The following is a 72,089-nucleotide window of genomic DNA, read 5'->3' as shown; positions in this document are numbered from 1 at the left end:
GAACAAAGTAGGTGGGATCTCAATACCAGATATCAAGCTGTATTACAAAGCCACTGTTCTCAAAACTGCCTGGTACTGGCATAAGAACAGACATATAGATAAATGGAATAGAATAGAGAACTCAGAAATCAACCCAAACCATTATGCTCAATTAATATTCAACAAAGGAGGTATGAACATACGATAGAGTCAAGACAGTCTCTTCAATAAATGGTGTTGGGAAAATTGGACAGATACATGCAAAAAAATGAAACTAGATCACCAGCTTACACCATACACAAAAATAAACTCAAAATGGATCAAGGACTTAAACATAAGACGGGAAACAATAAAAATACTAGAGGAATCCACAGGCAGCAAAATCTCAGACATATGCCGAGGTGGTATCTTCACTGATACCGCTCCTAGGGCAATGGAAACTAAAGAGAAAATAAACAAATGGGACTACATCAAAATAAAAAGCTTTTGTACAGCAAAAGAAACCATTAACAAAACAATAAGAAAGCCCACTGCATGGGAGAACATATTTGCCAAAGTTATCACCCATAAGGGTTTAATCTACAACATTTTCAGGAACTCATACAACTTAACAAAAGGAAGATAAACAACCCAATCAAAAAATGGCCAATGGACCTATCTAAATAGATACTTTTTGAAAGAAGACAGAAGGAAGGCCAAGAGATATATGAAAACATGCTCAAAGTCAGTAATCATCCAAGAGATGCAAATCAAAATGACAATGCAGTACCACCTCACACCTGTCAGAATGGCTATCATCAACAAATCAACAAACAACAAGTGTTGGCGAGGATGCAGAGAAAAAAGAACCCTCGTGCACTGCTGGTGGGAATGCAGACTGATGCAGCCACTTTGGAGAACAGTATGGAGTTTCCTCAAGAAACTAAAAATTGAACTCCCATTACCCAGTGATCCCACTTCTAGGAATATATCTCAAGAAACTAGAAACACCAATCAGAAAGGATATATGCACCCCTATGTTCATAGCGGCACTGTTTACCATAGTTAAGATTTGGAAACAGCCTATATCAAGCTGTATTACCCATCAGCAGATGAGTGGATTAACAAAACTGTGGTACATCTACACAATGGAATACTATGCTGAGGTAAGGAAGAAGGAATTCTTACCATTTGCAACAGCATGGATGGAACTGGAGAGCATTATGCTAAGTGAAGTAAGCTAGTCAGAGAAAGATAAATATCACATGATCTCACTCATTTATGGAATATAATGAACAACATAAACTGATGAACAAAAACAGATCCAAAGATAGAGAAGCATTGATCAGACCGTCAAACCTCAGAGGGAAGGTAGGGGAGGGTAGTGGTAAGGGGGAGAGATCAACCAAAGGACTTGTATGCAAGCATATAAGCCTAACCAATGGACACAGACAACAGAGGGGTGAGGGCATGAGTGTGTGGGGGGGGGCAATGGGGCGATAAGGACACATATTAATACCTTAATCAATAAAGAAAAAACATTATTAAAAAAAATAAAATAAAATGTAAGTAGGATAAACATGAAGATTAAAAATGCACCCTACAGTCAGAACAAAATCTATTGAGATGTGATTCTGAGCTGTTGGGTTTGTTGTCTCGAGAAATGGAGGAATGAATTCACAAATAAGGTGGGAGTAAGCCAAGGGAAGTGAAGTTTATTACAGCGAAAGTAATAATTTGAGAGGGGTCCCGAAAGGGGTTGCTGCAGAAGCTCACTAGTCTAGAGGTTTATATTTTCTTGCTCTTTCCCTCTATTTGCTAAAACACCAGCTAATCTCCTTTTGCCTTCATCTCCTGATTTTAGTTCAGGGGGAAGGGCACTTCTGTGGTTGACTAGTACATTCTGCCTATTTGCTCACATCCTGACCATCTGGTTCATTTCCTCCTTGTATACCATCTTCCCTCCCTGCGGCCCCTACCTAAACAGCCTGATCCTAACTAACTCATCAGTATTACTTTGCTATTAAATCCTCTTTTTAACAGTTTATTTGCTGATCTATATATTCTTGATTTCTCTTGAAGATACTAGTTTTCCTTTACTTTTAAAATATTACATATAACGAAATTTGCTAAACTAAACTAATTAAAATTGGCCTTATGCAGAAGGCCATGTTAAATGAATGACATTTGTCTTGGGGGTCAAGACAAATGTCATTTTAGTGTCTCTTTCTACTGTATCCAGGGCATATTTTTTTAAATGTCTCACTCATCATATCCAAAACTCATTAGTATCTCTTTCCTTACACCCAAGCCCCACTCCTCACCAGTGCAACCACCTGCTACTCATCCTATGTTGCCTATATTGATAAGTGAACTCATTAGTCACTGAGTTATTAAAATGAAGACTATAGAGTCATACTTAATTTCATATTCAATTAATTTACAAATGTTATTGATTCTACTTTCTAAATATATGTTTTTTAATTTGTACATTTTATTCCATTACCATATACATTTTCCTAATTAAGGTCCCCAGTATCTGATGTCACACTTAATCTGTTTTCTATCAAGTAACCAATGACTTGGTTAAATAAAATATGATCATCTCACTCTTTAAACTTTTCAATGGATTCTCACATACTCAGAATAAAAGCTACATTCTCATGTTGCTTACAAGACCGATTGTGACCTAGATACTGCTCATACTTTAATTTCCTTGTTTAAGCTCTCAGATCTTCTCTCAGTAATTTCTATATCTATTCAGTGACTATAATTTTGTTATTAGTTCACAAAATTATAAATATATATAGCAAATATGGTCACCTGTGAATAGTCAGTGTAACTTTAAGACATGTTATATGTAGAGGTTTAGAGATAAAGTTAGACCAGTAGATTGTGATCGATGCACAGAATTATAGATGGCACACTAAGGAATATGGATTTAATTTTGAAGGAAATGGAAAGTCTTCAAATTTTTTGAGCCAAGCAGACAGATGATTAGTGCTGTAGTTTAGGAAAATAAAACTTAGAGCAATAGGTGAAATTAATTGCGGGAATGTGCAAGATTGGATTAGAAAACCAGTAAGGAAGATATTGAAGTAAATTAGAAGTAATGAGAGTTTCCGGTATGGTGTGGCTGTGAGAATGGGAAGAAAGGGATTTAAGTGAGAGTTATTATGAAGGAAAATCAATAATTTCCAGCAAGTGATTGGCTGTGGGAGGCAAAGGAGATGGAACAGTTCAAGAAGACTGAGGATTTAATCATAATGACTAGGAGGAAGATGGTCCCATGAACATCTAAGACAAATTAGAGAAGCATAATATGTCCAGCTTCAAGCCATGTTGGGTTTAAGGAATGTTGTGATATGCCATTTAAGCAATATCCAGAGTAGGAAAGAGAAAATTTCAGACTCATTTATATGCTAAGTCAAAGGTTTAAACATTATTATTATTATTTTTAAACACATTCCTTGTTGCCAATATGAAGGAAAAACTACATAGTCTGGATATTTATAATTCTGTAAGAGAACATTCAAATTAGAGATGGTGAAGCACAAGCCAGAACCAGCTATATAATTGCCAGAATTTGTTGCAAAAAGAAAATGGGGGTCCCTGGTTCATGTTAATCAGGGTCTCAAGATGGCAAAAGCTGAGTATTAAACAAAGCCTGGGTCCCTTCTAAGCCACGACATAAATGTCACTCCTAGGAGGCCAGCCCTGGTGCCAGGATAGATGCTCTACTTCCTTTACTTTTGTCTTTACTAGGGAAGAGATTTCAAGAGTACATCTATGCCTTTTTATGTTTTTCAATATGTACTTATAATCAGTTTTACTCAATTTATATGTGCTTGATAGAAATATTAGTCTTAATTCAGGTTCTGTGATAGAGCTCATGCACCTACTGTCCACAAAGATGAAAAGATTAGGGGAAAATGAGAAAGTTGAGAAAAACAAAATTACTTTTTAAATTTTCACTTTTGATCCATTTCTCCCTTTCTACTATGTTAAGTATTTGATACTAATTGTTTATTAAAAATGGGACAAAAAAACTAAGACATACATTGACATTGGAAAAGTTAATTTGGGAGCATTCACACTACTAATCTAAAAGTGAAACTTGATATTTTTTTATGAACATTATCTGCTACATGTTATGTGCTAGACACTATTATAAACCCTTTACAAATATTAAATGATTATTTATTTAAAAATATAAGGTAGGTCTATTGTCTCCATTTAACAGGTGAGGAAATGGAGGCACGCTGAGTTTAATAATTTGCCCAAGATAATACAGCAAGAAATTGCCGTGCCAAAACTGAAACCAGGACCTTTTGGCTCCAGAATTCATGTTCTTACACAATACACTGTGCTGTTCCCTCAATATGCTACTATCACTTCCTCACAAACAAATAGAAGTGAAATAATTAGAAATTTCCAAGGAAAATAATTATTTGTTGTATAATAATTTATTTTTCAAAAACACTTTAAATATAATAAATAAAATTATGGATTATTATTTGAAATATCCAAAAGATACAGAGAAGAACTTTTGGGTAAATTTCAAGTAAAGAATATTGAGGTTATTTATTATTATAAATATCTACTGTCTTTCATTTGAGTTCCTGCAACTATACACAATTTAAAATTTAAATCAATAGTTGTCACCTAATTTGTAAACTCTGATTTTACATTTTTTTCTTGGGGGGAGGAGTGGCAGGGGGAGACAGTAATGATGTATTTTTGAATTATTTAATTAACTGCTTGGTTCTTGCCATCTCCCTGCCTCATGCCTAATATATTGAAAAGTTAAAGAAACTTTGTTTTATTATGCAGTATTCAGTACTAACTTTAAAACATAGATCTTTACAACTTGTTTTTTCAAAAGGTTGAACTTATCTAGAGGTGTGGAAGGGGGAAGTGAATGCTGATGGAGAAGTCAATGATTGGAATAGGACTTAAGTTGATGAGCAGTTAGCCTCCTAGAGGATAATCTAATATTAGTTTTAGGGGAATTCAGTTCCATGTATACATGCATAATTTTCTAACATGCATAAAAGAGAAAGCAATAACTTACTATAAATACCTATTATAATTCAATTCACTCTACTTATTTTCAAATTTTTCTAAAGTTAGGAAGATCATGAAATTTCTGTTCCAAACATGGAACACTTTGGAAAGTGAAAGGGAACAGTAGTAAAAGTTATGTTTGGATAGCAGGTACATGACATTCTGTCCCAGGCAAACCAGGGTGTATAATAACTCAATTTATAACCAACCTAATTTACTCATCTTCACCTTAACCAATTGTTCATAAATGACCACTAACAAATTAAGAAATCTGATTAAGTTCTCACTCAAAGCTGCTAACTTTAGCTAATTGGCCCAGCTGTAACCTTAGGCATTTTGATTCATTTCCTGTGACTTAACCATATGTATAAACAAATGGTTTTGAGCTCACCCACTCTCATTTCTTAGACATAGGTAAGTAGGAAATAGAAGTTAAGAAAACTAAAACTTTCACTTTACCTTACTTATACTGATTTTGAAATATATGAGAGGGAAGATAAGAGAGAAAGGGGAGGAAGCAGGGAGGAAGAAATAGGAATGAGAGAGATGTCAACTGATTTCTTGAGCAGAGGAGAAAGGTGACAACAAATTATAGCACTGTTACCTCTGAATACTCGGGTCAGCAATTTGATTTTATAACCATACCCAGATTTGATGAGGCTCAGAGTTACTAAGAACCACTAATCAATTTTAAAGTAATTCCCAACTTTAAAGTAATTCCTATATTAATTTATATTCTGGTATATACAGATTTAACATTTATGTTTTCAACTAAGAGTATAAAACCAAAATGATGTATATTCATTTGTGATTCTCCTAAATCACATTGTGATTTTTCTAAATAACTTGAGAATGGGACTAGATTATTTACATTACAAATTATCCTAGTTGGCTATGGTTACTACATTCATACTTTAAAATTGGCTCTACTATTGTTCAATCACCATTACTTGCATTTTATGAGAAGATTATATGTTATAATAGTATGAAATAATTCAATGGATTGATGTTCTCTATAATGCAAAAATTCCCTTTCAGGGCCAAATACGTGCATAAGCAATCTTCTTTTAATAGGCATGTCCATTCAAACCCAAAATATCCTATATATAAAGAGGTAATATACAAATTGACCATCACTCCAACACACAAGATGACCGCCCCATGTGGTCAAAGATGGCCGCCCCCATGTGGACACAAGATGGCTGCCACAAGATGGACAGCAGAGAAGGGCAGTTGTGGGCAACCAGGCCTGCAGGGGAGGACAGTTGGGGAGGACCCAGGCCTGCAGGGTAGGGCAGTTGGGAAGGACAAGGCCTGCAGGGTAGGGCAGTTGGGGGTGACCAGGCCTGCAGGGGAGGACAGTTAGTGGCAATCGGCCTGGCAGGGGAGCAGTTAGGCATCGACCAGGTTGGCAGGGGAGTGGTTAGGGGCAATCAGGAAGGCAGGCAGGCGAGTGGTTGGGAGCCAGCAGTCCTGGATTGTGAGAGGGATGTCCGACTGCCCACTGGGATCAGGCCTAAACGGGCAGTCAGACATTCCTTGAGGGGCCCCAGATTGGGGAGGGTGCAGGCTGGGCTGAGGGACACACACACCCACCCACTCACCGCCCCCATGCACAAATTTTGTGCACCGGGCCTCTAGCAAGTCATAAGATTGATAGAGAAACTGAAATTTGGAGAGGAAGAGTTAGCTGTTCTCACATGGTGGCATGTAGTTAAGTGAATGGATGGATTGTCCTTCTCCACTATAGGAATTCTTCTATCTAAAGAAATTTGGCCTCTTGAATCAGAGTACTGTTTTCCTGCACAGTGTTGGACAAAAGCTGATAATTCGTGCTCTGCATAGTTCTTTTACTCTTTGAGTGCCCACAAGCACCATTATGTAAGTCAAGCAAAGTGTGACCTGATTGAATAGCCTGCAATGTTCTTTTATGTCAATCACATTTCAAACATGTCTACTTAAGGCTATACCCTGATCACCTTGATCAGACATAGGCATATCCCAAGTTCTTACCATCAAACCATTTATAAATGACTAGAGGCCCAGTGAACAAATTCGTGCACAGGTGGGGTCCGTCCAGCCTGGCCCCAATCAGGGCTGATTGGGGATAGGCCTGTCAGGAGGAGGAGATGGCGGGAGGTTGGCTGGCCGACCCCACCCCCGATTCGGGTTGGGGGACCAATTGGGGGCAGGGATGGCCATGGTGAGGGGCTGTGGGTGGTGGGCTGGTAGCCATGGCTCTGAATGGGGTGGGGGTGCTGATCGGGGGCCAGCAGCCTGGGGAAGGGACCATGGGATAGGAAAGATTATCCTATCTTATCTGGGTGAGCTCAGTCTAATCACAGGAGTCCTTAAAAGTGGAGAACCATTCCAAACTGTGGTGAGAGAGGGAGACGTGACTATGGAAGTCAAAGTACTGTAGTCTCTGGGTGTTGGGGGTGGCAGGGGCGGGATGTGGTGCATTTCCATCCTGGTAAACACTTCAGAGTACTCAGTTCTGTATCGCTCCGTAAACATTACTCTTACTTAAAAAAAAAAAAAAAAAAGAAAGAAGAAAGAAAGAAAGAAAGAAAGAAAGAAAGAAAGAAAGAAAGAAAGAAAGAAAGAAAGAGGGAGGCCCAGGCCACCAGCCAGTGACACTGTGGCAGGTGTGTGGCTGGTCAGTGATCACCCCGCAGAGGGAGACCCAGGCCAGGCAAGCCATCGCTCCCCACGTCTGTTGCCTGCAGAGGGAGGCGACCCGTGAGGGGGGGCCAGTACTGCACAGATGGCAAGCAGTGGCAGCGGCAGGGGTGAGGCCAGCTGCCTGCAGCCGGGGGAAGGAAAACCCCAGTAGGCCCTGATTTGAGGCCAGGCCTAGAGACCTACCTGATGGGTCCTGGATTGTGAGAGGGTGCAGGCCGGCTGAGGCACCCCCACAGAGTGCATGAATTTTTGTGCACCAGGCCTCTAGTTTTTACACAATTACATATTCTAATAATTTACCCATATTGAAAGCCAACCTGTTGGTAAGTTAATATGGCTTAAATAAATTCAATTTATAACTATTTAAGCTGCATGTACTTGTAGATGTGTTGATAAGTTTATTTTAATCATTTTAAAAAATAGTTGATATAATATGGTAAACTTTTTACCATAAGTATTATTTTTTCCTTCCAGTGGCAATGTGGCAGATACTGTCATTACTTTAAAAATATTTATATCTACTTCTGTCATCTTTCCCTCAAATGCCCCAACTTTGAAGCAGTAGAACCCATTATCAGTTTCAGAGGAAGATTCATAATGGAACTTAAACTACCATTATTATGGCCTTTTCCTTCTTGCCTATGGAGGGTCTAGGATTAAATGCAGGGTGGCCCCAAACAATGTATACACACTTTAACAGCTGATAGCTTAATTTTGAAAATGAAATATATTTTAATAAACATTGCCATTATAATTATTCCAAGTGTGTGTATATATTTTTGGGACACCCTATATACATCTACTTGTGCCAAATGAGACCCAAGAAAATATCTTTTAGGGGACTTTCATTTTAGTGAAAAGAGTTTTGTACCCTACCTTTTGCCTTTGGATGAAATTTGGATGTCATAAGCCACAGATGCCATCTTGCAGTTCTAGGGAGATAGATAGACACAAATGCAAAGAGTGTACATGACAAGAAGTGTGTAGTGGAAAGATAAAAGGGCCTGCTTTTGAACAGCCTATCTTGGTCTTATGCAAGACATAATTAAATGTTTGTTTTCAATAAGCTATTTTTTTTTATTATATAAGTTACTATTATCTGGTTTTCTACTACCTACCTCCAAAGACATGTCAGCTGATATAGATTAGGATAGATTCCTTTAGACTAAGGTGACCAGATTTTAACATTGGTAAAGCGGGACACCATTGACCGGGGGGAGGGGGGTTCTTGATTAAAAATTTGGTCTATATGGAGCAACAAAAATTTTCATAGAACGCAAAAATAGTATTGTAATATATATTTTTAAATTTCAACGTAAGTACAATTTACAAATATAATAAATAAATAAAATTATGTATAGTATTATTTTATTCTTTGGCATATTTCTCATTTGAGTGAATTTTTTTTTAGTAGATTGCTGTCGTTGTTTAAAAGGTCATGAATTTGCCGTAACGTAAGTCGTAAGTGTTACTTTCAAGGCCGGCGCTAGACTTTTTGCCGCCACTATAAAATATAAATAATACGAGTACTGTCTGCTAAATTCAAGAAAATTTATGTATTTATGAAATAAATAAATAAATTACTTACCTAAATTATCTGAATAGCTGATTTGTAATGACATCACTTGTTTAACTAGCTTACTAGCACGCAGTACGATGTGTATCGTCTGAGAGACAGTTATAAAATGTTTTCGTCGTTGCCAATCCCCAAAAATGCCATTGTTCATTAAGTCCAAACAATGGTGGTCGAATTCTAACAACTGATCAACAATGCGAACTTTGATAAGCAGTTCTCGATAATCAGTTCTCAACAATTATTTGTTATTATTAAAGTTTAACATTATAAAATTAACAAAAATAATATAAAACTCATATCCTGGCTAAATAGCCACATGGCCGCCGAAAACCGTATATTCCCTTCCCGTTCTCCCGCCGTTCCCTAGCTTGTCGTGCATTCTTTCCAAAAATGGGGACTTTTATAAAATGCCACGGGACGCGGGACAAATTGTTAAAAATCGGGACTGTCCTGCCAAAAGCGGACGTCTGGTCACCTTACTTTAGACACCAAAGAAGGTTAAGTTTCTTTGGGGCCCTTTGCCTGTTCCTCCTTTTTAGATCTAGTCACATTTGTTGTTGTTTTCTTTTTAAATCCTCACCCAAGGATATGTTTTTATTGATTTTAGAGAGAGAAGAAGGGAGAGGGAGAGGGAGAAACATCCATGTGAAAAAAACTTGTATTGGTTGCCTCCACACCAGGGCTGGGATCCCAATGCAACCTAGGTATGTGCCCTGACCAGGAATCGAACCCACACCCTTTTTGTGTATGGGGTTATGCTCCAAACAACTGAGTCACCTGGCCAAGCACCCCCCCACACACACACACACACTTTTTTTAACTCATTTATTTTCTCCATCCTTCAACTTTGACACTGTGTTTTCTCTCCCAAAGATGCCAATAACCCTCATTTACTTCCTTCAAATGCTTATTAGTCCCCTCATTCTGCAACTGATATCATTTAAGAAGAAAATAATTTAAATCCATTCACATTAAAGAATGACTGACTGATAGGCTCAGCTACTCCCATAATTATTTTTTTATTTTAAAACAAGGAGATTATTAACCTAAATTACACTCATTAGGAAAGCAAGCAGCTGGCATATAGGATGTTTCCATCTATGCTGTGTCTGTGTGAAACTGACCACACCACTCACTCTCACCAGGACTCACTTTTATCATTTTTTTAAAAAGACAAGTTTGGATTAAAAAATTGTTATAGCTTAAAAATAGTCAATATCCTATGATTATATATGGGAAGAGAATAATTTTGAGTTAAGGGACTTGCATAATATACCTTTTCTGGAACACATGATTGAATAATTTGGCAAACCAGTTCTACAAATTTTCTCAACTTTGACCAAAGTGATGGTAATACTAAAACAATTAATGTAAGCAATAGTTTTTAAACAAGAAAGAAAATTCTCACACCCAAGTTTTTCTGCATAGTAATTAACCCCCCAAAGAGTTATTACCACATTGAGAATGAATAAAGAAAGATTTATGAGGGGGATGACATTTGTTCATTGTGTTCATTTATTATTATTATTTTTTCTTTTATTCTTTAAGGACAAATTCCAGCAGTCAGAACCATTTGACGGGTGTGAAAGACCAACAGCTGTAGAAACACACTATCCGCTGCAGCAAGCCTCACACCGGCATGTAGAAGGCACTGGCCCATGTAGAAAACAAAAATTTCACTCTAATCTGTGATTTTTCCTTTGAAATTTTACTTGCTCCTGTGTCCTAAGCAAACAATGACAGCAAATTAAGGCTAGCCTGCCTCTTTCAAGCAAACTCAACTCTGGTTATAAAAACAGCAAAATATATTATCCGGATTTTAATTGAATGGATTTGCCATCCATCTACCATATGTGATGAAAGGTAACCAGATGAAGAAAAACAGCAGTAAATTCTAGCTATTGCTCAGGAAATTGCCATCTCACTTTGTTTTAAATGCAATTCAAAGTGAAATGCTATTAATAAAAGACCTGTGACATGAAAAGTTTATTTTAGAGTTGTATAATGCAATTTAGGGTGATGCTGGAATTCCAGGGTGGGATGTGAGACTATCTACAGAGTAGGAAATGGCTTCATGACAAGAAACTAGAACTTAATTGGAATAAGTTAGGAAGTATGAACAACAGAGATGATAGAGTTTTTGCAATGTACTACTTCTTCCTCAGGATGCTCACTACTAAATAGCAGAGTAAAAAGTTTTAAAATATTATTCACACCATGATATGTAACATAGAGTTATGTGAAATTTAAATTTAACCTGAAAATGATCAATGGCACAATTGTAGCACTGTGCTGATAAATTTTTACAGAATGGAACAGAAGTTTGGAACCATGTTTGTTCCTGACTAACACGGAACAACTGATTTTTATTTTTATTTTTAACTATGCCAAGGTTTCCAGTGTGGTTTAGAATTCTTCAAACACCCTTTGGACATATGCTGTGGCATATCTTCATGCGGTATATTTTAATGCTAGGTTTTCATGCACTTTTCTAAGATGTCATTTGCATGAAGAAAACATGAACATAGCCAAAATCCCAATCCAATTCATACTGCACTCGGGATCCTGATCTATGTAAAGCAAGATTTAAGATTACTCATTCATTTTAACATAAAATTTAGAAATGTTTATGTTAGATAACAGAGACAATACCCACCTGGGGATATAAATGGAAAAGCAAAACATAAACAAGTACCGTTCTATTTGTGTACACAAAAGGATTTCTTTATTTTGGACTTATGGCATCTATTTATAAAATGTAGCTTTATTTGTGACATGCTTATAATATTATAACCATATTCCAAAGTAAATAATGTGGGTAAAAATGAGGAGATTTGTCTCTCAGTTTCACACAATGAATTCACCAGTTTATTTGGCCATGCCAGTAGGTACTGCTTTTATTGTTAAAGAGAAGCTCCATTTCCATTGTCTTCTCATGAGAGTCATCTGCAGGCTGCTATGCCTGTCACCGTGCTGTAACTGTTCCCCTGAGCTTCAGCATGCCCTCCACAATTCTGCTTACTCTCAAACTGAACATACATGGGGTAGCTTGCCTGGAGGAACTTCAATCGTCCTTTACTTGCTCACATTATCTGGCTGTGTTTCAGGATTTCAATTCATTGTAACTGTAGCCAATAATGTGGCCTTTGAAATAAATGAATATATACAGTATATATACACATGCATTTAAACATACATATGGGCATACATATATACATATATATTTATGAAACAAAACAACTACAATAAGTCAAAGGTATTGCTATTGGGCTATTATCCTAATATATAAAAACCCTGGGTCATAAGGACCAGTAATGACCAAGGCTCGACCAACAGGAAGTCAGTCCTGCAGTCAGCGCTGGGTTGCCACTGACTGCATCTTCTGCAGGCGCAGTGCCCCAGCACTGACTGCTGAGGGGGCTCTGAATCAGGGCCTGAAGAGAGAAACAGGGACTGATCTGTTGCCTCTGTGGCAGCTTTTGATCAGCACTTGCTTCTCTCTTTCTCTCTCAGTCTGGCCAGCAACCAAGCTTCCATTTCTCTCCAGGCCTCCACAGGGACTGCTGATCAGTCCCGCCTTTCTGATCAGGCCCCGTTGATAGGCCCAGAGAGGCTGACTGGCATAGGAACCAACCAATCAAAACCAAATATGGGTGCTGTGAAGAACCAATGGCTGCCTAGGAGGTGGAACTTTTGACACTGGCTGGCATAGAAACCAGCCAATCAAAACCAAACCTGGGTGCTGTGGGGAGCCAATGGCTGCCTAGGAGGTGGAGCTTTTGTTGCTGACTGGCATTGAAACTGACCAATCAGAACCAAATTGGCCAGCAGCAGAGGGCAGTTGGGGGTGAGATCAGGCCTGCAGGGGAGAGAAATTGGGGCCAACCAGGCTGGCAGGCAGAGGCAGTTAGGGTTGATCAGGCAGGCAGGTGAGCAGTTAGGAGCCAGCAGTCCCAGATTGCAAGAGGGATGTCTGACTGCCGGTTTAGGCCCGATCATTGTGGCCTAAAGTGGCAGTTGGACATCCCCCAAGGGGTTCGAGATTGAAGAGAGTGTAGGCTGGAGAGATGAAAGTTTCTACAGAATGATGCTCTTTAAATAGAAGATGCTCTGTGACTTGGATAGGTAAAAAAGTAATGTAGAGATGAAAGTTTCCATGAAAGTGCATGGAATCCCCCTCCATGCACAAATTTCATGCACTGGGCCTCTAGTTTTAATATATTTCTTTAATGATTTCATAGAGGAAAGGAGAAAGAGAGAGAGATAGAAACATCCATGATGAGAGAGAATCATTGATCGGCTGCCTCCTGCATGCTCCCTACTGAGGATCGAGCCCACAACCCAGGCATGTGCCCTTGGCTGGAATCAAACCTGGGACCCTTCAGTCTGCAGGCTGATGCTCTATCCACTGAGCCAAGCCAGCTAGGGTGGGCTATTATTTTAATCCTGGTGTTGAAAACTCTGCCCTCCATCTCCCTGCCTGCAGGTGGTTTTGCCAAAACTTTTTATTTTCTTAACTAGAAACCTGGTGCATGAAATTTGTGCACGGGGGGCGGGGGGTGTGTCCTTCAGCCCAGCCTGCACCCTTTCCAATCTGGGACCCCTCGAGGGATGTCTGACTGCCCATTTAGGCCCAATCCCGGTCGGACATCCATCTTACAATCCAGGACTGCTGGCTCCCAACCACTCACCTGCCAGACTGCCTGATTGCCCCTAACCCCTTCTGCCTGCCAGCCTGATCTACGCCTAACTGCTCCCCTGCTGGCCTGATTGCCCCTAACTGCCCTCTCCTACCGACCTGGTCACCGCTAACTTCCCTCCCCTCAAGGCCTGATCACCCCCAACTTTCCTCCCCTGCAGGCCTGGTTGCCCTCAATTGCCCTCTGCTGACCCAGTCACCCATAACTGCCCTCCCCTGCAAGCTTGATCGCCCACAACTGCCCTCTCCTGCAGGCCATCTTGTGGTGGCCATCTTGTGTCCACATGGGGGCAGCAATCTTGTGTGTTGTAGTGATGGTCAATTTGCATATTACCTCTTTATTATATAGGATTAATTTTTACCTATCCAAGTCACAGAGCATCTTCTATTTAAAGAGCATCATTCTGTAGAAACTATCATCTCTATATTACCAAATAATTACATTGAGGGTGTGTAAACTTTGCTATTAAATATGAAACTAGACATTTTATAGCAATCCATCCTTTTCAAAGTTTTACAAAGCATGTTTCAATACTCTTATGTTATTTGATCTTCAAAGCAACTCTATTTTTCCCCCACTTCATGATGTGAAAAACAAAAATGTAGTGAAGAAATGAGACTTGTCTGTGGTTACAAAAATAGTGAGTATCAGAATTAGGAGAATATAGGTCTTCTCTATCCTGGCAAATGCTCTTTCTAGCATGTGATTCTGAGTGCTTATGGGGACTATTCATAGAATCTTCAGAGGATGTTAAAGTCATAGCATTGTTAGAATACATTAGTTCATAAATTTGTGCACAGCTTCCTCAGCGCCCTTTAAGAAAGAAGTTACTTGCCAGCATACAGTGGTTTCTGGCTTCTTTTCACACAGGCTTCTGAACACAATTATAGCCTAATGACTTAAGAATGTCCCAGAGATGATATTCTTTTCTTGAACGAGTTACCCAGATCCTTTTTATGCATGGTTGCATGAAATGAAATGGAAGTATGAGATCACCATCCTTCATTTTCTTGCTTAAATTTAAAATCTACAAGTATTTCCTGAGAGCCTACTATGTGTCAGATACTGTGTTCTATGTCCTTAGATATGACTGTTTTTGGTGTTTTTTTTTAAAGTTGATATTGTATCAGCTCTGGCTCTTTCTCAAGTACCCTTTTATCTAGCATTGGTGTTTTGCAATTTTTTTTTCCAAAAAAGGAAACTTCCTTACCATTTGCTGGAGCTCAGGTTTACTGATGTTGAATGTTTTGCAAATCCAATAAATACAGTTCGAAGTTATAATGTTGATCTTTTTAGTCTTCTCTTATCTGCCAAGCTGCAGAGATCACGAGCACTCTAACGTGTGAGGTTCTTGCACAGGTGATGATGCCATATGCAGTCCAAAATGAAATCGATTTAAGTGTTGCCAGTAAACGACAGTAACAGAAGTCTTTGACCTGTGTCTCTTGGTAATCTTGATAAAATAGATATGAATATATCATTATATGTCAAATAAAAATGTGCAATCTTTGAGAAGTATCTTAGGATTATGATGGATTGTTTTGTGTTTTAGGAAAATAACACTAATAATAATGTGGATGATAAGTTGGGGAAAATAGAAGCAAAGACATAAGTTAGGACACTTGCAATTATATAAACAAAATAAATATAGAACCTGAAAGATTATAGAGTCTTTGAGAATATGGAGAAGCAAAAGAAATTTAGTACAATTTTAAGATATAATAAGTGGTTAAATATGGGAAGATATTTCAAGGTTTCTATTGAGAGACTTAATGCAAAATTGTGTTTTTAGCAAAGATAACAAATACATGAAGATCAGTTCAGAAAGAATATATGTTTAGCTTCTAGAAAGTTAATATGGGGTCACCCTGAAACACCTATATTGGTTGGCTGAGGAATAGTGCTAAAGAAAAGTTAAGAATGATAATTTGAGGGTCAACAGTGTTTAGACTAGAGTTAAAATAATGGACATGTAGAGTGATAAGTCTATTGAAACCTGAAGAAATACAACTCTTAAAGAGGGAAGAGAGATCCCAAAAAGAATTTGAAGAAACATTCTGTTAAGTATGGAAAAGAGAGAATGATAGTAAAAGAGGCTGAAAATAGATTTTTTTATAAATGTCAAATGAAGCTAAATTCAATTAAGAAAATCACTAAAAACATGCTTTGAATTCAAAAACATTTTTCCAGGCTACTTAAAAGAGTAGTTTATTTAGAGTGATGGAAACAGAAGTCAGATTGTAGGGCACTGGGGGAATGAATGGAGAAGGGAAGTGGAGACAGCTCACAGGAAACTAATCTTTCAAAAAGTTAACCCACAAAGCAGCAAAGGGATGAATATTCATTGCTATAAAATAAAAATAATATTATTTGAATGAAAGAATTAAAGTACAAAAATAAAAGTTGTAATTAACTGATTCTTTTACATTTTCTATAAATAATATTATGAAATTCAGTGGAGACAAGGTTCATAAAAGAAACCCCCACTGTGAAGAGAAAAATCTAAACCCTAGTAAGTATAGATATTTAGCTTGCCAGTTTGGAAATTAAATTTACAGTTATTCAGGACAGGTGGACACACATAAACTAAAATTACTACAATTATTTTCATAAGCTTTGGAAAAGTAGGAAATATCAGACTGCAAATACTGCAAAGTAAATGAAGATGATAGATAGATAGTAGATAGGTAATAGATAGATGGATGATAGATAGGTAGATATAGATAGATATCAAAATAATAATAATTAAATAGGTTAAAGTAAAATTTAAATAGACATCGTTATAGCAAGATCTCCAGGGTTTTGGTGGTTAGCTTAAGAGACATTCCTATTCTTATATGCATGCATATGAGCATAACCAATGGACACAGACAGGGGGGGAGGGGGAGGGCATGTGCTGGGGGTGGGGGCGGCTGGGGAGAGGTCAATGGGGGAAAAGGGAGACTCATGTAATACTTTAAACAATAAAGAATTTAAATTAAAAAAAAGAGGCATTCTTATTTTTTGGGTAAATACATCAATGTAAAATGTCATGGTCAGTACATCAAATGTTCTTGGGAGAAAAAAATGAATCTCTATAGGTCTCTAAGAACGAATTGCATTTGTGGTTTTAACATTTACAATTATTTTAACATATAAAATCCTCTATATCAGTAAACATTTTGTTTATCTAATATAGTTATTAAATTGTACTTGTCCCATCACCCTTTTCTCTGCTTTTATTCCAAGTAATGAATTTCACTCTGGATATATGGTCTCCTGCTAGAGAAAACTCTGTGCACTTCCTTGTGGCTAGTTGGGGTCTTTCTTGATTTTATGTTTCCAGTTAAAGTGAAAACATTTTATTGATTGATTGATTGACTGATTTACTTTCAAATATATTTTTATTGTTTTCAGAAAGGAAGAGAGAGGGAGAGATAGAAGCATCAATGATGACAGAGAATCATCGATTGGCTGCCTCCTGCACACCCGCTACTGCAGATTGAGCCCACAAACCAGGCCTGTCCCCTTGACTGGAATCAAACCTGGGACCCTTCAGTCCGCAGAGCAATGCTCTACCCACTGAGTCAAACCAGCTAGGGTTAAAGTGAAAACATTTTAATTGCTTTATCTCCTTTTGCATTCTTTTCCGTTGCCACAAATAGAACAGTGATATGCTAATTTTGACATATGGTATTTTACACAGTGTAAAATGCAGATTTTAAGTGGAGAATTTTGACAAAATGTATACATCTATCACTCACATCAAGATGCAGAACACATTTATTACTCCTAAAGATTCCTGTTGCCATTTTTTCATCCATGTTGTCACATGTACCAATAGTTAACTTATTTTCATTGCTACATAGTATTCCTTTGTGTGACTCTATCATAATATATTTATTCATAATATATTTATTCATAATATTTTATTCATTCTCCTATTGATGGGAATATGAGCTAATTGTAGTTTGGGACTATTATGAAGAGAGCTATTTGTTAAAATTTTTGTTTGAAGGTATGTTTTCACTTTCTCAAGTTAATAACTAAAATGGAATTACTGGCTATAGGAAAAAGCGTATGTTTAATTTGTATTATAAAAACTGTCAGAACAATTTAACCATTTTCCCCACAATATTTTAATAAATACTTGAAGAATATGAAGGTTTCTCTCCCTATAAGTAAAATATTAGCCATTGAGTACAAAATTTTTATTTGTCTGGTGATGGAGGCTATATTTAATTCTGTAATTCTAGCTTGCTCATGGGCTATAAAGACAAAATGGGGGATAAATGAAAAGGTGAAAGATGAAAGTGTCCTAATTTTGAAAATAGAGACCTTGATGTTTTTTTCTGGAGCAATTTCATAGGAAATGCAATAACATGGACTTCTCCAAATGCTGAGGTGATAGGGTTGATATTAATTATTATAGCAAAAGAAATGGAAGCAGCAACCACTATCTATTATAAGTGTTTGCATAGTAGCATTTATTATGGGCTACTCATTGGGCTTGGAGTATTATATACACTGTCCTATTTTGTCCTTACTGTAGTAATACAAAGTTGATTTTTCCATCCTCATTTTTCATTGTACAGTATGGAGACATGAAGACACTTTATATTTGCCCAGAGTCTCATCACTTCCAAATGACAAAGGTGGGATTTGGACCTATTTCCAAAGTTTATAATGTGTTAAGCAAGCACCGCTGTCTTTCAACATCCAGGAAGTGAATGAAATATGAGCTTTCTGATAACTAATTTATTTCTGTATTTCAGTAGTTTTCCATTCTTATTTTGTAAAGATATAACCATACTTCAGCTATATAAAGAAGAAAACATTTTCTTTCTCAATAAAGACAGTGGGGTGTTCCAAGTCCTGTATTAGTTTCTGCTAATAACTTGCTATGTAGCATCTGCAAAATGTGGTGTTTTTTTTTTTTTGTTTTTTTGTGGGGGGGGCGGGCAGGTGGTGCTCAGATTCCTCATGTTTCATTGATGAGGTTGGCCTGGAGATCTGGGAAGTCTGTGATGTTTCACATGCCAATGCTTCTGAGAGTATTCTATCTCACATCCTGAAAAACCAGGAAAACTGGACTGAAAGAAAGGTGAAAACTCAGTGGGGAGACTGGAAAACCATGCAACCCCTTACTGACTTCACTTTTCCTTCACAGTTGGTATTCATTTGATTCAATCCCTCAGATCCCAGAGGACAGAGTATTACACAAACAGCATCGGTGACCACTCTGGCCTACACCTCAGGAAGGGGAAGGGGGGATATATAAATAAATAATGTAACAGTGGAATTGGGCAATTTTCTGGCTTTGGGGGCCACTAGAGATTGCTAATTTGGACCACACAGGGCTCTGGGGGTTGTAAAACAGCAAACCACAACATGGTGTCCACATGAAGTCTTTCACCACAGTGTGGTCCGCCAGCAGCTGACAAGCCAAAGCTCCGACACAGTCCGGCACAGCCGGTGGAGTTTCTGGGAACCCCAACCACACTCCCTACTGCAGGGCGGGCTCAGGAGGCCTGGGCCTGGGGCTCCAAAGCCAGATTTGTGTCCATCAATGTCAATTTTCGTGAGTCTGATGCAAGACACAAAAAAGCTATAAAAAGAGAAGGAAGCGTGTGCTTTCCATAAAATTAAATGTATTTATTCATTTAAAGAGCTGTCCTTTATTCAGCTTTTTCTGCTTTTTAAAATTAAATGTCCTTTCTCTTTTGAAATATAGTGATAATCATCAGTAGTAGACCGTATATGCTGTTTTTTTATGTTCTCACTTGGCAAACCTATATCAGATCTCAGACTTATTTTTGAAATGTCACTGATTCATGTAATTGAATACAGCACACTGATGTTTTAAGGTGTGCAGGAGGAATAAATAAAACCTCTGGGATCTGCTACACAAAGGAGCCTGCAATGCTTAAACTTGAGGAGGGAAACCCCTGAACCATCTGTAAGGCTTGGAGATTTGAGCCAGTTGCCCTAGGCTTAAGTTTATGGACTTCTCTCCTGTTCAACTGTTATTCAACAGACTTAGAAGAAAGCTTAGTTTGTCAGTACACAAAAATAAAAATTAAAAATGTCCAAGACTTATTTACAAATACTCAGATTTAACTTTTAAGCTTTTATAAGATATAATGCTGTTCTTTTATTTCTTTTCACTTTGAAGAATGCTCTTGATATTCATTGCAACTTGAATTTACTGGACACTAATTATGATATTAGTGGGAATAGAAAGTCAATGATAACAAAGCTACCAATTTCTGAGTACATACTATGTGCAAAACCATTTCTCCTATATTTTGTCCCAAACTCATAATCATTACAATTTGAGAAATGCACTTTAAAGTGGTAGTGTAAAATAATAGACATAACAAGGATTTTGGCATCCAATAAATCTGACTATTAATTCTAGCTTGATGGCCTTGGAAAAATCATTGAAATTTTTCCTCACTTATATTATGAAGCCAAGGGTGATAGTCCATGGAGTTATTGTGAGAAACACACAGCATAACAGGTATGTATTATTCTGTTTAATGCCTGCTGTATAGGAGGAACTTAATATTTCACTAGGTAACTTGATCAAGTTTATGATTCTTGTAAGTAGCAGAGCCAAGAGCTCTAGTCTCTATCTCACTCTATGATCCTTGCAATATAGCAGAATAACTGTTTCATTGAACATGCTGACCTCAGTGGGGCATAAACCTCACATTATGGTTTTCTCCACTCACTACCTTTAAATATTCTGTCAAAGCTCCCTCTCTCCTTCCTTAATGGTATCTCAGGGAGGATCCATAGCATTAGACTCACAGATATAAAAATGTCTAGTGAATTTAGTCTAGCAAGCTTACAGTTTCAATATATTCAATTAGACTGTGACCTTGCCATCCCTGTATTGCCACACCAATATTTATAAGACTCACTTTTACAGCCCAAGTGTGAAATGCCCTCCTTCTCTGAGCAGCCTGCTGTGCAGGTGTGAAGACATTCAGACCATGCTCTGAGGATGGAGAGGATGAGCAGGACACTTTTGCATTATAACCGTACTGTGTTCCTGATGATTTGGCACAGGCCATGACCAAATTTATTTTTTAATTTTTCATATGTTTAAAGAACGAGTCTTATTAGTTATTTCTTGCTGTGCAACAACTTACCACAAATGTGAAGTTAAAACAAGACATATTTATCCTCTCACAATTTATGTGGGTTTGGAATCTGGGCACAACTCAGATAAATACTTTGATAGGGACTCTCAAGGCTGTATTCAAAGTTTTAGCTGGGGCTATAATCGCAGTTGAGGCGATTATAGCCCCAGCTAAAACTTTGAAACTTTGAAAAGGATGTGATTTGTTAGCAGAATTCACTTCCTTGCGGTTTATGACTTAGAGCTTCAGTTTCTTGCTGTCCACCAAGCAGAAGCTACCCTCAGCTCCTAGAGGCCATCCTCAGTTCCTTGTCAAATGGGCCTCCCAACATAGGCAGCCCTCAATAAGGATGCTAGCAAGGGAGTAGGAGACTCCAGCCAGATGGGTACTGGGATCTTATGTAACACTAGAGGCCTGATGCATGAAATTCGTGCAAGGGGCTCGACCCTCACAGCCCCGGCTGCCTTGGCCGGCCCTCACAGCCCCGGCTGGCCCTTGCAGCCCCTCGCAGCCTCGGCCAGCCACCACACCCTCGGCCAACCCTCACAGCCCTGGCTTCATTCAGAAGGTCGTCCGGTCATTCTGCTGTTCGGTCTAATTATCATATTAGCTCTTTATTATATAGGATTATATAGGATACTATGTAATTACACACATGTAATAACATGCATCCTATCATCTTTGCCACATTCTATTGTTTATAAGTGAGTCACAGGAAAGAAGGAAGTTGCATACAAGGGGAGAGAACTGTAAAAGGAAATGAACATCAGGAGGTGGAACCCATGGCAGTGCCTCCTAGAGTCGATAGGCCACAAAGACATGTCATTGAAATATAAGGATCAAGTTAAACCCTAGTGAAAGTTACGAGCTGAAAAAAACCTCAGAGTTCCAAAACATTCCCACCAAACTGTACAGAACAATGTGTGGTTGGGGGTGGGGAAGAATCTGAATCACAGAAAGGCAGAGAAACTCTTGACTTATAATAAGTAAGTCTATATTCACATTAAACCTTGCCTCTGAGCCTTGAGTTGTTTCAGGAAGAAACTTTCTATCTAAAAAACATTTTGAATTCCCAAAGTCTCTTTATTAGAAATGGTCATATTTTGGCAAAATTAACAAGGTAGTTTTGAGTATCGGAGGGAAAATGCAGCATTTTCAATCAATGCATGATATCCATGAATGTTTGACCTTTTTATTTTACTTCTCAAAGTGAATGAATAGTAAGTAGAGTTAGGAATGGGTATAGATTTAAGAACATCATAAGGAGGTAGCAACTCTTCTATAATATTAAAAGTGTAATATGTAAATTGACCAAATGACCAAGCAGCAGAATGACCCTCTGGACAACGTTCCAGATAACCACACTATGACACGCACTGGCGCCAAGCCAGCCAAGGCGGGTGCAATGTGATTGGTCGGGGGGCCCCACCATCACCCCACGATCGCCCTGCAGAAGAAGGCCCAGACCACCCTCTGCAGGGGCAATTGATGGGAGTGCTCCATGATTGATCGCCCAAAAGAGGGAGGCCCAGGCCACCTGGCTGGCAGTGCTGTGGCAGGTGGGCGGGTCCTCCCTCTGCAGGGCAATTGATCTGGGGGCCCTGCCATTGATCAACCTACAGAGGGAGGCTCAGGCCAGCCAAGCAATCGCACCTCATACCTGTTGCCCACAGAGGGAGGCAAGTGGTGGCGGGGGAGCTGAGGGAAGTGCCACACAGATGGTAAGCAGTGGCTGTGGTGGGAGCTGGGGAAAGGAAAACCCAAATAGGCCATGATCACCAGCCAGGCCTAGGGACCCTACCCAAAGGATCCTGGATTGTGAGAGTATGCAGGCTGGGCTGAGGGACACCATCCCTCCCATGCATGAATTTCATGCACTGGGCCTCTAGTAATCATATAAAAGTCATGATCACAAACCAAAGAGCATATTTCAGGTATCATATATGTGGAATTAAGCATAAGAGTGTTTATCTTTTTAAAAAAATGTTTATTGATGATTGCACTACAGATGTCCCACTTCTTCCCCCCATTCCCTCCCTCCACCTAGTTCCTGCCCTACCCCAGGCTTTCATCACCCTACTGTATGTGTCCATAGGTAATATCTTTGGTTAATCTCTTCCCACCCACCCCCTTCCACTTTGCCTCTGAGATTCATCAGTCTGTTTCGTGCTTCCATGCCTCTGATTCTGTTTTATTCATAAGTTTATTTTGTTCATTAGATTTCTTATTAGTTTATTTTGATTTTTAGATTCAATAGTTGATAGGTATGTATTTATTGCCATTTTATTATTCATATTTTTTATCTTTTTTTTCCTCTTCTTTTTCCTCTTCTTAAAGAATACCCTTCAACATTTCATGTAATACTGGTTTGTTGGTGATGAACTCCTTTAAGTTTTACTTGACTGTGAAGCTCTTTATCTGACCTTTGATTTTAAATGCTAGTTTTTATGGATAGCATGGATCCTTACTATTCATCACTTTGAATATTTCTTGCCTGCAAAGTTACTATTGAGAAATCAGCAGACAGTCATGTGTTCTGTTGTAGGTAATCAACCGTTTTCCTCTTGCTTCTTTTAAGATTATTTCTTTGTCTTTAACTCTTGGCATTTTAATTATGATATGTCTTGGTGTGGGCCCCTATGGGTTCCTCTTGTTTGGGACTCTCTGTGCTTCCTGGAGTTGTAAGTCTATTTCTTTCACCAGGTGGGGGAAGTTTTCTGTCATTATTCTTTCAAATAGGTTTTCAATATCTTGCTCTTTCTCTTCTCCTTCTGGCACCCACATAATGTGAATGTTGGTATGCTTGAAGTTGTCCCAGAGGCTCCTTACACTATCTTCAGACTTTTGGATTCTTCTTTCTTTTTGCTCTTCTGATTGGGTGTTTTTTACTTCATTATATTTCAAATATTTTATTTGATTCTCAGAATTCTATACTGTTGAATCCCTGTAAATTGTTCTTTATTTCAGTTAGTGATGCTTAATTTCTGACTAGTTCTTTTTCATGTTTTTAACATTCTCACTAAGATCCTTGAAAGTCTTATCAAGATCCTTGAGTAACCTTATAACCATGATTTTGAACTCTGTATCCAGCAGTTTGCTTACTTCCATTTTTAAATATATATATATATATATATATATATATATATATATATATATATTGATTAATGTATTACATGTGTCCATATTTCCCCATTGCCCCCGCCCACCCCACTCCCATCCTTTTTTTTTTTCATTTGTTTCTTTGTCTATGCATTTTGGCTGCTTCCCTGTGTTTGTTTCTATGTATTTGGTAGAGCTTCTATGTCTCCTGGAGTTGGGAGAGTGGCCTTGTGTAGTAGGTGTCCTATAGGACCCAGTGACTCAGCCTCCCCAGTCACCTAAGCTGAGCACTCTAGGTGAGCCCTGTGTAGACTACATGCATAGTCTTATAGTTGAGCTTTGATTGCTGTTGGCATCTCTGAGAGGAGTTGACCTGTAGGCTGATTGGCTGTGAGGGCCAGCTGCAACTACAGTGGGAGAGCTGCTGTGTAGGAGGCAAGCCCAGCTGTGAAGCAAGATAGGCTGTTGCTAGTACTGGGTCTTGGGCCTTTTATTGATAGGCTTGGGGCATGCTATCACCAACTTCAGCTTGTTTGAGAGATTTTAGCAAAGTCTGAAGCCTGAGCCAGGACAGACCATTCGTATGGAAAAGCTGCTGCAAACAGCTTGGGTAGGGCTGCAAATTGGATGGGGCTCCATCTCAGGGAATCCTCAGGGTAGAGCAAACAATGTGCTCCAGGTTGATTGAGACTCAGATATGGCTGCTAGTCAGCCCTGGGACAGGGGAGGTCCCAGCACAGAAACAATGACCTTGAGAGAACTACTGTCTGAGAGAAAGCTGTGCCCAACTTCCTGCCATGATGCCGGACAATTCAGTTCCCCCCCATATGGTCAGGGTCCTGCAAAGCCTCTAAGTGCTAGATCTCAGAGGGATGGAGTCCTAGTATGTTCATGAGCTGGCACTTTAAAAGGAACAACTGAGTCTCCAGCAGCCTCCATGTCCCTCAGCCACAATCCCCACTGGTTTTTACAGCCTGTAGTTATGGGGACTTCTCTTCCCATCTCTGAAACCTGGGCTGGGGATCTAGTATGGGGCTGGGACCCATTGCTCCTCATGGGAAGCCTCCTCTGAGACAATCTTCCTCAAGATTAAAAAAGTGGCATAAGTGGGTGCTGAACCAGCCTGTTCTGTGCCTTTGCCCCTCCTACCAGTCTCATTGTACTTTCTTCTTTACTTCTCTACTTGTAGGCCTTCCGTTCAGCCAGTTTTTAAGTGGTTCTGAATGATGGTTGTTCTGTATTTTAGTTGTAATTTTGATGTGGTTGTGAGAGGTGGCGAGTACAGGTGTTTACCTACGCTGCCATTTTGGTTTCAGTCTATTTACCATTTTTTAAGAAAATAGTATTTTCTATGCTAGGATAACCTCTCCCCTGCCCCCACTTTGGCTACTAATATGATAACTGCTCTCCTGTTTTATCTTGAAAATGTTTGTACTTATTTCCCCCTCCCAATCTTATTTAGGCCTGGCTTTCTTTGGGTCCTCTTCTATTAAGACAATGCACTTTCTCTAAGGTTACTTGAATCCCTAGAGCTTATCTTGGTTTAGGGAAGGATGATGTTTCTTCCTCGTGGAGTTTTTTGAAGCATCCTTAAATAAGTGCATTTATACAAATAAATATGGATATTTAAATAAAAACAAATATTTCAATTTTTGTTCATGAAGCCTTTTGCATAAATAAAACCACAAATCAGAAAAATTACTTTGGTAGAATAATACACCAAATCTTGGTTCAAAAAATATGATCTCTAGAGTTTATGACAACTTGCCTTCACTAATTTCAAACACTTTTTAATCACTTTCCACTTCTTATTTTATAAACTCTTGGCTGTATATTTTTACATTGTAAAGTTTAAAATAAAGATTGAGCTCTTAATACTAAATTCAAATTGTCCTTGTCATCCACCAGTGTATACATGTAATGTACATAAAATACTACATAAATGTTATTAGTTTAACTATTATAACTCTTTATTTTCACAATGAGGGAATTCTTTGAAATATCTGAGGCCTTAAGAACATAATACTTAATAATACATAACACAATATGTGAGAATCATAAAATCAGAGTGCCTTTGCATTTTTAGCATTTATTTTTTGTTTGCTTAAAGCAAAAAGTTTGATGAGATGTGTTTTTAATTTGTGTTGCTTAAGATTCTACTTTTAGCAACTCAGTTTTGAATTCTGTGTTGTTGTTCAATGATAAAAGGACCTAGAAAATAGCCACTTGAAAGAGGACAGAAGCTCCATGGGCATCTGGTTTAATTTACAGCCCTTGTTCATTACCCTCGTGTAAAATCTCAGAACATATGTGGCCAAGGCTTCTGAGATGAAACCTTAATTCAATATTCTGAAGTTATGAACTAAAGTTGTTTAAAATTAATGATTACTTTTTGTGCAACTTTTTTTTTTTTTTTGGTGCAGTAGAATACTGTGGACACCGAATAATGATCATCCAGAGACTTGGAAAATATTATAATTTTTACCTGATTTGGTTTCTATCCAAATTAATTTTCTCCTTGAACTTTAAAGTCAATTATGAGCCAGTATATTCTGGTAATAAACAATTTTAGAGAAGAATTAAAGCAAGAAAAATAAAGAATGATACTAATCCCAAATTCCTTGTTACTTCCTGGCAGAGTGAAGGCAAAATGTCAGTGATGTGTGGGTGGCCAACCATCCCCTATTCAGGTACTCAGTCCAGTGTTTTCTGTGGCATGTTGCTCATCTCCAAACTATGAAGACTTATGTCCTTCAAAATCCAGCACTAAATCCCCAATCTAGCTATTTAGTTACAAAAAAATTGATTAGGTAGATAGATGTATAGACAGATGATAGAAAGAAAGGGTAGACACATGTGCTTACATACATATGTGTGTATGTCAACTTGTCAGTTGATGATTAGCAGTCTAAAAATGATATTACATTTAAAAAATAAAAAAGCAAATGAAGAAATTAGAAACTAACTTCCTTGCTGTATTTAAGCATTATATGTTAAATTTACCCTTTGCAAATAAGCCTTAATATATTATTTATATTTATATCTATATATCAGGTATGTAACCTATATTTCTTCACCTATATATCTTAACACATATAGTTCTGTATAGGTGTGTGTGTGTGTGTGTGTGTGTGTGTGTGTGTGTGTGTGTGTGTGTTTGTATCAAAAGATAGATGTATGTTTAGAATAAACCAAATGAAAGAAATTTTACATATTGAGAAAGAAATGCTATCCTATTTAATCATTTTTACATGTATTTGGAGTGAAATAGTAAATGCAATCACAGGAGATTTGAAATATTATCAGAAAGCTGATCGCAATTGAAATGCATTGATGGTACTGCCACCCGTGACTATTTTCCTGAATAACCACAGGTCCTCCCAGCTCACCAAGATGTGATTACTACAGGAGTTTTAAAGTTCTCATGTGATCCCACCACTCTGGCCACAGTTTATGCATTTAGAAATGGGAACCAGACACAGGTTGAACCAATTAATCTACCCCAGATTTTAGAACTTTAAATTCATAGTCTACATCAAGTGAGCTTTTTTCTGCCATTTGAAATAAAAGTCAGTTTGCATGACAGAGTGTGAAGCCCATGTATGAAGAGAAGAAAGAAGAAAAAGGATTGTTCACAGTTCCTCTTTCCTTAGTCTCAGCTGCAACCCTGCATTGTTCTTATTTAGCTGTTTAACCATTTATTGGATTTCATCAGGAAATAAATTATTCCTTTTCCAAAATGCATTCAAGATGCCTTTCTGCTCTTTGCAATCAAAGAATCATAAAACATAATGATAGTCACTACTGTTGTTTCCCCAATGCCTAGCAACCCCCAGTGACATAACAAACAATAAATAATTGTTGAATATAAGACACAGTAAAGAAAATAAGAGAAAATATATTTGATTTTATATTGGTTTCTTCTGATGTGATACCTGTTTTTCCAAATGTGTTCATCAAAATTCTAACTTAAAGCATTGGCTGCCAAAAAACAGATACGTATTGTATTAACATTACTAATATAGTCAGTTTTCCCCATAGAAATAATGAGATATTAACTTTACATCTAGCTATTTTAAATACTATGTTTTTTGTAAATGGTAATTGAAAATGCTAATAATATAGTTCTAATAGTTTCCATTTTTTTTAATCTCCCAGCACTCTCTCCAAACAACAAGACCTATATTAGCAAGAATGCAAAATTCCTTTGTCTGGAATTGTATTTGTCTGAAAACCAAAACATAATTTGTGCCTCCTATGTGTTGGGGAGCTAACTCAAAAAGGTTGTATGCTTTGTTTTCCAAGAAAAACACCACTTGTTTTATGAATTAAACCAAGCACACTCAGTTCACAGGAGACTAACAGTGGTTCTGGGCCCCCAGGAGGAGTTGTCCTTTCAGTGAACAGTTTGTCTTGATCTGAAGCCAAGGAAAACGTTTGTTCTTAAAAACCTTTGCCTCGAATATTTCATGTTTTAGAATCTTTTGGGGGTCTTTCAATAGTGTTTTTGGTACACTGGTTTAGTGTTGTTTCTTGAAAATATCTTTATAAACAAAGGGTTGTAAAGGATGCTTCTCAGTGTATAATCTAGTAAAATGTCCTGAATTTCACTGTACTTTTAAATGCTGTCTGCATTTCTACATACCATAGTGTACATAGCAATTTAATTTTATTATTCTTTGTTCACTATTAGTTACTCACAAAGGATAATTAGACATTCACATTTAGATGAAGAATGATAACCTGTTATGATTTTTCAAATGTAATGTTCTGTATTAAAAAGCCGAGGTGTGAGTTGAAATATAGACGACCCAGATTTACTCACACTACCATAAATAGTAAGTCTCTCACTTTAGTTAGCCTGGCACAAGTTCTTATATATACATTACTTGTCTTCTGCCAATTTCCATGGGGATACTATAAAAATGTTAATTCAGTCCACAAATCACATTAATATCTTTAGAAAAATTGAATTGTGAATATCAATGTAATGTAGGCATGTGTGGCCTATTTCCACAGGATGGATTTAAGATATAATGCTAAAGCTGTAGTAGAAGGGGGTTTCTGTTTATTTATTTATTTTCCTTTTCTTTTTTAAATATAATGCTCTTTGGCAGGCCACTATTTGGAAACTAACAAAGGAAGACTATTGTACCTGAGTAAACCCACTAAGACCAGTCCTTGGCAAAACTCTGTGCTGCCATCAGCAGGAGATGAGAGGGAGGCCCAGGTCCCTTGTACTACTGATGAGACATGCTTGCACCCCTCTTCACTCTCCCTCATCCCCTGCTAGAGGCCATCAGAACTCATCTCATTAAGCCCTCATGTATGTCCACGACAGTCACCACATATAGACCAAGACTCCCCAACCAACCTTAATTCATTGGATTCTAATCCAGATATAATTCTGTTCATCACCTTTTCCAACTCCTTCTCCAATTCCTCCCATTACTAAAATTCTCTTCTGGAACTCAAGATCACATTTCAGCAAAATCTCCTCTAAACTGAAATGCTTCTCCAAACCATTCATTTTCCTTCATGTTCCAGAGAAAACATTTATCCCAACTGAGGACACTGATTCCCCTGCAGCCCTCTAAAATGGTGGCTGTTTTTCTCCAGTGCCCTTTGTTCCCCTGGGGACAAGGATTTTCTTTTTAATGTCTTTATTGATTAGGGCAGTGGTCAGCAAACTCATTAATCAACAGAGCCAAATATCAGCAGTACAATGATTGAAATTTCTTTTGAGAGCCAAATTTTTTAAACTTAAATTTCTTCTAATGCCACTTCTTCAAAATAGACTCGCCCAGGTCATGGTATTTTGTGGAAGAGCCACATTCAAGGGGCTAAAGTGCCGCATGTGGATCATGAACCACAGTTTGCCGACCACAGGATTAGGGTATTACATATGTGTCCTTATCCCCCGGTGACTCCCCCAAACTCCCACCCACCACTCATGCCCTCACCCCCCTGTTGTCTGTGTCCATTGGTTAGGCTTATATGCATGCATACAAGTCCTTTGGTTTATCTCTTCCCCTGACATCCACACTCCCCTACCTTCCCTTTGAGGTTTGACGGTCTGATGGATGCTTCTCTGTCTCTGGATCTGTTTTTGTTCATCAGTTTATGTTGTTCATTATATTCCATAAATGAGTGAGATCTTGTGATATTTTTCTTTCTCTTACTGGCTTATTTCACTTAGCATAATGCTCTCCAGTTTCATCCATGCTGTTGCAAATGGTAAGAAGTCCTTCTTTTTTACGGCAGCATAGTATTCCATTGTGTAGATGTACCACAGTTTTTTAATCCACTCATCTGCTGATGGGCACTTAGGCTGTTTCCAGATCTTAGCTATGGTGAATTGTGCTGCTATGAACATAGGGGTGGCATATATCCTTTCTGATTGGTGTTTCTAGTTTCTTGGGATATATTCCTAGAAGTGGGATCACTGGGTCAAATGGGAGTTAGATTTTTAGTTTTTTTAGGAAACTCTATACTGTTCTCCAAAGTGGCTGCACCAGTCTGCCTTCCCACCTGCAGTGGATGAGGGTTCTTTTTTCTCCACATCCCACCAGCACTTGTCATTTGTTGATTTGTTGATGGTAGCCATTCTGACAGGTGTGAGATGGTACCGCATTGTCGTTTTGATTTGCATCTCTTGGATGATTAGTGATTTTGAGCATGTTTTCATATATCTCTTGGCCTTCCGTCTATCTTCTTTGAAAAGTTTCTATTTAGGTCTTTTGCCCATTTTTTGATTGGGTTGTTTATCTTCATTTTGTTAAGTTGTATGAGTTCCCTGTAAATGTTGGAGATTAAACCCTTATGGGTAATAACTTTGGCAAATATGTTCTCCCATTCAGCGGGCTTTCTTGTTGTTTTGTTGATGGTTTCTTTTGCTGTGCAAAAGCTTATTTTGATGTAGTCCCATTTGTTTATTTTCTCTTTCGTTTCCGTTGCTCTAGGACCAGTATCAGTGAAGAAATTGCTTCGGCATATGTCTGAGATTTTGCTGCCTGTGGATTCCTCTAGTATTTTTATGGTTTCCTGTCTTATGTTTAAGTCTTTTATCCATTTTGAGTTTATTTTTGTGTATGGTGTATGCTGGTGGTCTAGTTTCATTTTTTTGCATGCATCTGTCCAATTTTCCCAACACCATTTATTGAAGAGACTATCTTGACTCCATTGTATGTTCATGCCTTCTTTGTTGAATATTAATTGAGCATAGTGGTTTGGGTGGATTTCTGGGTTCTCTATTCTATTCCATTGATCTATACAGTATGTCTGTTCTTGTGACTGTACCAGGCAGCTTTGAGAACAGTGGCTTTGTAATACAGCTTGATATCTGATATTGAGATCCCACCTACTTTGTTCTTCTTTCTCAGGATTGCTGAATCTATTTGGGGTCTTTTTTTATTCCAGATGAATTTTTGGAAAGTTCGTTCTAGGTCTGTGAAATATGCTGTTGGTATTTTAATGGGGAGTGCATTGAATCTATCGATTGCTTTGAGTAGTATGGACCCTGGGGACAAGGATTGGTAAGCATCTCCCTTACTACCCTTTACAATCCCAGGTAAAATTAAATGTCATGTCATTAAATTGCACTTTTTACAATCCCACTTTGTTGTCTGATCTACTACACCAACTTCACTCCACCCCAGTTTTATATTTTGAAAATTGTAGATTTTTGGCTCAATGTCAATCATTCTATTGTTATACTTTCATAATTCTCAAAGAATTGAAATCCATGGGATGGCCCTTTCAATGTCCTGAACTCCCAGTTAATTTAACTTTTTCCCTCTAATGATCTCCAATTGGTCTTAGTCACTTAGTCACAATCACATGGTCATTGCTTTGAACTGTCATCACTAATAGCTGTAATTGCTTCACAGTATCAATCTCAACTAGTGTTTTAATGCAGTCAATCTTTTCAACTCTTTCATATGCTGAACACTGACTCCATCACTCTTTTGCTCAACCAAGACCTTCAATTTTTGGATACCACTAACTTTTCAATGTCCTCATTCCCATCTTGTCCTTTCTTCCCAGCTTTAATTGAATGGTCAATCTCCTTAATTACTTCATTTAATACACTATCAATTTCCTTTTCCTAACTTGTTTTGGAGTAGTTCTGTGCCTATATTATAGCCTTGGTTAAATCTAACTCTCCATGCACTCCATGCCTGAACCCATGCAGTTGGACATAGTAGAGACAGAAAAATATTCAGAATATGCACAAATTGTGCAGAATAATGTTAGTTTAAATATATAGTCATTGACCTCCAATACTTCCAAGAAGTTATAGAATGTATTTCTAATCCACTTCCTCACTCTCTCTGATAGCTAACTATTCTAGAGCTTTTCCTCTCAAGGTTCCAACAATTCTGACTCTTACTAGACGACCCTGCGTTAGTCCGAGTTCTTCACAAAAACAGAACCAGCGTGCATATTTATTATAAGAAGTTGGTTTATACAATTATGGAGGCTGAAAAGCCCCAAGATATGTAGTTAGCAAGCTGAAGACCCAGGAGAGCTGATGGCACTATCATCCTAGTCCCAGTCTATGTTCCAGTGTGAAGCAAGGAGAAGACTGATGTCTCAGCTTAAAGACAGACAGACAGAGAGAGAATGTTTTCTTGTGCAGCCTTTTATTCTATTCAGACCTTCAAAGGATTAGATGAAGCCCGCCCACATTGAGAAGTGTAATCTTCTTTACCAAGTCTACCAATTTAAATGTTAATCTGTACTCACCCCTATATTCATAGCACCATTATTTACAATAGCTAAGATCTGGAAGCAGCCCAAGTGCCCACCAGTAGATGAATGGATAAAAAAGCTGTGGGACATTTACACAGTGGAATACTATGCAGCTATAAAAAAGAGGGATCTCTTACCCTTTGGAACAGCATGGATGGACCTGGAAAATATGCTAAGTGAAATAAGCCAAACCAAGAAAGACAAATGTCACATAATCTCACTTATTTGTGGAATCTAATGAACAAAATGAATTGACCAACAAAATAAGACCTGAAACATGGAGACATGGAACAGACTGACATACCTTGAGATAGGGTTGGGGGAATGAGAAGAGATAAACCAAAAAACTTATATACTTATATGCATAACCCCATGGACACGGGCATTAGGACAGTGAAAACCTGGGGAGGGGGAGAAGCTGATTGGAGGGGGTGAGAGAAATGAGAGATATTTGTAATACTATCAACAATAAAAAAATAATAATAAAAATAAATAAATATTAATCTGTTTTAGAAACACCCTCACAGGCACACAGAGAAATAAGGTTTAACTTCTGGAAAACCCAGGGCCCAGTCAGGTTGATGCTTTGTTTTCTTCTTCATTAAGAAAACAGAAGCAGTCACAAGAGAACCCCTACAAACTACTGACCACAGTGTTCACTCACCAACCAGATTCTGTGCCATAAAACTCGGCCTTTATTCCTTTCACATCTGGATACTTTGTGCTGTAAGCTAAGGCAAACCTTCACAATTTTTCAGTAAATCCTATTTACCCTTGCTTTTTGAAAGGCATTGCTTTGGCAATTTTCTCTGCTTTTTTCTCAGTCACGTCTTTTTCTCCCTAATGTGGATAATTCCCATCCTTGTTCAAACATACAGTCATGCACCACATAACAGTGTTTCAGTCAAGGACTGACCACGCATGTGACAATGGTGCCACAACATTATAATGGGGCTGAATTCCCTATAAGAAATGAAAGGATATGTGGTTCCGGATGATTTATTTTTTCTCTGATAGGAGTAATATACCAGTATGTGGGTCTTGACAATAGATTTCCTCTTACAGCACCTCAGTATTGAATACACATGGTATTAGATTCCAATCAGTCAGCCACTGACCTATTTCAGCTCAGAGAAGCCTGTCCCCCTTGCACTGCATGGTCAGAGGACACTGCAGCTCCACCCTCTCAGTCCCCTTCCAACCCCCACTCTCCCCCCACCCCTGCCGATATAACTTGAGGTCTCCAGAGAACATTGCTGTAAATTCTTCGTTGGGGCCCAAGACCCTGTACAAGGACACAGGTCCACAGGAGCTACCTTAACAGGTATTAAGTGCCACTGCCACTTTAATAAAAGCTTTCTGTGGTAGAGTGGAGCCAGCCTGTCACTGTTCTTTATAAATGTTTTCAGGTTGTAATAATGTAAAGCATAGATATGTTTTATTTGTTCCATTAGTTCAATGACAGATAAGATCAATGGAACCAAAAACAAATTCCAAAGTCAAAATAACGTCGGTTCTACACCCTTTCCATGATAAACGTCCTTAGTATGTACGTCTGTGTGAATACCACAAGTTTCTTAATCTGAGCACTCCTCCAACATGCAGTAGCCAAAACTACATTTCCATGGCAATACCCTATGTTCTTGTCTCTCTCCATCTTGATCTCTTATTCTTACTCATCCTCATTCCTTCCTGGCAGTCACTATTGTGGTAATCTACACTAACCCAGCCAGTTTCTCCTAGACATTTCTAATCAAACCAGCCCACATCCCTGTTTATGAAATAGCGTTGACAGTTTTGATGTGCTATTTCTGTCCGAAGGAAGCAATGGGGAGAACTTGTGGGCAGTGTTTATAAAGTCGGCAGTGGTGTACAGTAATGTCCTTCACATTCACTCCCCACACACTCACTGACTCACCCAGAGCAACTTCCAGTCCTGCAAGCTCCTTTCATGGTAAATACTCTTCAGGTCTACCAATTTGTGTTTTATATTGTATTTTTTCTGTACTTTTCCTATGTTTAGATATACAAATTCTTATCATTGTGTTATAATTGCCTGCAGTATTCAGTACTGTAAGGTGCTATACAGATTAGTAGCCTAGGGGAAATAGCCAATCCATGTATCCTTGGTGTGTAGTGGGCTATACCATCAAGGTTTGTGTAAGTGCACTCTGTGAAATTTACACAATGACAAAATTGCCTAACATTTTCCAGAATATATACCTACTAGAGGCCCGGTGCACAGATTTGTGCACAGGGGTGGGGGGTGGTGGAAGAAGAGTTCCCTCAGTCTGGCCTGCACTCTCTCGCAATCCTGGGCTCCTCCCTGGCCGCCTGCTGCTTGGCACACTGCTTCATCCCTCGGGGGATGTCTGACTGCCGGTTTAGACCCAATCCCCGCAGGCCAGGGCCTAAACCAGCAGTCGGACATCCCCCGAAGGATGAAGCAGTGTGCCAAGCAGCAGGCGGCCAGGGAGGAGCCCAAGCCTGAGCCGGGTGCAGTGCTGCTTATACTCATCCCAGTCCGCTGCACCAGCAGTGAGCCTGGCTTCTGGCTGAGTGGCGGTCCCTCTGTGGGAGCACACTGACCACCTGGGGGCAGCTCCTGTGTTAAGTGTCTGCCCCCTGGTGGTCAGTGCGCGTCATAGTGACTGGTCAACCAGTCGTTCCAGATGTTTGTTCGTAATGGTTGCTTAGGCTTTTATATATGTAGATCATTAAGTGACACATGACAGTATATTTATTTTTCCCTTAAAATAATAAAACAGCCTGGCCAGTGTGTGTCCAGCCATGAACTAGGAGATCGCAGTTGGATTCCTGGTCAGCGCACATGCCCTGGTTGTGGGCTTGATCCCCGTTAGGGGGTGTGCAAGAGGCAGCTGATTGATGATTCTCTCTCATCATAGATGTTTCTATCATTCTCTCTCTCTCCCTTCCTCTCTCCGAAATCAATTTTTTAAAAAGTAATAAAGTAATGAAAATAAATAAAAAATAGAAAGCATTGATTACCTTTCTAATATTTGCTTAAAAAATAAAAAAAAAAAAAAATTTGTTTAACCCTATATGTACTCCAGTATTGGAAATTTCACCTAATTTCTGCTCTTTTAAAGCCAAAGTTTTTAATCCCTATCTCCAATTTCCTTCCTCTCATTCTCTCTTAAATCTACTCTAATTTTTGCCCCTGCTATTCTACTGACTGTTGTGTACTGCATAAGTAAATCCTGGCCCGGTTGCACCACTGGACACAATTGATCACTCTGTTCTTCAAATACTCGTTCCACTCCTCTTCCAGGGTACCCACCTGCCTGGCTTTTCTCACCCTCACTTCTTACTTCTCAAACCAAATGTGGCTGAAACTCAAGATGTGATTCATTTATCCTGAGGCAAATTGCTTTGCAACTGTGAACCTGTGAAACTATGTTACATGCTTACAAAATACAATGGTGGGAAAGGTATAGGATAGGTACTCCCTTTCCAAAAGGAAGAAATAGGACAATAGAAAGGTGTGGTGGGTCCCAAGCAAGTCCAAAATCCAATAGAGTAAATCACATTAGAAGCCACAGCTTAAAAATAATCCTTCTTTGGCTTAATGTTCTCCCCTCCCCTCCCTCTGAGGCCCAATAGTCCGATCGATGCCTCCTTGTTTCTGGTTCTGTTCTTGTTCATCAGTCTATGTTGTAAATCATTTCCCCTAGACGAGCGAGATCATGTGTCACTAGAAATATACGTATAAGAACTGAATGTGAGATGAGCAATAATAGTTATGCTGACAGGCAAATGAATCAGTCTGTAGTGAGTTTCTTTCTGGACCAACAGTTCTTTTGAGACCCAATTTCAATGTCCACCAGTTCCTTATGTGTACATGTTGGCACTGACTTTTCAGCTCTGGATGGTGGACAAATGGTGGTAATGCAGGTCCGACTCCCTCTGGTTTGGTCTCGCCTGGACCCAGGGGCACGGCTTGACCCGGACTCAGGGGCGCGTGACCTCACCTGGACCCAGGGGTGCATGGCCTCTCCCAGACCCAGGGGCGCGTGGCCTCACCCGGGCCCGGGACCCAGCCTCACCTGGATCCAGGGGCACACAGGCCCACCCGGACCCGGGATCCAACTTCACCTGGACCCAGGGGCATGTGGCCTCACCCGGACCCAGGGGTGCGCGGCCTCACCTGGTCCTGGGGGCGAGCGGCCTCACCTGGACCCAGGGGCGTGCAGCCTCACCCAGACCCGTGGCCGTGCAGCCTCAGCCAGGCCCGGGACCCAGCCTCATCCGGACCCAGGGGTGCGTGGCCTCTCCTGGACCTAGGGGCACGACCTCACCCTGGCTCGGGACCCAGCCTCACCCTGACCCAGGTCCCAGACTCACCCGGACCCAGAGGCATGCGGCCTCACCCGGACCCGGGACCCAGCGGGGCTTCATCTTCTTGATCCCAATTCCTGTCGGTCAATTGCCTCTCAGCAATTCCTTCGGCCATTTTCTCAGAGCTCTGGGGCGGCTGCCGCGGAACTCGTTGGGCGGTGGGCTTGTCGAAGCTCCGGTGCATCCAGTGAGCGGTGGTGGGCTGGTCCGAGGTCGTTGCGGCGGCACTCGGGTCTGCAGCAGCGACCAGTCGCTGGGCGAGCACACCTGGATCCGGGACCCAGCGGGGCCTAGTCTTCCCGATCCCAACTCTCATTGATCAATTCCTTCTCAGCAATTCCTCCGGCCATTTTCTCAAAGCTCCGGGGTGGCTGCCGCGGAACTCGCTGGGCAGCAGGCTCAGCGAAGCTCCGGTGCGCCCGGTACGTGGTGGCGGGCTGGTCCAGGGTCGCTGTATTGGCGCTCGGGTCTGCAGAGGTGGCCGGTCGCTGGGCGTGCACACCTGGCCACTTCCAGGGTGCTGAGATTCTCGAAGGACTCGGGGGTCAGCAAGCGCGCGGTCTCCCGCCCCATGTCTCCCAGGGGCTCGTCTGTTCGTGCTCGGCAGCAAGTGGAGCCATCCCCTCAGCCGGAGACCACTGGGGGAACTGTGCCGAGCATGTTCCAGGCCGCCATTGTGTTGCCAGAACCGTAGTTCTTAAAGTGTGTTCTTTGGCTCACCGGCATCAGCATCATCCCGCGTACCCCTCTCTTTTATTCTAGTTGTAGAGCATCTGCTCAGCCAGCCCTCCGGTGGTTCTGGATGGTGTCTGCTCTGTTTTCCCATTGTAGTTTCAAAATTGTTGTGGTAGGCAACAATCAGGCGTCTGCCCTATGCCTCCATCTTGGTCCTCCTTTGTGTAGTTAAGTCTTGATTGTTGTTGGTGTCACTGGGAGGAATTTTCCTCCAGGCCAATTGGCTGTGAGGACCCGCTGTGTCTATAAAGGAAGAGTTGCTGTGCAGGAGACACATTTATGGGCCGGGACTTGTTGCAGCAATGCTTTGGTGCTCATTGAGTCTGTCTCTTGAATGTATCCCTTATGCGAGTGGTTGAAATCTGGTGTCGTCTCACACCAACCACTAGATGTCCTCGTTTCTGGGTCTCCAATGGGGTGTAGGTCAGCTACTGTCTGAGGCCACTCAGCAGGAGTTACAGCAAAAACTGCAGTTTCCTCCTCCTGCCTGAGCGGCCCTGGAGCAGTCCGACTGGAACCGCAGTCCACCTGGTCAAGCTGCCACAGGGCAGGCCACCCACATGTAAAAGCCGCTGCTTGGAGCCCGGGCAGCTCAGCAAAACATGCGGGGCGGGTCCTAGGGTGGGGCAGGTCTCAGGGCAGGTGGGGTCTCAGGGCGCCACCAGGCCATGGCGTGGTGAACTGCAATGGTTGCAAGTCTGCTTTTTCTGCCTTTCCACGTTTCCAAGTCCCCTCGTCCTGTGCTCCAGCGCAGCAAACACTGATTGCTGGGTGCACCTCCGCAAGGAAGTTACTCCCACTCTCCGACACGAAGGCCGAGAGGCCAGCCTCTCCCCACAGGCGTCTGGGTCTCCCGCGAGTCCCCAGAAGCTGGGTTTCAGGGTGATGGGGAGCTAATCTCCCCTAGGGTTGGAAAAAAAGCCACACATCCCTTCCCCCGCCACCAGCCCGACCCACGCGCCTCCGCACCTCAGCCCCTCCGAGTTTGCTCTTTCCTCTTCCCTCTTAGTTGTAAATCCACCACTCAGCCAGCTCTCCTGTGGTTCTGGGTGGCAGACGCTCTGTCCTCCAGTTGTATTTTTGAAATTGCTGTGCGCGGCGCAGTTCATTTGTTTAACTTTGCCGCCTTCTTGGTTCTCCTCTCTCAAAATGGCTAAAGGACTTGAATGTAAGACAGGAAATCATAAAAATCCTCACGGGGCAGCTCGGCCAGGTCGGTGACACGGATGAGCCCATACTGCAGAAAGATGGTCTCTTCCTTCTCCGAGAGCCACTGTGCCAAGTCCGCGGCCGCCGCCACAGCAGCTGCCGCGGCCGCCAACGAGCCCATGGCCCCGGCTGAGGTGCTGACTGAGAGGAGCAGCTGCCCGGCCTGGGGAGACGCGAGCAGGAGTTGCCGCACTCACCAGTCCATCTTTTAGTTTATTTCCAAAACTGCCATGCGAGGCAACAGATCAGCCGTTCAACTCCGCTGCCATCTTGGCTCCCACTGATCTAATCTGTCTTATGTCAAAGAATCTAGAAGAGTACAAGGAACATTTTTCTTCCCCAACATTATCTAACATACTCTATGTATTTACTTACTCACTGTGCTTCTTGTCTACCCCACAAGAAATAAAGGCTTGAGGAGGGCAGGGATTTTTGTGTTTTGTGTTGGGTATTTTATCTCCATAATCTAGAAACATGATGCAGGTACTCACTAGCTATTTGGTGAATGACCTATTGAGTGAGAGAATAGCAAATGGTAAGCTAGTACCTGACTTCTGTCTGAGGAAGCCACACTGAAAAGAAAGAGGCCCATTTTACTCCTTCAGTCTTCCACATAGAAGGCTATGATTCAGATAGCTTAAGAAGCTTCTACAGTTCTAAGAATCTACAGGTCAGTGTTTCTCAAATGTTTATGAATAAAGGAATTACTACTTGTTTAAAACACAGATTGCTTTGCCATGTCCCCAGAGAGTCTGCTTTAGTAAGTCTGTAAAAGACCCACTGGAATTTGCATTTTTAACAAGCATCCCATTGATTTTAATACAGCTCTGTAAGAAACTTAACGGTTCAGAAGTGATTCAAATTGAGTGGCTTATGTAAATGAAAAGTGGAGAGAAAATTCTTCATTATAGTTAACATGCTGAGTTAAAGAAAATGGGTCTGGTATGCATTCTTCTCAGGAGAGTGTTTAAAGTAGAACAACAATTTGTAAAACATATTACAAAAACTCAGTTTAAAGTTATCCTCAGGGAATACGACGATTTGGCCTTTAAAAGTAATATCTAAGCCAAAGCTTTCTTAGGAAAACAATTGTGTGTTTTTTTTAAACTTTTATTTATGAGCACTATGGAAAACTTTAACTCACTGGCTACAGAAAAGTTTACTTAATTCCCGATGCCTATGAAGAACTAATAGTAGTCAGATGTGCATCATTCAATTCGTAGAGAATAATTCTCTTATTTTGGATCTATAAAGAACTGAGCTCATGATAATCTTCATAATTGTGACACTCAGTTTTTCTCACAGCTACCTACTTTTCCATGGATTTCTGCCTGTAAAAAGATATTTTGTTGTGTGTTTTGTTCTGATTTAATTACCTAAATCCAATAAATGGCATTGTAATAGATCTTCTCTCATCAGCATTCAGAACTGTTCTCTAGCTTGAAAGGAAACAGTAAAGAAAAGACTTCTTAATTACACTCCTTATTCCCACTCATCAATTGACCATTCTTTCAAATAACCATAAATCAACTAATGTGGTATACATTGCAGATAAATTAACAAATGTCCACATAACATAGTGTGTCTAACAATAAAAATGCATCCATTTGTAATCAGTTCTGTTTATTACCAGTATTTGATGGTTAGATCTTATTAATATTACAAAAAGAAAACATTTATTTTCTTTCAATATTTTTATGTTTTTAATTCAGAAGAAATCATGCCCTCTTCCAAAATTTCAAAGTCAATAATCAGTTATTTTAAAAATATAGTATTTTTATTTATTTATTTTTTATTATTGAGAGTTTTACAGATGTCCCCCTTTTTCCCCCTTTATCACCCTTTATCTAGCTTACAACCCACCCCAGACCTTCACCTCGCTATTGCCTGTGTCCTGGAGCTATATATTATATTCATGCAAGTCCTTTGGTTAATCTCTTCCTTAACCCCACTCTGAGTTTTGTCAGTCTATTCCATGCTTCCATGCCTATGGACCTATTTTCTTTGTCAATTTATTTTGTTCAGGTGGGAATGCAGACTGGTGCAGCCACTGTGAAAAACATTATAAAGTTGCCTCAAAAAAATAAAAATAGAACTGCTGTTTAACCCAGCCATCCCACTTCTGGGAATATATCCTAAGAATCCTGAAACACCAATCAGGAAGAATATATGCATCCCTATGTTCATAGTAGTGTTATTTACAATAACTGAGATCAGGAAATATTCAGCTCTTCATTGTTCTCTTTTTTTATTTACATCATTTCAAATACAAAAATCGAAGAGATTGAAGATAGACTAAGAGGGGTCTTTTACTATTTATTTCTTTGGCTAAAGTAGCTCTGACATTGTGAATTTACTAGTTTAAGATAGGTCATAGCAGAAATGCAAAGTGAAATATAAACTAGTTTAATATTCATTTAATATTATCCTTTTAGTTTAACAGTGACTTTTGAAAATCAAGACAAAGGGAATCTGTTTTGAGACTAAAAATATCTTAAGGTACCAGAGTCTACTAACTGAAATTTGATGTCGTATACTATTATTTCACATAAAAATGACTTTAAAACAAACAAATAAACACTTTTCCTGTCATTTAGATTTAACAAAACTTCCATCAGATAAGGGCTAGTGAGGAGAAAGTCAGTGGACAGAATAAACTTGACACCACCTGGATTCTCTATGTAAGTACCTTTGCTTACTTCTCCCTCCCTAGCCCAGGAGAGAGAGGAGGGCTGAGGAAGAAAGGTCAGTGAACTACGCCCTGATGCCTTCAAGAAACAGAAAACCAGCAAAGACTCATCCCATTTGAACAAATTAACAATTCAAGACTATTTTGTGACTATCCTATCTTATAATAGACAAATATGCAAATTGACCATACCTCCGACACACCCACAAGCCACGCCCACAAGCCATGCCCACCATCCAATCAGAGCGAGTATGCAAATTAACCCAAACCAAGATGGCTACAGCCACAGAGAGCAAGGTTTCCTAGGTAACAGAGGAAGCCAAGCTTTCTGCCAGCTGTTGCAGGCCTAAGCCTCCACTCAAGCTACAAAGTTTCAATTATAGAAAGTAAACAAATTCAAACAAATGGCAGCAGAATGGAGCTTGAGAGAGCAGGCCAGGGTTGCCACCGGCAACAGGGGAAGCAAAGCTTTCCACACACCCTGGCCAGGCCCACCCGCTTAAGGCAACAAAGTTTCAATTATAACCCCAACACAAATAGCTGTGGGCCTCAAGGGAGCCCCAGGCTTGGCTCTGCTCCAGGCTACAAAGTTTCAATTGTAGAAGGAAAATAAATTCCAGATACCAGGGCCTCCGCTTGGGTTGCCAGGGTGCGTGGCCTGCCTGCAAACCACCACAGGCCCCTCACTCAGGCCACCCCATACCCCAAGGGAATCCCACCCTGATCAGGGACACCCTTCAGGCCAAACCAGCTGGCCCCCACCCCTGTACCAGGCCTCTATCCTATCTAATAAAAGAGTACTTTGCAGATTGATCATCACTGCAACACACAATATAGCTGCCCCCATGTGGTCAAAGATCCTGCCCCCATGTGGACACAAGATGGCCACCACAAGATGGCCAGCAGGAGAGGGCAGTTGGGAGGCACCCGGCCTGCAAGGGAGGGCAGTTGAGAAGGACCAGGCCTGCAAGGGAGGGCAGTTGGAGGTGATCAACCCTGCAGGAGAGGGCAGTTAGGGGTGACCAGGCTGGCAGAAGAGGGAAGTTGGGGCAAACAGGCTGGCAGCAGAGTGGTTAGGGGGTGATCAGGCTGGCAGGCAGAAGCGGTTAGGGGCAATCAGGAAGGCATGCAGGTAAGCAGTTGGGAGCCAGCAGTCCTAGATTGTGAGAGGGACATCCCTTGAGGGGTCCCATATTGGAGAGGGTATAGGCTGGGCTGAGGGACAGCCCCCCTCCGTGCACGAATTTCGTGCACCGGGCCTCTAGTTTACCTAATAAAAGAGTAACATGCTAATTGACCGTACCTTTGCGATGCCCACCAGCCAATCAGGAGTGAGTATGCAAATTAACCCAACAAAGATGGTGGGTTAATTTGCATACGTAGGCTCTGAGTGACTGGGGACAGGGAGTTACACACCATCCCCGGCCTCTCCAGGCCTCTGGGCAGCATGGGAAGGCGGAAAGGCGGCTCCGGCCAGAGCGAAGGCGGTGCTGGCAGCCAGAGAAAGAAAGGCCCATTCTGGCACGAATCTTTGTGCATCGGGCTTCTAGTTACATATATTTGAGTATGGAGTTAATATTGTTACTCTAAAAGAAATATTTTTATGTTTTTAGAATGATCGTCCAGTCAAGATTGTGGCGTAAATAAATACTATGTTCACCTTCTCACATGACCACATCAAAATTACAACCAAACTACAGAATAACCATCATTGAGAACTGCCTGAAGTCTAGCTGAACAGTAGTCCTATAAATACAAATACAAATATAAAGAAGAATCCATGTGGAGACTGGTAGGAGAGGTGAAGATGTGAAACAGGCTGGTCTCATACCCATGTATGGTGATTAAAAACCTGAAAGGATATCTTGGCTCCAGAGGTCTCCTCTAAAGAACAAGGGATTCCACCACCACACTATGAACCAGAGCTCAGGATTCCAGGGCTGAGATGAGATGTCCTTATAACTTCTGGCTAGGAAAACCCATGGGAATTACGGCTGAGTGAGAAAGAGAACTCTGGAGTCCCAGGCATTCTGTTTAAAGGAACTGTGTATGGGCTTACTCTCTCTAAGTTCCAGTGCTGGGGCAGCAGCTTGAAAAGTGCAAGGGACGTACATGGAAGAACTTAACAAAATTAAATCTTAATTGTTGAAAGTATTACATATGTCCTTTTTTTTTTTTTAACCCATTGACCCCTCTGCCCCCCCCCCCATTGTCTGTGTTCATGAGTTATGCCTATATACATACAAGTTTCTTGGTTGATCTCTTCCCACCTACCCACCCACCCACTATTTTTATGCTGGTTTGATGAAGAGTGGAAAGTTGTGGAAAGACATGATAGGGCAAATTGTATGAGCTAACTATGGTAAATTGGAGGAAACTTAACAAGGCCTGTTCATTCAGATTTTTCTCCATGTCCCTTACTTTTCAAAGACAGGGTTGCTTCCTCTGGCATGGGAAGGGCCCTCTCACATGAATGAATGTCTTGTGACCTGTTTTAGGGGAAGGTCAGTAACTCCTTCCTGCACATGTCATTTCACACTTTCTTTCAACTTGACATATTCATTGTGACAATGTGCCATATTTTGAGGCTGAATGTCCTAAACTTTACTATAGGCTGCCACCTAGTAAGCAGTAAATAACTAAATCCTGAGCATTCACATTAGGCTCCTTGATTAGTTTAAGAACAAATGTTTAGTCTTGCAGATTCTTTTTTTTTGTTGGCTAATTTAAATTAATTTTGTTGACTCAGTTATATTCCAACATTAACATCATTCCCCCATTGTTCTGTATCCATAATTGGCTTCGCTCATGCTGGTCTGGACACTAATTGCTCCATGATAGTAACAAATAAATTCTTAATCTTTTTTGCAATGTTAAAAATTGTCCTGCATATATTAACTATTGTCAGAATTTATCCCTCCTTATTGTATTCCCAACAATGGCAATCATATTTTTAAGGCAATAGGTGCTGTGTCAGTAGGCTTTACATAAATGGCCACTCAGGATTTCGTGTTGTACTTTGATCTTTGGAACAGTGCCAATGACCTTCAGGTGCACAGGTTAGGTGGTTAAAGCAATGAAGCAGGAGAAACAAAATGTTTATCCACCTACTACCTCAGGTGTAATGTCTTTCCAGCCTGACCTAATCAGAAACAGATTGGACATTGAGGCAGTGGAGAGAAGCACTTGAAACTCTGATAATTTTTTCTGCAATATTTCCCCCTCCTCTCACCCTGTAACCTATGGCTATGTTTTAGCAGCATGCTTACACATTAAATCATGGGTGGAGAACCTTTTTCCTGCAAGGATCATTTGGATATTTATAACATCATTTGTGAGCCATACACAATTATCAACTTAAAAATTAGCCTGCTGCCTGGCCAGCGTGGCTTAGTGGTTGAGAGTCAACTGATGAGGTCACAGTTTGATTCCCTGTCAGGGCACATGCCTAGGTTGTGGGATCAATTCTCCAGTGTGGGGGATTCAGGAGGCAGCCAATCAATGATTCTCTCTCATCATTGATGTTTCTATCTTTCTCTCCCTCTTCCTTCCTTTCTGAAATATATAAATATAAAATATAAATATAAAATATATAAATATATATATATATATATATATAAATATATATATATATATATATTTTTGTATATATATATATATATATTTAAAATTAGCCTGCTGTATTTGGTCAAACATTTAATTAACTTACCCTTGATGGCTGGAACTGCTTCTCTTTGGTGAGGCATGTGATATTAGCTGGTATCGATGATGTTGCTACTCACAACTTCTTTTCCAAGTTTGCTTCGGTCAGTCTGAAGCGCAGTGGACTCTGCAATGGTAAATTTTGAAAAGAACTGCTCCCAACAGTTTTTCCAAACACAGATGCATATTTCAATGCATGTCTCCTCAAAGTGGGAAATTCATCATTGCTTATGTAACGTTTATGGAACTCAAGCAGTGGGAGGTTGTAATATATAGCTTTCCGCTCATCATCACTTTGCAGCTGAATGATTTCCTGTTGTAGGTTATTGGGCACATCAGCTGCTTCCACATTGAACAGTGTAGCAAACTTGTTCAATTCATTTGTTTACTTTTCACATCCTTGAATCTTTCATTAAATGCCTCAGTTAGTTTCCCACATTCACCAGCATATTCAAGTGTAGTAGAGGCTTTTGTCCTTCCAGAGTGTGGAAATGCACCATGTTATTCCTCTGGAATAACACTTTCACAGCATAAATTTGGCTTCAAATGATGTCACGTTGGAAAGCAGGGAGCTGAGAAGCTGGTTGGGGCCCTGCAGCTTGACATTCAGTTCTGAGAGGTACTTGGTAATGTCCACCATGAACGCTGATCACACAGCCACCTGCTATCACTGAGTTCCATGACAGGTTTTCCCTTCATCTCCATGAACTGCTTGACTTCATCCCACAGTTCGCAAAACCTCATGAGCATGTTCCCACACCTCAGCCACCGCACTTCACAGTGATAAACAAGATCACCGTACTCGGAGTCAAGATCATTCAATAACTCCTTAAACAGGTGGCTGTTGAACCCTCTGCTTTTGACAAAATGTATGCATGAGCCATAACATCTGTGCACAGAGACTTTCTTGGTGTATAATGCAGTGACATATAATTAAATCACTTGGATCAAGACTGAGACCAATTATTTCTTGACAAATGCACTTGACTCTTTTTTTTGTGCAAGCCAACCATGGCTGGAGCTCCATCTATAGTAAGGTCACTTACATTTTCAAATCTTAGCTTAAATTTTTTCATTGATAAAACAAGTCTCTCAAACAAGTCCTCACCTCTTGTAGTGCCATGCACGGCTCCCAGTGAGAGCAGTTCCTCTCGTGCATCAAGCTCTGCAGTTATCCCACAAACGATAATGGCCAGTTGGGCAGTGTTTGTTATGTCTGTTGTCGCATCACAAGCCAGAGAGGAAAACTGGAAATCTCCCGCTGAATCCTCCAGTATTTTTTCACTATCTTGTGCTAAGTCAACAATCTGATCTGAGACAGTTCTCTGAGACAAACTAACACTCTGAAACAACTTTAGTTTGTCTGGTGCTAACAACTCCACAGCAGCTGCCATGACCTCTTTCACAAACTCTCCCTCTACAGGAGGCCTCAGCTTCTTCGTGACTTGTTCACTAACTACATAACTCTTCTGAATAACGTTGTCTCTCTCACAACACGGCCAAGTGAAAGAAAGTTTGTTGTGATTCCGAATTCCACTGGAGAACATTGATTTTATTGAGACGCATTTGGTCTCCCAATTCATTACATTTATCATATTTTGAGCTGTAATGACACTCCAGGTTGTCTTTTTTCGTTACTGCTAACATCACCACAAACTAGGCATACAGATTGGCCTTTGACTTCAACAAGAAAATAATCATTGGTCCATTTCTCTTGGAAAGATGGACACTGCATCAACTTTCCTTTTCTTTGTAGTTGCCATTTGTAGGGTATCACACCACTTAAGCTTATTTATTTATTTATTTATTTATTGATTGATTTTTTACAGAGAGGAAGGGAGAGGGATAGAGAGCTAGAAACATTGATGAGAGAGAAACACGGACCAGCTGCCTCCTGCACACCCGTTACTGGGGATGTGCCTGCAACCAAGGTACATACCCTTGACCGGAATCGAACCTGGGACCTTTCAGTCCGCAGGCCGACGCTCTATCCACTGAGCCAAACCGGTTTCGGCCACTTAAGTTTATTTTTTTAAATACCTTTATTGTTGAAAGTATTCCATATGTCCACTTTTTTCCACCATTGACCCCTTCTAGCCCATGCCCACCCCAGGCCTTTACCACCCTCCTGTCTGTGCCCAGGGCTTATACATATATGCATCCAAGTTCTTTGGTTGATCTCTTCCCATGCATCCACCTTCCCCTCCTTCCTTCTAAGATTTCTTAGTCTGTTCCATGCTTCTATGTCTCTGGATCTATTTTGTTCATCAGTTCATTTTGTTCATTAGATTCAACATATGAGTGAGCTCATGTGATACTTGTCTTTCTCTGACTGCTTATTTCACTTAGCATAATGCTCTACAGATCCCTTCATACTGTCTCAAAGGGTAAGAGAATCTTTTTTTTTTTAATGCATTCTTTATATATTTTAGATATTAACCCTTTATAAGATGCATCATTGCCAAATATGTTCTCCCATGCAGTGGGCTCCCTTTTAATTTTGTAGATGGTTTCTCTGGCTGTGCAGAAGCTTTTTGTTTTGATTTGATGTAGTCCCACTTGTTTATTTTCTCCTTAGTTTCCTTTGCACTAGATGTATCAGTAAATACATTCTTAGGAGAGATGTCTGAGATTATACTGCCTATGGTTTCTTCAAATATTTTCATGACTTACATTTAAGTCTTTCATTCATTTTGAATTTATTCTTGTGTATGGTGTAAGTTAGTGGTCTAGTTTCATTTTTTTTTTCATATATCTGCCAATTTTCCCAACATCATTTATTGAAACTTCATTGTATATATTCTTGCATCCTATGACAAATATTAATTGAGCATAATGTCTTGGGTCAATTTCTGGGTCTCTGTTCTGTTCCATTGATCTATATGCCTGTTCTTGTGCTAGTACCTGGCTGTTTTGATTACAGTGGCTTTGTAGTATAACTTGATGTCTGGTATTGAGATCTCTCCAACTTCATTCTTCTTTCTCAAGATTGCTGTGACTATTGAGGATCTATTTTGGTTCCATAAAAATTATTGGAGTGTATGTTCTAGATCTGTGAAATATGCCAATGCTATTTTAATGGGGATTGCATTGAATCTGTAGATTGCTTTGCATAGTATGGGTATTTAATGATGTGAATTCTACCCATCCATGAACACGGTATAGTCTTCCACTTCTTTATATCATCCTCTATCTCTTTCCCAAAGTCCTGTAGTTTTCCAAGTACAAGTCTTTTACCTCATCAGTTAAGTTTATTCCAGTATCTTACATTTTTTGTTGCAATGGTAAATGGGATTGTCTGTTTAGTTTCTCTTTCTGAGAATTCATTATTGGTATATTTAAAAAAAAGCATCAAATTCTGGGTGTTAATTTTGTATCCTGCTATCTTACTGAATTCCTTTATTAAATGTAGTCATTATTTGGTGGAGTCTTTAGGGGTTTCTATGTAAAATATCATAACATGTGAATAGGGAGAGTTTTATTTCCTTCTTTCCAAATTGTATGCATTTTATTTCTTCTTCTTGTCTGATTGTGGCTAGGACTTCCAGCACAATATTGAATAAGAGAGGTGAAAGCGGACAACCCTGTCTTGTTCTTAGGTGAAATGGTTTTAGCTTTTGCCCATTGTGTATGATGTTGGCTCTCGGTTTGTCATATATGGCCCTTATTATGTTAAGGTATGATCCCTCTGTTCAGACTTTGCTAAGAGTTTTTATCAAAAATGGGTGTTTGATTTTTTAGAATGCTTTTTCTGTGTCTATTTACATAATCATGTGATTCTCTTCTTTCAATTTGTTTGTGTGATGCATCATGTTTATTGTTTTGCAAATATTGTGATAGCCTTGCATCCCTGGAATAAATCCCACTTGTTTGTGGTGTGATCTTTATATATTGCTGAGTCTGATTTGCTAATATTTTGTTGAGGATTTTAGCATTTGTGTTCATCAGGGATATTGGCCTGTAATTCTCTTTCTTTCTAGTGTCTTTATCTGGTTTTGAAATTGGGATATTACTGACCTCATAAAAAGAGGTTGGAAGTATTCCTTCCTCTTGGACTTTTTGGAATAGTTTTAGGAGCATAGGTGTTAGTTCTTTGAATGTTTGGTAAAACTCCCCAGTGAAGCTGTCCAGACCAGGGCTTTTGTTTGCTGGTTGTTGTTGTTTTAGTTACTGCTTCTATTTTATCCGTTGTTATTGGCCTATTCCAGTTTTCTGATTCTTCATGATTCCATTTTGGAAGTTTGAATTTTTCTAGAAATTTGTTCATTTCATCAACATTGTCCACCTGGTTGGTGCATAGTTCTTTATAGTATTTGCTTACAATCCTTTGTATTTCTATGGTGTCAGTTATTACTTGTTTCCTTTAATTTCTAATTTTATTTATTTGGGTCCTCTCTCTTTGTTTCCTAATAAATCTGGTTAACTTCACATCAATCTTGTTTATCTTTCCAAAGAACAAGCTCTTGGTTTCACTGATTTTTCGTATTGTCCTTTTTGTCTTTATGTCATTTATTTCTGCTCACTTATTTATTATTGTCTTCCTCTACTTACTTTTGTTGTTGTTGTTCCCTTTCTAATTTTTAATTTGTGGGATTAAAACGTTTATTATTAATTTTTCTTATTTTTTGAGATAGGCTTGTAATGCTATGAAATTCCTTCTCAGGACTGCTTTTGCTGTGCTCCATTGATTTTGAGTTATTCTGTGTTCAATTTAATTTGTTTTCAGGAAGTTTTTTATTTCTTTCTTGACCTTGTTGGTAATCTATTCATTGTTAAATAACATGCTATTTAGCCTCCATGTGTTTAAATTTTAGTGTTTTTACTGTAGTTGATTTCTAATTTCCTTCCATTGTGATCTGAGAAGAACTTTGATGTTATTTTAATCTTCCTGAACATGTAGAGACTTATTTTGTGTACTAATATGTGGTCTATCTTTGAGAATGACCCATGTGCACTTGAGAAGAATGTATATTCTGCAGCTCTAAGGTGAAATCCTATATAATAAAAGGCTAATTATGCAAATTGTCCCCTTGGGAGTTTGACCGACCAGGATTTCGACCGCTCGCTATGACGTGCGCTGACCACTAGGGGGTGGTACAAAACAAAGGAAGGCCCCAGCCAGCAGCCAGCAGCCTGGGAAAGGAAGGCCCTGGTCAGCCCTGATTGCCGGCCAGGCCTAGGGACCCTTCCCATGCATGGACTTTGTGTACTGTGCCTCTAGTGTTCTATAAATGTCAATTAAATCCAACTGTTCAGGGTGTCATTTAGAGTCACTGTTTCCTTATTAATCTTTTTTCTGGAGGATCTATCTAGTGAAGCCAGCAGGGTGTTAAAGTCCCCTACTATGACTGTATTGCTTCGATCTCTCCCTTAAAGTCCTGTAGAAGTTTTTTTCTTGTTGTTGTTTGTTTGTTTTTATATTTGCACACTCTTATATTGGGTGCATATATGTTTACCAGGTTTATATTTTCTTGTTGGATGGATCTCTTTAGTATTATGTATTGAACTTTATTGTCTCTTGTGATGGCCTTCATTTTGAAATCTATTTTGTCAGATACGAGTATTACTACCCCAGTTTTTTTTTTTTCTTTCCCATTTGCATGAAATTTTTTTTTTCTATTCTTTGACTCTCATCCTGTGTGAATATTTTGTTCTGAGGTGAGTCTCTTGTATACAGCATATAATTGGGTCATATTTTTATGTCCATTCAGCTACCCTATGTCTTTTGATTGGAACATTTAATCCATTTACATTTAAGGTTATTATTAGTAAGTTCTTATTTATTGCCATTTTAATTCTTTATGACTATTTTTCTCTCTCCCTCTTCCTTGGTCTCATTAGAGCAGTCCTGTTAGAATTTTTGCTATGCTATTTTGGTGATGATGAACTCCTTCAGCCTTTTTTGGGGGGTCTAGAATGCACATTATTTTACCATCTATTTTGCATGATAGCCTTGCTGGATATAGTAATCTTGGTTTCAGATCCTTGCTTTTCATTACCTTGAATATTTCATGCCATTCCCTTCTTGCCTGTAGAGTTTCTTTTGAATTATCAGCTGACAGCCTTATGGGAGCTCCTTGGTAGATAACAAATTGTTTTTCTCTTGTTGCCTTTAAGATTCTCTCTTTGTCTTTAATTTTTGACATTTTAATTATGATGTGTCTGGATGTGAGCCTGTTTGAGTTCTTTTTAATAGGGATTCTCTGTGCTTCCTGAACTTGTATGACTATTTTCTTCACCAGGAGAGGGAAGCTTTCTGCCATTATTTCTTGAAACACCATCTCTATTCATTACTTAATTTCTTCCCTTTCTGTCACTTCTATTATGTTAATATCATGTTTCATATTGCCCCACTGTTTTCTTAAACTGCCTCCCTATTTTTTATTTCTTTTTTCTTTTTGGTTCTCTGATTGTGTGATTTTTTTTTCTAACCTGTCGTCTAATTTACTGATACAATCCTCAGCTTCCCCTAATCTGCTGTGCATTCCTTCCACTGTGTTCTTTATTCATGCTATTTCATTTTTCATTTCTGACTGGTCTTTTTGCATAGTTACTATTTCCTTTCTCATGATGTTGATGATCTTTGCCATCATATTCTAACATTATATATGATAGATTTTTTATCTCTGATTTAGCTCTTCTTTTGGAGAATTCTCTTGTCCTTTCATTTGGGGGTTGTTTCTTTGTCTCCTCATTTTGGCTGCCTATTTGGGTTTGTGACTATGTATCAGGTAGATCTGCTACACCTCTCAATCTCTAGTGCAGGACAGTATCAAATGTTATTTCTGATTAATTAGATCAGACAAAGACTCAAATAATCCAGAGACCACCAACTTATACCATACACAAGAATAAACTCAAAATAAATAAAAGACTTAAAGTCAGTAAGTAGTGAAACCATAAAAAGCCTAGAAGAAACAATAGGCAGCAAAATCTCAGACATCTCTCATAGCAATATGTTTGTGGATACATCTGCTAGGGCAAAGGGAACTAGACAAAAGTAAACAAATGGGACTACATCAAGATAAAAAGCTTCTGCACAGCAAAAGAAAGCACCATCAAATGAAAAGGAAACCCACTGTATGGGAGAACATATTTGGCAATGATATCCTATATAATAAAAGGGTAATAAGCAAATCGATTGAATAGCAGAACGACCGGTAGCTATGATGCACACTGACCACCAGGGGGCAGACGCTCAATGCAGGAACTTCCCCCGGTGGTCCCTGTGCTCCCACAGGGAGCAGGCCTAAGCAGTCAGTTGGACATCCCCCGAGGGCTCCCGGACTGCAAGAGGGAGCTGGCTGGGCTGAGGGACCCCCCTGCTGAGTGCACAAATGTCATGCATCAGTCCTCTAGTATATGATAAAGGGTTAATATCCAAAATATATAAGGAACTCATACAATTTAACAAAAGTAAGACACACAATCCAATTAAAAATGGGCAAAGGACTAAATAGATACTTCTTCAAAGCAGATCTTCAGATAGCCAAGAGACATATGAAAAATGCTCAAAGTCACTAGTCATCAGAAAGACGCAAGTTAAAAAGGCAATGAGGTATCACCTCACACCTATCAGAATGGCTACTATCAACAAATAAACAGATGACAAGTGCTGGTGAGAATGTGGAGAAAAGGGAACCCTGGTACACTGCTGGTGGGAATGCAGACTGGTGCAGCCACTGTGGGAAACGGTATGGAGTTTCCTCAAAAAATTAAATATGGAACTGCCATTTGACCCCGTGATACCACTTTTAGGAATATATCCTCAGACATTGGAAACACCAATCAGAAAGAAGGTATGCACCCTTATGTTCATAGCAACAAAATTTACAATAGCTAAGTTCTGGAAAAAGCCCAGTGCCCATCAGTAGATGAGTGGGTAAAAAAAGCTGTGGAACATTTACACCATGGAATACTCTGCAACAGCAAAAAATAAGAATCTCTTACTCTGTGAGACAGCATGGAGTACCCTGGAGAGTATTATACTTAGTGAAATAAGTCAGTCACAGAAAGACAAGAATCACATGAGCTCACGCATATGTGGAATCTAATGAACCAAATTAACTGATGAACAAAATGGAAACATGGAATGGATTGTGGAATCTCAGAGGGAAGGTGGGGGTGGGGGGGTGAATGGTAAGAGATCATCAAAAGAACTTGAATGCATATATTCATAAGCCCTGAGTACAGACAATAGGGTGGTGAAGGCCTGGGGCATGGGACTGGAGTGGGCTAGAAGGGATCAATGGAGGAAAAATGGTACATATGTAATGCTTTCAACAATAAAGATTTCATTAAGAACTATGAGATATTCCAAATTAAATTACAGCAGACCTGAGAGTGAGAGAAAGAGATAAGAGCAGTTAACTAGTTAATAGCTATGGTCCAACTAATAAGACTGCTCACATTCCTGAATGCATGTTGGATCTCTGAATCAACCTCAAGGCATTTCTTAAGGGACTACTAGATGCCACCACATTGCAGATATGCAAGAACTTTCAGCACTGTTGCTTGTGATCAAATTAGAACATATTTCTTCCTTACAGATTGTACAAATATTGTAGAACTGCCCTCACTTCCCCTTCACCCACCCCCCCTTTTCTGTAGCCAGTATAAATTCTTTTAAAATGACTTACATCTTGCCCAGCCAGTGTGGCTCAGAGGTTGAGTGTTGACCCTTAAACCAGGAGGTCACAGTTTAATTTCTGGTCAGGGCACATGCCCAGGTTGTAGTTTCGATCCCCAGTGTATGGCATGCAGGAGGCAGATGATTAATGATTCTCTCTCATCGTTAATGTTTCTATTTCTCTCTCTCCCTTTCCCTTCCTTTCTGAAATTAATAAAAATATATTTAAAATACATTTAGTAACTTACATCTTTCTTTTCCAAATCATAATGTATAGGAGCACCCGTCAATCCCAGAATGGTGGGCATGTTTGTTATGTCTACCCAGCCATGAAGCTGATGGGAATGCTTTCATGCCCCAGGACCTGGTTCTTTTCTGGGAAGCATATGGTTTTCAGAAAAGCTTTTAAGATGGAAAGGGTTTTGCTTGATAATACTTAGTTGGAAGCTCTCAGCAAATGCAACCATGTACTAATCTGCAGACCTTATTTTAATCCATTCACCTATTTTGAAACTCGGCCATTTTCAAACATGTCTAGTGATACCAGGTGCTTTCCATAAATAAATAAAAATATTCCCACCCTGATTTTGGCATTTTCTCATAAATGTGTTTAGGGGAACACAGATTTATCACTGCATTTTTTTTGAGAACAAAGTAATAATTATGTGAATAGTAAACTACCCCCCTACTCCCCCCCCCCCCCCCCGCAGAGAAGGGTGTTTGAAAGTTAGATATGGAAAAAAAAAAAAAAAGAAAACAGAACAATTATAATATTAAAAAAAAAAAAAAAAAAGAAAGTTAGATATGGGCAGTTTCATCATCAATTAGCTGTGACTAAGGAACAAGACTGCTCAAATCCTGAAGGAAAGTCATTTTGCAATGCAACCTATCCTGCTCCTGCCACTCAGGACAGATCAGGAATGTGAAAGGAAAAACAGAGATGCCACTGATTTTTCAGTAGGAGACAGATTTCTCAAGACAGAAAGCAGGACACCACAGTACTGAACCAATACAAATTTTAAAGTTTTTATTTGAGGTAAAACATATGAAAAATAAACAACTAATTTTTTACAAAATGTAAGTTGTATCTTGTTAAAAATATTTGTGAGCTTGAGAACATTATCCCAAAACATAACACCTTGACATATTTAGTATCATAAGTTGAAAAATTATGAGAAGAAGGAAAAAACAAAAATATCACTTTTTCTTCCCCACTCTTCTTCCCTGAAAGAGGTCATAAAACTGCCATGTGAAATTGACCCTCCCTGCATCAATGGTTAGGAGGACATTCTTATCACAAAAGGCAGAGAATTGGGGTCTGGAAAATCTGTATAAACAAAACTTGCTAAATTAACCCTTATCTTCCTAATTACTTGTTCACTGTTTACTACTCCTAACCCGACTCTCTCTGTCTTGTAAATTTTTTCACAAATTTAATCTTTGTCTAAAAGATAGAAAAGCTTCCTACTCTGGACCCTTCTCTGAGGTTTTCATTTTCCTGGGAAATCCCATGTACATGTAAAAATTCAGTACAATTTGTGTGCTTTTCTTCTGTTAATCTATTTTGTCAGTTTAATTTTCAGACCCTGACAGGGACCCTAAGAGGGTCAAAGAAAAATGTTTTTTCTCCTCTACCACTTCTTGAATGTATGTATTTTTCTGGAATGATTTATATTTTTAAATATTTCCTCTTTTACTGAACTCAGTAAATAGTATTTTACCACTTTCTCATTCATTATTCATTTTATGGAGAGCCTACTAGATGATCTACTGAGTGGTTAGTTATAAAAATCTGAGCAAATATAAAAATGACACAGTATGACCCATTCTCTCCATAAATTTATAATCTGGTTGAAGAGACAATTGTCTGGAATTTGCACCATTGCAGTAATTTCTTAGGTTTAAAGTGTTTTCTCCAGAAGAAACTGGTTAAAATAAAAATATATTTTGAGATATGGGAACACATGGGATAATTAGAAAGCCCTACATGATATGTTTCATATCAACAGAGGCTTAGCTATTTCCTTGGATATAAAGAAAAATACATTGAAAGGCAATTTGAGCCCAGCCAGCATGGCTCAGTGGTTGAGTGCCAACCTATGAACCAGGAGGTCATGATTTGATTCCCAATCAGGGCACATGCCTGGGTTGTGGGTTTGATCCCCAGTGTGAAGCCCCTATGTGACTAGGCAGAATCCTTAGCTTTTAGGGTAGATGGTGCTACCAATCACTGAGAGACTATGGAAGAAGGAGTTTTGACTGATTTTCATGACTAATTTAGAAAAATCTACTTATATAAAAGCCTAGTGACCATTATGACAGAATGGCTGGAATGACTGGTCACTATGTTGTGCACTGACCACCAGGGGGGCTGATGCTCAACACAGGAGCTGCCCCCAACCCGCCGGCCCTGATCACCAATGGGGCCTGCCAGCCAACATCTTGGTTCCTCCCTCCAGCCAGTAGGCCCCGATTGCCTGATCAGGGCCAGGCCCTGGGCTGGGATGGGGAACTGGGGGTAGGTGGCGGTGGACGTGGGTGGTGAGGGAAGGAGGAGGGGGGGAGGCGGGGAGGCAGGGAGACAGGGAACCTCATCAGCCCTGATCACCAGCCAGGCCTAGGGACCCCACCTGTGCATGTATTTCATGCACTGGGCCTCTAGTGTGGGTATATTTTTCTTAAATTCCTCTTCACAGACTTTAGGAATGAAATTTTCCATTTACATGTTAGGAGTTGGGCTTAATTTTCTTTCCCAAAACATAAATGTCCATATTGACTTCACACACATCAAAATGTACTAGAAAACTCTCTCATAGCCTAATCAATTATTTTTATATTAGAGGTCTGGTGCACAAAATTCGTGCACGGGGTGTGTGTCCCTCAGCCCACCCTGAACCCTCTCCAATCTGGGACCCCTCGAGGGATGTCTGACTGCCCATTTAGGATCGGGCCTAAACGGGCAGTCGGACATCCCTCTTACAATCCAGGACTGCTGGCTCCCAACTGCTTGCCTGCCTGCCTTACTGATTTCCCCTAACCACTCCTCTGCCAGCCTGATTGATGCCTAACTGCTCTCCTGCAGGCCTGGTCACCCCTAACTGCTCTCCCCTGCAGGCCTGGGTCCCCCCGCAACTGCCCTTCCCTGCAGGCCCAGTTGCCCCCAACTTACCTCCTCTGCCATCCTGGTCACCCCTAACTGCCCTCTCCTGCAGGCTTGATCGCCCCCAACTGCCATCTCTTGCAGGCCTGGTCCCTCCCAACTGCCCTCCCCTGCTGGCCACCTTGTGGTGGCCATCTTGTGTCCACATGGGGCAGCCATCTTTGGCCACATGGGGGCAGCCATCTTGTGTGTTGGAGTGATGATCAATTTGCATATTACTCTTTTGTTAAGATAATTCCATAAAATTACTATTCTTTCCCCCAATCAATAGCTATTGGAATTTGGTTCCCAGGACCCAATATATTTATTTCACTCTTCTTTATCTCTTCGAAAGCTGCATAGCAAGAATATAGACTCCTGCTGTGGTATCTGCTTTACTCTTTGTTTGTTTTTTCTTTTGACATTAGTATATTCCTATTTTTGTGTTTATTCTTAACTTTAGGAGATTACCCCTTGAGCCAGTAATCAGTTTATGTCTGTTGGTGATAGGTTAGTCAGATGTCTGGTTGTCCTTTTCTCTTTGATTTCACCTCTCACAGCATAATGGCTACCAATTTGGCTCACCTTAAAGTCTGAGCAATGCATAGTATATAGTCTATTAATATTTAAATTTTGTAATTGTGTGAAGTAACATTTTATTAGATAGGATTTGTATTTTGTCAACATAAAGAAAGATGATTTATCTGTTTTCCAATGGGTTTTTCATTTATTTATCTAACCAGTACAGTTTACTCAATAAACACCCACACAATGGGTGGCAAATAGGAGAACTAAAATATCTGAAATTGTTCTTCCATCAATTTCAATCTCATTAAAGTAAAAGAACACACCTGTTAGCCATTTTAGTTTATTTCCTAAAAAATATTTAATTCCTTTTTGCTTTTACCTACAGATAAAATGGATTTGGCAACTGCCTGATTAATATTGGCTATGTAAGAGAGTCAATCCAAAAACAAGTAATATTTCTGTGAAGCACTTTTTAGAAGCAACTTTTTTAATCTTCATCTGAGGATATGTTTATTGTTTTTAGAACTAGAGGAAAGGTAGAGAGAGTGAGAGAAACATCGATCAACTGCCTCTCCTATGTGCCCAAATCAGAGATCGAACCTGAAATCTTTAGATATACAGGATGATGCTCCAACCAACTGAACTACACTGACCAGGGCTAGAAGCAATTTTTAAAGTAAAAATATTATATCTTTAATTGATTTTATTTAGGTAAAATTCTAATTTAAAATGTCTGTCAACTTAATTTATAGTTAATTAAACAACTACTCACTTAGCTTCTTATGTTCAGAACTCCAATAGATATACAAATTCGTAGTTAAGGGAATTCACAAAGAACTCAAATGAAAAAAAAAAACAAAAACAACAACACTTAGATTATGAATTATATTCCTAGTCAAAAGTTATTTTAGTTATCAAATCAATTGTCCCTTTATTGCTTTTACATATACCAACCCGCAGACATACCACACACATTCACACATTAATTTAGTCCTATAAGAAACTATAATTCACCAAAGCTTTATTTGGTTTTCATCCTTTTAAAAACCTCCTCAGATCTATTTCCCTGCTGTCCTATTTTCTTTTAGCTTCATCCTTAAGACAGCCTCTCTCTGTGATTTGAAACATTTCCCAGTGTCTATTGCAGTGGCTAATTTTTCATCTTATTAATACCAATAATATGATGCATTTGAGCACGCTGCAGTGTTTTGATAAGATTCCGTGGGGGTCTAGCCTTTTCCAGCTATATAAAAATGTTCAAAACATAAAGCATCAGGCCAAAAATATGTGTCCTGCTGACCATTTGTACCAAAGGAGATTAGAACACACAGTTGAAGCTTGTTCTATAGAAATGTATTCTGAAGACAGGAGCCATGCAGAGGGCTTCATTAAGTTCTAAACACTTCAAAATGAAAAATGGGAGGAAAGTATCTTGGAAGAACTGGACAACAAGACAGCACAAGAATAAACTGCATAACCATTATGAAAAGTAAAGGGGGTTATTTGATTTATATGGTATTGATTTCAACTCTGTTTCAATGAAATGAGAAAAAATGATAGTTTCAAGAGGGGAAAATTAAGGATTATACTTTTTTCAGACATTGGTCACTTTGAGATTGCTTATTCATGCCTTCCATCTCCCTCAGTCTCAACACCCAAAAGAGAGGAAAAACACTGGTTTCACAGAATAATGAACAAAGCAATAAAAATATTTATTTAATTCATCCTAAAATGTTTAGAACAAAAATCTATAAAAATTTAAGCATGCCACCTTTTTTAGATATAATCCCTATGGAAAATTATAGTGAGCCTTAGAGCATATACAAGACAGGGAATTGTGAAATCTGGTATAGCATATATATCAATTTAGCAATCAAACTAAGTAATAAATTTCTAATTTGCTTTGAGAGATCATGCAATAAGCTATTTGAAGAGCAAATTTTTAACATGTTAAAAGATTTGAGCTCAACAATTAATGATTTATCATTAACATTTCATCAGAGGAGTAATATCTCAGCTGTAGAGAAGAAAAATATTCTGTTTCCTACCACATTTGTCATGTCAAAGGGTATTATGAAATCTTTGCCCACAGGACTGCCTGAAAGTCTTTGTCATTGTCATGTCCACATTTGGTTATGTCTTATACTAAGCAAGGTAAATAAGAGATGCAATCTAAATACCAAAATAAAAAAAATAAATAAAAGGAAAAGAAATGAACTTAAAAGCACAAAAATTCTTAAAAGCAAATACACTAAGCAAAATCATATTTTTACTATTATTTCAGCCCAATAAGCTAAACTTCAGGTCTCGATTTTCTACTTCATTTTTCAATTGGCGACAAAGCACTTGAATGTACTAGAAAGACTTTGATCACTATCCTAACTATCCACACATCAAAGAGGGCCCTGTGTGAGTCTTCTGTACTTCTACCAGCATTGTATGCAGCGAATATTTTATTGTACACAAAAGGTTGTACCACAGAATAATCAAAGTTGACTCAAATTTCCTTTTCTCTCTTTTTGGTGGAAATTAACTATATCATACTGGTAATAAAATTGGTAGTTGACCTAAAAGTTATGTTGAACATTTTTTCTTAATAAAGAGAAATTTAAAAAAAAAATATTCTCAAACTCTGAATGAATTTGCTTTATTACAATGCAAGAAAGAAAAAAATGTGGCAAAAATAAATTACAATTGAGCCTTTAACAACATGGGTTTGAATGCTTACACACAGGTTTTTTTCAATAAATACTGCAAATATATTTTCTCTTTCTTATGATTTTCTTAATAATATTTTATTTTTCCTAGCTTTCTTCATTGTAAGAAAGAAAACAATATTAATACATACAATATACAAAGTATGTATTAATTGACTATTTGTGTTATTAGCAAGGCTTCCAGGCAACAGTAGGCATTAGCACAGTAAAATCTCCATATAATGGACTAATTTGGATGAGGGGGGGTTCATTAAAGCTGAAAGTCGTTATATAATAAAGGAGGTTTTCCAAATGCATTTGTTAAAAAATTAACAAATTAGTTTACCTGTTTTTACTTATATAGACATGTTCATATAATTAAAATTAAGTACATATGAAAAGTTTAATTTCACATATTTTTATATGTGTATTACTGTAATTTTAAATTTATACTGAATAGGTCTAGTAAATGTGTTCATTCACCACTAGTGACCATGAGTAAACAAATGCACACAGCTGGGATGTGGCTTAGTGCATGTGGGAACATTGGCTGGCAAGCATTAAAACTGTTGCAGAAAGTAATGCCAAGCAACAAGAGAACCAACTACTTCATGTGACTCAGTTTGATCACCTGCTAATAATTTGCTGAACATTGTTTGTTTTTTTCTTTTTAATTTAAATTCTTTATTGTTTAAAGTATTTCTTAAGTCCCCTTTTCCCCCATTGACCTCTCCCCAGTCTTCACCATCCCCCAGCACATGTCCCCCCACCCCCCAGTCTGTGTCCATTGGTTTTGCTCATATGCATGCATACAAGTCCTTTGGTTGATCTCTTACCCCCTCACCCCCCGCATTCCATCATAGGTTGGACAGTCTATTGATGCTTCTATGACTCTGGATATATTTTTGTTCATCAGTTTATGTTGTTCATTATATTCCACAAATGAGTGAGATCATGTGATATTTATCTTTCTCTGACTGGCTTATTTTACTTAGCATAATGCTCTCCAGTTCCATCCATGCTGTTGCAAATGGTAAAAATTCTTTCTTTTTTACAGCAGCATAGTATTCCTTTGTGTAGATGTACCACTGTTTTCTAATCCACTCATCTGCTGATGGGCACTTAGGCTGTTTCCAAATCTTAGCTTTGAAATTGTGCTGCTATGAACAAAGGGGTGCATATATCCTTTCTGATAGGTGTTTCTAGTTTCTTGGGATATATTTCTAGAAGTAGGATTACTGGGTCAAATGGAAGTTCCATTTTTAATTTTTTGAGGAAATGCCATACTGTTTTCCACAGTAGCTGCATCATTCTGCATTCCAACCAGCAGTGCACAAGGGTTCCTTTTTCTTCATATCCTCTCCAGCACTTGAAGTTTGTTGATTTGTTGATGATAGCCATTCTGACAGGTGTGAGATGGTACCTCATTGTCATTTTGATTTGCATCTCTTGGATGATTAGTGACTTTGAGCATGTTTTCATATATTTCTCAGCGTTCTGTATGTCTTCTTTCGAAAAGTGTCTATTTAGATCCTTTGCCCATTTCTTGAATGGATTGTTTATCTTCCTTTTGTTAAGTTGTATGAGTTCCCTATAAATGTTTGAGATTAAACCCTTATCGGAGATAACATTGACAAATATGTTCTCCCATACAGTGGGCTTTCTTGTTGTTTTGTTAATGGTTTCCTTAACTCTTCAGAATCTTTTTATTTTGATGTAGTCCCATTTGTTATTTTCTCCTTACTTTCCATTGCCCTAGGAGCTGTATCAGTAAAGATATTGCAACGACAAATGTCTGCTATTTTGCTGCCTATGGATTCTTCTAGGATTTTTATTGTTTCCCTTCTTACGTTTAAGTCCTTTATCCTTTTTGAGTTCATTTTTTTTTTTTTGTATGGTGTAAGTTGGTAGTCTAGTTTCATTTCTAAAAAAAGACCCTGAATAGCTGCAGAAATCTTGAGAAAGAAGAACAAAATTGGAGGGATCACAATACTAGATATCTAGCTATACTACAAAGCCACTGTTCTCAAAACTGCCTGGTACTGGCACAGGAACAGACATATAGATCAATGGAACAGAACAGAGAACCCAGAGTTCAACCCAAGCCACTATGCTCGATTAATATTTGACAAAGGAGGCAAGAGCATACGATGGAGTCAAGATAATCTCTTCAATAAATGGTGTTGGGAAAATTGGACAGATACATGCAAAAAAATCAACATTGTTCATGAGCAGTTACTCTTGGATTTAAATATGTAAAATATAGTTGTAGATAGGTAATATTTATTTATTATTCACCAAAATCTGTTTAAAATTACAGTTAATTAATAACAAAAAATAACCTGTTAATTTAATTATAAGCAACCCTTGGTTAAAGCCATTTTAAAATAAACAGGGTGTTAATTTTCACATATGACATACAGACTGGAAATTTTGCCCATTAAATCTGAAGTTCATTAAATTGATGTACAGAAAATCGAGGGTTTACTGTAGTTAAATTTTGGGGGAGTCAAAAATTACACATGGATTTTTGACCGCATGAGGATTGGCATCCCTAGCCCCTGTGTTATTTAAAAGCCATCTGTATTTGAAGTTATTAATCTGGTGCATTCTGACAATGAAGAATTTCAGAATTCCAATTTTGCTTTGTGAAATATTAATGACAATGATCTTGAAAGAGTTAAAAATACTTTACAATTATAGTTTTTTTCAGGAATCTTCTTATAAAACAAAAACACAAATATAATCATAACATTCTCTCTTATGATGAAAGCATAGATCACATGGTTTGTATCTAATTAAGCTATTGTCATTCTGAGATTGTCATTTGGAATATATATATATATATATATGTATCTTTATTTGTAAGACATATATATTTGTAATGTATATACCAACATGTCACCAAAGAGCCACATTGGAAAGATAATGTTTTGGAAAAATTATAAATAAATCAAATACTTCAACATATTTTATTGAGCTTTAGCTATAAATTTGTTCATAATCATTTAAATAATTGTGAACAAATATTTTAATGCATAATAATGATTAGGCTGTGCTTTGAAAATGTAGAATGAGATAATCTTGACAGCTGCTTCACACGAACTATTAAGACACTTAAGTTGCAAGTATTCTCAAAAGAATAAAAATTAATATTCTGTGGAGCTGCATGTAAGTGGAAGCCCTCTTAACTACCTGAAAAGTTCAAGCTAGTTTTAGTTCTTCTGTTTTCTGACTGTCTACAAAAGCAAAGTGAAGTGAAAAGTAAAGCAAATTATCTTGATTAACCAAGTAAAAATAATTATCTACAAGTTAGAAATAAGCAATTGTTGAGGCATGAATATCTAGATTGACATACTATCTATGTTGATTAATTAATCAAATAACACTAAGCTACCTTGTCTTGTTTGTGTAGACAAGGGGAAAAATGATAATATTTTTAAGTACATCTAACTTTCATCCTTAACTGTGCCTATATTTCCCTTCAGAATATGGTGCTGAAGGAAAGGTTTACCCAAGAGACCAAGCACAAATTAGAATAAGATGAAGATGAAGAAAAATTCCAATATCATGAAATGATAATACTATAGCCCTGATGGCCACATAGTCTTCAATGGTACCCCAGGCCAGAAAGGAACAAAGAGAAAACTGGATCACAGATAATACAATGATCCATATCTCATTTCTACTCAGAGACCTCAAACTTGTGTAGGGGATCCTAACCAAATAAAGTATGCAGAGAAATAAGTACATAAATCAACTCAAGTTTTTAATAGGTGATATTAAAACTAAGTGAGTGATTGAAATAAGGAGTGATTTGCTTTAGAGCAGGCCATTGAAGTCTTCCTTGAGAAGACGCAATAGGTTATATATTTCTGATTAGTGGCTTAAAATAACATGCATTTATTATTATTTTCTCCGTTTCTCTGTCAGGAGTCTTGTATAAGCCTAGCTTGATCCTTTGCTTTGGATTTTCTCTGAAGATGATAATTAAGGTGTATTCTGGGCTAATGTCTCTAGAGGTTTTACTGGGAAAGGATCCTGTCCCTAGCTCAGTTATGTTTGCTGGCAAGATTCAGTTCTATTTGGATTATTGAACTGAGGACTTCAGTAGATGGCTGTTGGTCACGGGCTGCCTCAGGTCCTTGCCACATGAACTTGCCAATGTGGCAACTTTCTTTACCAAAGCCAGAAATGGTGAAAGTTCTCCAGCAAGATGGAAGTCAGAATCGTGTTCATCTAATGATGAAAGTACCACCCCTCTAGGTTGAAATATTCTATTAGCACAATTTTAAAACATAAAGAGGCCGTCAAGAGTGCTAATGTTACTAAAGGTGTGAAAGAAAAGTTACCAAAAGGGAGGGAGATAACATGAGGCCATGAACACCAGGAAACAAGTATCATTTGGGACCATAGTTGATTCCTACCATGGAAGATGGCCCCTCAGCAGAACCATGAAAAAAATAAAAGGAGGAGTGCCACAATCTAAAGGAAATGCCACAGGTCCAAAGTGAGAAAGGCTTTTAGTGTTGAAAAACTGAAAAAAGGCAGAATACCTAGAAAATGATGAATGATGGGAAAAATGCTAAAAGATGGACTGCAGTCAGGTCAGTGAAGTTTTCATAGGCTATGCTAAGAAGTTTAATGTCATTTTAAGAATAACTATTCATGGTTAGATGGAAAGGGAGTCACTTGATTTCATTTATTATCTAAGCAGATATTGTCTGAGCCTGCTATGTGGAGAATTGAAAGCATGTCATAGTGGTGGTTGTGATGAGATGGTAACGGAGGCAGGTAATTGAAAGTACAGTAGAAACTTGGTCCTCAAACTTCCTTCTTTCAGGAAGGCTGTTCAAGAAGCAATTTGTTCAAAAACCGAATCATATTTCCCTATTAGAAATAATGTAAACTGAATTATTCCATTCCAGACCCCCAAATAATTCCTGTTTTAACCTAATGTACTGTTTAATCTATGAATAAATATTTATTCTTTTAAATTTATTGAGCCACTGCCTACTAACCTTAAATCACGTTTAGCATTTGGTCCAGGAATGTCTTTCAGGTCAGTATGGGGCACCTTTGCCTCCAAATTGACTGCCATTGGCTGCTTTCCATTTATCCAAATCAACAAGTTTTTCTACCTCCTCAATTGTCTATTATCATTGTTTCTTTCACAACCTTAGCAATATTAGCACTCTTGATGGTCTCTTTATGTTTTAAAATTATGCTAATCATTGATTTCCCCAGCAACAAAAGCATTCTCTCCTTTGTTTGTTGCCTGAGAGACTCTTTTTGTCATGCTGAGGTATCAGCATGAGAGGGTTGTCAGTTCAAAAACCAAAGGTTGGTTCAATAACCAAGCCATTTTTTCCTGTGAACAACTTGGTAGAGAAATGAGTTTGTTCTAGATGGGAGGCATTGGAGAAATGAGCTTTGACCATATTCTGGACTGAGGTTGTGACAGTGGCAATAGAAGAAAAACAACTTGTTCAAGTAGATTTTAAAGATAGAACCTCTAAAATTGCCTGACTATGGAAGGTGAGAAAAAGAGAAAATCTAATTATTGCAGAATTTCTTGCTTAACCAACAGGGTTGGGGGACATGATAGTACAATTAACTGAGTGAACAGGGAAGTGAGAATGGGAAAACAAATTGAATGAAAAAATTATAAGTTTAAGTTTGGACATGTTAATATTGAGATGTCTGTGAAAATATAAGTAGAGATGATAAATAGACAGTTGAAAATAAAAGACTGGAGTTCAGGGAAAAGATTGAGCTGATAATTTAATTATATGATATTAATAAAATTTGGACTCAACCATTCTGGAAGATAATGTAGTCATTAAAAATGAACAAACAAACAAACAAACAAACAACAGAACAACAACAAAAAAAACTACTTAGGTTTGATCTCCACATCTTTCAGCAAAGAGTTTGTAGACAAGGCAAGCTATCATTTTAGGCCTTTGTTTTGTCAGTTGTGAATGCATGTATGATTTTACGTTGTAAAATGTAAAATTGATGTTTACAGAAAATAATTATTTAATTAACTGTTATGATCATGGAAGGAGGAATGCACAAGGCTAAAGTGGTAAGGGATTATGCATTTATTAGATCATCTGGGTACCAGATGTGCTGAGCCTCCAAATCGTGCCAGCACTCAGGGACAGGGAGTCAGGGAGTTTTAAAGGACTCTAGGTAGGGTATTTTGGGGCAGAGAATTCTTCAGGAAAGTCTGGATCCTGGAAAGGTCAGGAGGGGAAGGATAATGGTCTTAGCAAGTGGAATGTGATCTAAGCGAAAGGGAATGTCCTTTGTGAAGTGGTCTAAAAGTCAGTTCCCAAGGGATGGGGTATTGATTCAATTATTTGATCATACCTAACATTAACCATGTGACCCTGGTCAAATTTCATAGCATTTCTGAGCCTCAATTCCCTCCCATAAAACATAACAAATAGCACCAAATAAGATCTGAGATCCCCTCCAGATTAAAAAATCTGAGACTAGGGTTGAAATATAGTATATATTCAAAATTATATTAAATGATGTCCTGTTTTAAAAGAATATTTTTAAATGGTTGAGAAAAATTAGGAAATGTTAAAAATGAACATTTAATTTAGCATCTAAATAGTGCACTGAATATTGTATGCATGTATGTTCAAATATCTTGGTATTGTAATAATTTTATGGAAAAATTGAGGACTGAAGTGAATATAATTCTTAGTATTTTATTACAGTTTTAGAAAAATATATATTCAGCATAAACTAGATAGCAACTATTTACTTTCAAGATTTTCTTACCATCTTTATGCCCACAATAATACAAAATCAGATATGTTTAATTATTTTTGCAAAAGAAGGTAAATGAAAAGAAATCATACATTTTTTTCCTTTACATCAAGCCAAAATAATCCAACCCTTTTATTTAAAAACAAAAATTATTGCATTGGCCTAAATTATCCAAATTGGCTATTTTTTTTTCTTTAGCATTTACCTCTGTTGCTTTCTTTATCAAACCCAATCTTGATTAGCCCTATTATGATGATAGAGTTAATGTGCCTTTTACCAAAATTAACCTTATTGTAAAATAGACAATCATCTTAACAATATTTGCATATCTGTTTAGTAGAGCAGTATTGAATTGAAATGTTCATGACTTTTCAAAAAGCAACAAATTCATTAGCTAAGCATTAAAATTCTCTTTGTAATATATAAACATTAGCAACTGCTTAAGCTATTAAGCAAATACTCTGATTTGAATTTAATTTCTCTTTGTTTCCTTTATCACAATGGTTTGTTTTCCACAATGGTTCTCATAGACATAAAATTTTTCTTAGGCAATTAAGATGTAGTTATATTTAGGGAAGTGATTATAAAATTCTATTGCAGAATTTCATACTTGTTTTCTCTTAGTGTCTTGTTAAACCATTTTTGGTTTGCAGGTTTAGTATGATAAATAAGGTAGAATCTAAATATCATCCTGTTTTCCCATTTGATCTCTCCTCCATCCATAGTATTTTGCTACATTTGTTTACTAAAGTACTAAAAAGTATTAAACACATACAAATCTAATTTAACAGATTATCCTAATATATAAAAAGCAAGGGACCATCATGACTAAAATGACCAGACAGAAGACTGAACAGCAGGCTGCGTGGGGTGACAAGGCCGGCAAGGGGGTTAGTGAGGGACAACCAAATGACTGAACATCAGCAGGGGGGGCAGTTGGGTGCAACCAGGCTGGCAGGGGGCAGTTGGAGGCAACCAGGCCTGCAGGGGGGCAGTCAGAGGTGACCAGGCCAGCAGGGGGGGGTGACCAGGCCTGCAGAGGGGGGCAGTTGGGGATGTCCAAGCCAGCAGGGGGGCAGTAGGGGGGTGACCAGGATGGCAGGGGGCAGTGAGAGGTTACCAGACCAGCAGGGGGGTTAGTGAGGGATGACCAAATGACCAAACAGCAGGCTATGTGGGATGACCAGGCCGGGGGGGGGAAGTTGGGGGTGAACAGGCCAGCGGGGGGCAGTTGGGGCTACCAGGCCAGCAGTAGGGCAGTAAGGGGCAACCAGGTGGCCAGAGGGGGCAGTCAGGGGTGACCAGTCCAGCAGGCAGAGGCAGTTATGGGTGATCAGGCTGGCAGGCAGGTGAGCAGTTAGGAACCAGCGGTCCCGGATTGTGAGAGGGATGTCCCACTGCCAGTTTAGGCCTGATCCTGGGGATCAGGTCTAAACTGGCAGTCAGACATCCCCTGAGGGGTCCCGGAATGGAGAGGGTGCTGGCTGGGCTGAAGGGATCCCACTCCATGTACGAATTTTGTGCCCGGGCCTCCAGTTAAACAATAAGAAGCAAATGTTAATGTATAATGAGTATAATTCATGAAAAGTGTTTACAGAAGATCTTTTAGAATAGCTGTGTGCTATTCAATATCGAGATTAAAACCTGTTTTACCAATTATATAAAACTAGAGGTCCGGTGCACAAAATTCATGCATGGGGGTGTGTGTCCCTCAGCCCAGCCTGCACCCTCTCCAATCTGGGACCCCTCGAGGGATGTCCAACTGCCCGTTTAGGCCCAATACCGGTAGGATCGGGCCTAAATGGGCAGTCGGACATCCCTCTCACAATCCAGGACTGTTGGCTCCCAACTGCTCGCCTGCCTGCCTTCCTGATTGCCCCTAACTGCTTCTGCCTGATAGCCGGATCACCCCCTAACCACTCCCCTGCCAGCTTGATTAATGCCTAACTGCTCCTCTGCCAGCCTGTTTGCCCCTAACTGCCCTCCCCTTCAGGCCAGGTCACCCCTAACTGCCCTCTCCTGCAGGCCTGGTCCCCCCCCCCCAAGCTGCTCTCCCCTGCAGGCCTGGTTTCCCCCAACTTCCCTCCTCTGCCAGCCTGGTCACCCCTAACTGCCCTCTACTGCAGTCTTGATTGCCCCCAACTGCCCTCCCTTGCAGGCCTGGTCCCTCCCAACTGCCCTCCCCTGCTGGCCATCTGTGTGGTGGCCATCTTGTGTCCACATGGGGCAGCCATCTTTGACCACATGGGGGCAGCCATCTTGTGTGTTGGAGTGATGGTCAATTTACATATTACTCTTTTATCAGATAGGATAGAGGCCTGGTGCATGGGTGGGGGGCAGCTGGTTTGCCCTGAAGGGTGTCCTAGATCAGGGTGGGGGCTCCCTTGGGGCATGGGGTGGCCTGAGTGAGGGGCCTGTGGTGGTTTGCAGGCCTGCCACGCCCCCCAGCGACCCAAGCAGAGGCCCTGGTATCTGGGATTTATTTATCTTCTATAATTGAAACTTTGTAGCCTTGAGTGGAGGCCTGGGCTGGCCAGGGTGTGCGGGAAGCTTGGCTTCCTCCATTGCTGGGGATACCCAAGCCTACTGCTCACTCCATGGCTGCAGCCATCTTGGTTGGGTTAATTTGCATACTCACTCCTGATTGGCTGGTGGGCATGGCTTGTGGATGTAGCGGAGGTATGGTCAATTTGCATATTACTCTTTTATTAGATAGGACCTTTTTCCCAGGGTTCTGGTCAAAATGGTGGCATTGGTAAATGCAGTACTCTTAGGTAAACTCAGCACTAAGAACCTCCCACAACCATATCAAAATTGCAACTAAATTACGGTATAATTGTCATTCAGAATGCCTGAAACCTAGCTGAACAGAAGTCCTACAACTAAGGATATAAAAAAGAAGCCACATGGAGACTGGTAGGAGATGCAGAGCCTCAGGGCAGGTTTCACATTCATGTGTGGCAGTTAAAAATTGGGAGGGATATTTCGGTTTGCTGGGAAGGTCCTCCCTAAGGAGCAATGGTCCATACCCCACATCATAACCCTCCCCCCAAGTAGGGTTCCAGTGCCAGTAAATAATCTCACCATACTTTCTGGATGTGAAAACCAGCAGGGATTGTAGCTGAGTGAGAGGGAGCACTATTGAAATTCCAGATATTCCTCTGAAAGGGCCCACACACAGACTTACTTAGACTCACTCACTCTAGGCCCTCATACTTGGGTAGCAGCTTGATGGGCATAAGGGGTGGAACTAAATTGTCTGCATTCAGAACAAAGACTGGAAGTTCATCATTCATCCAGACAGAAGTACTGTCAGAGGCCATTGTTCCTTTTCTGAGCCAAATTGCCACAGAGCCAGGCAGGCAGGTGCCATATCTGAGTCTTCATCAACCTGGTGAACACAGTTGGCCCCACCCTGGTGATTCCCTGAGACCTTGCCGCATCCAACTTGCCAGCCATCTAAGCCATTTCCAGTGGCTTTTACATACAAATGGTCTGTCTTGGCTCATGCTTTGTCCTTTCCTAAAATCTCTCAAGCAAGCATCATCTGTCCATGGTATACCCCACACCTCTTGGTAAGTGGCCCCAGGTATGGCACTAATGGCAGCCTATATTGGTTTGCAGCATGGCCTCTCCTAGACACCTCCAAGCCCAGCACAAGTAGCATCCATGTTCAGATTGCTCTGATACCTGACGGCCCCATGGGGGACAGAGGTGGTGGCTGACCTTGTACCTCCAAGCATGTCCCAGAGCTAATGCACCCAGAGAACAGCTTTAGACCATAATCTAACCACCTCCATGAGTGACACACCCAAAGGGCATACTCAGCAGGCATCAAAGCTCCATTGAAACATTTCCTGCTCTGTGGGCTCAGCCTGTACTCAGCCACTCTTTTGCTATAGTACCAGCCATTCCTCATAGCTAATCAGCTAGGGTATCAATCACTTGCAGTGAGATTTCAATGCAAAAATGACTTAACTACAACAGAACAGTGTTCATAGCCTAGTCAGGGGTGTAATTGGAGCATCAAGCTTGGGTGACCAGAAGGCTACTCCACTGGACCATACAGAACACCTAGTACATAAGGCTACTCTACCAAGATTGGGAGATGTAGCAACTCTACCTAATACATAGAAACATACAGAGAGGCAGCCAAAATGAGGAGACAGAAATAGGTCCCATATGAAAGAATAGGAGAAATCTGCACAAAAAGGACTAAATGAAGTGGAAGCAAGCAATTTACCAGATATAAAGTTAAAAAGAAATGGTTATAAGAATGCTCAGGGAACTTAGTGAGAACTTCAACAGCATAAATAAGGAAATAAAAACCACAAAAGAGAACCAGTCATATATGAAGAATATACTAACTAAAATGAAGAATGAATTACAGGAAATCAACTACTGAGTAGGTGAGGTAGAGAATCAAATAAAATGCTTATATTTGGAATATAAGAAAGCAGAAAACATTCAATCAGAACAATAAAAAGAAGAAAAAAATACAAAAAGTATAGTGTGAGGAGCTTCTGGGACAACTTCAATTGTTACCAACATTCATATCATGGGAGTGCCGGAAAACGAGGAACTTGGACTAAGTTCCCAACAGTTAGTACAGTAGACAGGGTTCAAGAAGAACCTGCCCTGTGCT

This window comes from Eptesicus fuscus, chromosome 3 (genome assembly GCF_027574615.1).
Source record: "Eptesicus fuscus isolate TK198812 chromosome 3, DD_ASM_mEF_20220401, whole genome shotgun sequence".
Taxonomy (NCBI): domain Eukaryota; kingdom Metazoa; phylum Chordata; class Mammalia; order Chiroptera; family Vespertilionidae; genus Eptesicus; species Eptesicus fuscus.
Note: the sequence above shows the minus strand (reverse complement) of the source record.